This window comes from Gopherus evgoodei, chromosome 10, assembly GCF_007399415.2.
Source record: "Gopherus evgoodei ecotype Sinaloan lineage chromosome 10, rGopEvg1_v1.p, whole genome shotgun sequence".
NCBI classification, from domain to species: domain Eukaryota; kingdom Metazoa; phylum Chordata; order Testudines; family Testudinidae; genus Gopherus; species Gopherus evgoodei.
In genome coordinates this window covers 56,198,011-56,258,306 of record NC_044331.1, presented here as the reverse complement: position 1 = coordinate 56,258,306, position 60,296 = coordinate 56,198,011, and the positions used below count along the sequence as shown (strand labels likewise).

The 60,296-nt window shown below is 42.3% G+C and overlaps 2 protein-coding genes across 5 annotated transcripts; one reads left to right on the top strand and one right to left on the bottom strand.

Annotated features, from left to right (window-relative positions):
• Positions 1–1,523: 1,523 nt before the first annotated feature.
• On the bottom strand, positions 1,524–30,975 carry ALG1 (ALG1 chitobiosyldiphosphodolichol beta-mannosyltransferase). 4 transcript variants are annotated; one of them, XM_030577883.1, is made up of 13 exons: positions 30,891–30,975; positions 28,539–28,616; positions 27,850–27,953; positions 25,314–25,462; positions 23,637–23,726; positions 19,967–20,077; positions 13,329–13,450; positions 12,485–12,523; positions 8,760–8,819; positions 7,850–7,960; positions 5,939–6,053; positions 2,605–2,680; positions 1,524–2,112 (listed from the first exon to the last, which is right to left on the bottom strand). In XM_030577883.1, the coding sequence occupies exons 3-13, from the start codon at positions 27,925–27,927 to the stop codon at positions 1,981–1,983; spliced, it is 1,083 nt and encodes a 360-aa protein (XP_030433743.1). In that variant the 5' UTR covers positions 27,928–27,953; positions 28,539–28,616; positions 30,891–30,975; the 3' UTR covers positions 1,524–1,980. The 4 variants fall into 4 exon arrangements, with proteins under 4 accessions (XP_030433743.1, XP_030433740.1, XP_030433741.1 ...); XM_030577880.1 differs by lacking the exon at positions 30,891–30,975 and adding an exon at positions 30,615–30,831; XM_030577881.1 differs by lacking the exon at positions 30,891–30,975 and adding an exon at positions 30,615–30,741 and having other exon boundaries at positions 27,880–27,953.
• C10H16orf89 (chromosome 10 C16orf89 homolog) lies at positions 29,990–50,310 on the top strand. Its single transcript, XM_030577885.1, has 8 exons — positions 29,990–30,335; positions 39,097–39,246; positions 40,043–40,193; positions 40,416–40,533; positions 42,571–42,706; positions 44,519–44,623; positions 45,523–45,606; positions 48,983–50,310. The coding sequence occupies exons 1-8, from the start codon at positions 30,314–30,316 to the stop codon at positions 49,048–49,050; spliced, it is 834 nt and encodes a 277-aa protein (XP_030433745.1). The 5' UTR covers positions 29,990–30,313; the 3' UTR covers positions 49,051–50,310.
• The last annotated feature ends 9,986 nt before the right edge of the window (positions 50,311–60,296 follow it).

Here is a 60,296-nt window from a genome sequence, read left to right as displayed (position 1 = left end):
TATTATGCAAGCACAGCCAGAGCGACAGGCTTCAGTGGTTCTGCCACCATAAAGATATAAAAGGGGATACTCAACGTTTACCTGGGGAAGAACAGCCAAGAACATAAGTTATTTTAAAGTTACATTTAAAACAGAATGTTAGTATTCTTGTTCAAAATGAAGAGTCGCCTGTAATTACTCACTGCAAGCAAAGCGTTCATTCCAGTGACAGAAAATTTAACCATTATACCATATGTATGTAAAAATCCACAGGGAAGCAACCTTTGTGTTTAAAACTGAAATGGCAAAAGTCAGAAAATTCTGAGGTTAGGATTCCTAAAGCAGCCTGAATTCTTCCCCCTTGTATAACAGCAGCCGTTCTAGGTCTGACCAAAGGTCCATCTAACCCAGTATCCTGTCTTCCAGCAGTGCCCCATGCCAAGTGCCCCAAAGGGAACAAACAGAACAGAAGTCTATGAGCCCATTCCCACCTTCCGGCAAACAGAGGCTAGAGACACTATCCCGGTCCATCCCTGCTAATGGCCACTGATGGACCTGTCATCCATGAACTTATCCAGTTCTCTTTTGAACCCTTTTATAGACGTGGCCTACACAACATCCTCTGGCAAGGAGTTTATTTTATAGACCTCTATCATACCCACCCACCTCCCGTCACCTCCTTTCCAAGCTGAAAAGTTCCAGTCTTATTAATCTCTCCTCATATGACAGCTGTTCCATACCCCTAATCATTTTTGTTGCCCTTTTAAATAGTTTAACTTCCTCCTTTTTGTGTAGTTCCCCTTTCTGAAATTAAATGCTACAGTGTTTGGCCACTGTGGTGTTTTCCTCGCCACAAGGCTGTTACATTTAATTAAACCGTGGTCACTATTGCCAAGTAGTCCAGCTATATTCACCTCTTGGGCCAGATCCTGTGCTCCACTTAGGACTAAAATAAGAATTCCCTCTCCTCTTGTGGGTTCTAGGACTAGCTGCTCCAAGCAGTAATTTAAGGTGTCAAGAAACTTTCTCTCTGCATCCTGTCCTGAGGTGACACGTACCCAGTCAATTTGGGGATAGATGAAATCCACCATTATTATTATTATTATTATTATTTATTTTAATAGCTTCTCTAATCTCCCTGAGCATTTCACAGTCATTGTCACCATCCTGGTCAGGTGGTCAGTAATATATCCCTACCGCTATATCCTTATTAGAGCATGGAAATACTATCTGTAGAGATTCTATGGTTCTGTTTAGTTCACTTAGGATTTTTACTTCATTTGATTCTATGTGCTCTTTCACATATAGTGCCACTCCCCGACCAACACGACCTGTTCTGTCCTGATATATTTTGTATCATGGTATTACTGTTTCCCATTGACTAGCCTCATTCCACCAAGTTTCTGTGATGCCTATTATATCAATATCCTCATTCACCCATCTTATTATTTAGACTTTTAGCATTGGTATATAAGCACTTTAAAAACTTGTCATTTTTTAGCTGTCTGCTATTACATGATGTTATTGAATGGGACTTTTTTTTCATTTGACTGTTTCTCATCAGATTCTACCTGTATTTTATCATCTTCCATCCTCGCCTCCTTACAAGGACATAGAGAATCTGCATTAATGATCCTCCCCTAAGGGATGTCACTGTCCGAACCATTCATTCCAAATGCTAGAGGTAGATTAATGGTCCGGATAGATTGTGAAATTTAAGTTCCTTCAGGCAGGGACCATGTCCTTCCTCTATCTTTACATAATGTGAAATACAAGTTCAGCTGTAAACAAATCTCAAACCATACCGAATTATTCATCCAACTGGTTCAAATCGCAGATCAAAGTGTGTGTTGCAAAGGTTGTTTCAGGATAGAGAAATTTAAAAAACACTTGTCTAAGACCAAATATAAAGGTTTTAGTCACCATTTCCATCATGTATAACCAAACTTGGGAATGTGAAAATCATATGTGCAAATTCTTTTGTCCATTTTTTGGAAATCATTAATTGTTCCTAAACACAGGAAGCACAGTTTGTTCCCAGCTCTCATCCCATCGCAGCTGCTTGGATGCCCGAAGATTTCTTCTGAACATATCAAGTTTACTTTCACCTGTAGGAAATTCCAATAAGAGCATCTGCAAGATTAAAGAAACAACATAGAAGAAGTTAAATATCACACTTCAAGCGTCTCCTGCCCCTCCCAACTTTAATGGGCAAATTATTAATAGAGGAGCAGTAAAGTGGACTCTTCCTTCTAGACCTCTAGGTATTGCAAGATGATAAAATACCTAAAATGTGCTTTCTTGCTTTAAATTCATACACAGACGTGGCCAATAAAATCTATAACTATAGGCAGGAAAATCCTCTTACAATGCATATTTTAAAGTTAAATCCACAAAGCATAATTATTAATACTCAATATTATTCAATGTTGACTAACACTATATAAAAAGAAACAAACAAAAAGCATCACTGCCCAAAAGTAAACAATGAGAGAAGACAGAGGAAGAGAAAAAAATGACAACTAGATATATAATCTATTCATTCCAAACGTGCAAAAGCAGTACCTTTCCATTAACCATAAAGAAAAAGGAAACAAAAATGACTTGAGCCTCCAATATCTTTACCTTCAGCTGTTCTGCAAGTTCATTCGAGTCCCTAAATATCAAGCCATTTTCATCATGTTTCACAAGTTCATGTAAACTGTGAACAGAACCAGTGAAGAAAACGTGAGAACAACATAAAAGGCTTCTCCACTTAAATACTTGCGGAGATTGTTTATGTACTGTAGCTCTATCAAATACTCTAGGGACAGTCTCTCTAGAGCTCCCAGTTTTCTCCTAATTGGTCTCCCTCTATTCATATCAAATCAGCCCAGTCCATCAACTTAACCTAAAATGAGTCAATCAGCCCTTAAACTCCAGGACTTGCAGTCTTCTCTTGTTAGTTTCTTAGAGGCAGCATGGCTCGGGACTGTTACCCCTCCACTATCCCAGGCCTTTCTGCCTCCCTATCTCTCTGTTCTCCATCCATTATAGCTGGGCTTGTTTTCCTTATTGGTCCCAGCATTGGGTACATGCCTCTATGATGGTGGTTCTGGCAACTGTGCTGGGATGTGGTCAGTCTGGTTGCCTGTGAGCAGGGAAGACTATCCTCTCTCTTCTACTTATGCTCAATATGGGGTTTGTAAACTCTGTTACAAGCCCCATGTTGTTAAGATCCTGGATCTCTTATAAATTCCATTTCTTGCATTGGGATATAAGCTGCCAATGATTGAAACAGATTAGTTCTCCTTCCTAGGCATAAGTCTGTCCAGAACTGCTGCTATACAAACTGCATTCACAAACTGTACTGAATAAGTCCTACTCTTGCGAAAGAATAAAAAGGATACAGTGGTGACATGTTATTTCATCTGCCAGCACAGAATAACGTACAAGTTTGTGATCCCTGCCATTATTGTGCAGAAAGAGTGGGGTTTGTAACTGAAGCAGGAGAAGTGAGAGCAGTGCAAGGAGGAATCCAAGCAGTGCAGCCCATGTTCCATGCTACCAGCACAGCAGCCTTCCCTGCTGGCTGCAGATTGTGGAGAAGCCTGCTAGAGCTTCTCAGGGGTGCATGTTGCTAGAATCTGCCACGAGAAGTGTGAGGGCTGGTCTTCACTATGGGGAGATCGATGCTGCTGCAATCAATGCTATGGGGGTTGAGGTAGTGGGTCCAACGAAGACCCGCTAAATTGATGGCAGAGCGCTTTCTGGCCGACCCTGGTACCCCAGCTCCCCAAGAAGATTAAGGTAAATCAACAGGAGAGCATCTCCCGTTGACACAGCACAAGGAAGACACTCAGGAAATTCGACCTAAGCCATGTTGACTCCAGCTACATTATTCACATAGCTGGAGCAGCATAACTTAGATCAACTTACCCGCCATAGTGAAGACAAGTCCTGAGACAGAACTGCGAAGTGTGCAGTGGTTGAGCCTTGGAGGACAAGATTGGGATAGCAGGGGCTGGAGCATTCCCAGATGGAAGGGAAGCTGTACCAGTGGAAAGAGGAGCAAAACTGAGGGGAGATATGATTGCTCTTTCTAACTATATCAGATGGATAAATACCAGGGGAGGGAGAGGAACTATTTAAGCTCAGCACCAATGTGGACACAAGTACAAATCAATACAAACTGGCCATCAGGAAGTTTAGACTTGAAATTAGATGAACGTTTCTAACCATCAGAGGACTGAAGTTCTGAAACAACTTTCCAAGGGGAGCAGTGGGGGCAAAAGACATATCTGGTTTCAAGACTAATTTTGACAAGTTTATGGAGGGGATGGTATGATGGGATAGCCTAATTTTGGTAATTAATTTATCTTTGACTATTAGCAGTAAATATGCCCAACGGCCTATGATGGGATGGGATCTGAGTTACTACAGAGAATTCTTTCCTGGGTGTCTGGCTGATAAGTCCTGCCCACATGCTCAGGGTTTAGCTGATTGGCAGAGGCCCTGGGGGTTTACGTGGGGCACGGGTCACTTGCTGAAGGATTCTCTGCACCTTGAAGTCTTTAAACCATGATTTGAGGACTTTACAAGAGTGGTGAGTGAGATTCTGTGGCCTGCGTTGTGCAGGTCAGACTAGACCATCATAATGGTCCCTTCTGACCTTAAAGTCTATGAGTCTACGAGTCTATGCTTTGTTAGCCCATTGTAACCGAAGCCATTCATTTCCACAATGACCAGTCTGCAGTACTTTATTGTATGTAATCCTTCTGAAAGACAGGTCTTTCACAGTCATGGAGTCTAAATGAATCCAAGGGAACCTAAGACAGAATAATATATATCATCTTTCATCCCCTTCACATATAATAGGTTCAATTACACTTTCTGAGTCTCCCTTACATTGCACTGGATACACACATTTACCAACATGTAGCTTACATACTAGAGTATGATTTACAGAAAGGGTGATTTACTTTAATTTGCATCCTCCTATTTGCTGATTTACATTTTAGCATGTTCCACCCCATAGCATACAAATTACACCAATTTGGACTTCTTTAGACTCAGTAAGTCAAATTTGCAGGTGATATGTAAAATTGTGTAAAATTACACATTGTAATTTGATAGCTGCGTGAGAGTCTAAGTTATACATTACACACCAAGATGGCAGGAAAAATGGCTAAATTACAGCAGATTTGATTCTCCTCTGAATTGGCCCAGGAAGCAGGATAGATTAAATAACAGCAGTCTATAACATAGTGCAGCGATTTTCTTCAAGGATTTTTTATTTTTATTTTTTTAAAGTGGAACTTTTTAAAATTTGAAATGTGCATTTTTCACCTGAAGATACCATGATGATACTGAAAGCTAGTGTATTTTACGGGCTTATTAAACTGATCCTATTAAAAGATCACACACAAAAAGAAAAGAGTCTTCATTATATATTACAGTCATGAACAAAGCTATCACAGAGTATTCTGTGCTGCTGTCACCACCAACACTACAGCAAAGTATCTTTATGAAAGCCATACTTCTCCCAAAGGATTACAAGTATTTTATAAACTATAGACACAGTGACCACTTCATCCATCACTGAGGTTTAGACAATCCCAGAGTAGTATGAAACATCTCTTAAATAGTATATCGAAACAAATCCAGTAGTTTAGAACAGGACATGAAGAAGAGTACAATTTCCAACTGGGATTATAGGTGGTTGTTTTTAAGGCATTCTGGTTAGGACACACATAAAAAAAGGGTTAATTTTTAAAATGACCTCTAGAAGTCACAAGTTAGTTTTAATAATTTTATTTACCTTTATCAAATTAAAGCAAACATATTACTATGGCGTAACTAGGAATCAATTCAGTATCAGCAGAAATTGTTATATTGTGATTTTATAGCAAACTATATATTTGTTTTAAAATATCTATCTGATTCATTTTAAGCTATGTCAAAGTAAGCAAGCTCTTACCACTGGAAATGTACTGCACATACAGGTAAACAACAGCCAAACATATCCACCACCTTCATAGGCAGATCCAAACCACTAGATGATTTGTGGAGACAGACACCCAGATCTGCTGAGCCTACAAATGATAAAAAACAAAACTGACTTTTTCAAAACTTTATTTTGAAAGTGATTAATTCTAAAGATTATTGTCTAAACATACAATTCTGTAAACATTAACAATTTTTGATGTAACCTGATCTCTTCTTTGGTGCCATTAGAACATAACTACTTGGAACAACATTTATGTCAGAATGTCAGTAAGTAAACGCCATATATATAACTTCTTTATTTTTCAGAGTAGCTGAGATTTAGAAACATAACTAACTGATATTAAAATAAGGGGAGAAGAGAAATTAAAAAACTAACAGATATTATACACTTAATCTACCCTTATCTATTTGAAATAGTAAAGAAATAATTAAATCAATCCTGCCACAATTCAGGGGATGGGCTAAATGACCCACTAAAGGACTCTTCCAATCCAAATGCCTTTACAATACAGGAATAATTTACAGAATCCAAGTTTACAGCAATGAATATTCATTACTTACAAACCACCACAGACATACAAGCCAAATAAATTGACAGTGCCTGACCCGAGGGGCTGAAATTATGCAGAACTTGTATTTTACCAGTATTTTATCCTTACATAGCTTTTATTGAGCTTCATTTCTCTAAAATGCTACGGGAGTATGAACGTTCTATTTCCTAATCTCACCAGTTAACTTCAACAGCACAGCTAGAAACTCTTCAGTGTTATTTACTGAACAGAATTTGAGAATACACTGAACAGAGACCAACCCATTATATTTTAGCCTACCTAGAAAAACAGAAGGAAGCAAACAGAGGCTTTTTAAATAGAGAGTTATTGGCAAAACTTTAAGATGGAATTCTACACCTAATTACCAAAATAGGAGGTTAAACAGTGCAGTTTCAAAAATTAAATAATTTCTTAGGCATAACAAAAGGCACAAGCTACAGTTATATATTTTGTTCTTAACAAGCAATTTAATTTTACTGTGGTATTCATATATCTAGCATCCAAAATCAGGGCTGGCAATTTCCCAGGAAAAACTAATGTAGGCTAGGGCACCTGTAAATACCAACTTAAACCAAGTTTAAAACGGGAAACTGGGAAGAATAATTGCATCAGGGTCCAGCAAGTACAGAATGAATCCAGCAAGTACGAATACAGAATGAATCTTTGCAAACTTTGGATACATTCATTCAAAGCCGAGGAATAGGCTTGGCCTATCCACTACATCAAAGTTGATCTTCAGCTACAGGATGCTGCATGGCCAAATGGACCTGGCCCATTGGTCTGCAACTCTGAATGCTTCTGACTGCTTAATGCTTCAAGTCTACAACTCTGTACTGTTGTTTTCATATAATCAAATGTTTTCAACTTTTGTTTATGTAATATTGAAAACTGAAATGAGTCATAACATGTATAACTTCCTTGAGAAAATATCAAACCAAAATGTGGACATGCCAATGTTCAGTACTGCATTACAATTACATATATTAATATTATGCCCATTTTAGTTTTACTTTGTATTTGTACAATCCTACATTAATCTACAAATCTACTGCCCTTACATAACCACAGTTGGAATATGTAACTAAAACTAAGTTTAAAGTGGTGTCATTAACTAAACAGTTTTAAAAATAGAAAATGCCTTAGACTGGAACTAACTAGTTTTTCCCAAGGCACTAAAAACCATGATTTTACATGGTAAAAAACATCTCTGATAAATACCACGACAACCCTGCCCAAAATATCAACAGCTATCCACAGCCTTTGCTTAAGCCTCACACATTGTTCTTGAGTCTTTAAAGCTTTTTCAGCAACTGTAATAATCCATTATTTACCAAGTAGAACAGGGTAATCCTCAGCTTCTAGCCACGGTGTACAGATCTGGATGTGTTTAAAGTGCATTTTGTCTATCAGTCTGTTGTAGTGCTTTTTTAGAGGCCCTTTACCTTTTAAATGGGAAACAAACACAATATATATATATTAGTGTTTTTGCTGTGAACACCCAAAGTGGGGTTTTGTCTGCACATTAAAGTCTGGGATATAGAGCAAATTTCATTTGTCTTCCTAGATTGTAAGGTACTAGAAGAAGGGGCTGCGTCATTTATCAATGTTCACACAGGGCCTAGCATGGTGACAGTGAATCCGACTGGGTCTTCTGAGGGCAATCATGAGATATAATGCTATATCGTAGATACAATGTTACTGGATACAAATCAACTGAAAGATGGCACCCTCCAGCAGTACAGTGCCCTTTTAGCATCATGCTAAGTTATTAGTTTAGTACTAGGAGGAAAAAACACCATTTGTTGAACCATCTATATCATTTTGCAAAATCCTCAAATTCAGCGGGTAGGTCTCCTTTCCAAGTACTAGCCAAATTACTCCCTACATAGCAATAGGTCAAATACCATTTAAACCACATTTTAAGATGTTTTACCAGCATTTCTTCACTATTCAAATTCTGAAAATACATCCAAAGGAATTACAGAGTACAATAAAATGGGTAGATTCGTATGCTGGGGCATATCTTTTATTTTAAAATGCCCAGCATGCCACCATTGGTTTGCTTTTTGCTCCAACCACTGGTCTGGCAAATTAGTGCCAAACAAATATCCAATTTATTTTCTTACTTTAGAAAGATCAAAAAAAAAATCAGTGTAAGAGTCAATATAATGTGATGATTAAAATTTATCCTCTAGCATCAGCACTGAAAGGGAACAGAAAATTATCACATAAAAGTGGTACCTGTTATCACACATACTAAAGAAGGAAGCTTGATTCCATCATTGACATACTCTTCATAATCTGCAGAACAGATAAAGTTATTTTGTGTGTATCTAGCACGCATCCTAATTTAAGAATAATTCTGATGGACAAATGAGAACTCTATTTCAAGTAGTTAAAAAAACTTCAGGCAAACTAGTAAACGTGGGAAATTCACATTCGAGAACTTGATCCTAATTTGGACCTCTTGTAACAGCCATAATGCAAAGTAACAATTCTTCACAAGGACACAGGTTTCAGAGTGGTAGCCGTGTTAGTCTGTATCAGCAAAAAGAACGAGGAGTACTTGTGGCACCTTAGAGACTAACAATTTTATTTGGGCATAAGCTTTCGTGGGCTAAAACCCACTTCATTGGATGCATGCAGTGAAAAATACAGTAGGAAGATGTATATACACAGAGAATATGAAAAAATGGGTGTTGCCATACCAATTCTAACTAGACTAATCAATTAAGGTGGGCTATCTGTTTCTTCACTTCACAGGTGGGTATTGTAGTTTCAAGAAAGCTCGATAGAGATCTTATTGGTGTTTTTCTCTGTCTGACGAATTGGAGCAAACGTGGTTGTATCTTAGAGCTTGGCTGTAGACAATGGATTGTGTGATGTGGTCTGGATGAAAGCTGGAGGCATGTAGGTAAGTATAGCGGTCAGGTTCCCAGTATAGGGTGGTGTTTATGTGACCATCGCTTATTAGCACTGTAGTGTCCACGAAGTGGATCTCTTGTGTGGACTGATCCAGGCTGAGGTTTCATCCAGATCACATCACACAACCCATTGTCTACAGCCAAGCTCTAAGATACAACCGCATTTGCTCCAATCCTTCAGACAGAGACTAACACCTACAAGATCTCTATCAAGCGTTCTTAAAACTACAATATGCACCAGCTGAAGTGAAGAAACAGATTGACAGAGCCAGAAGAATACCCAGAAGTCACCTACTCCAGGACAGGCCCAACAAAGAAAGTAACATTACACCACTAGCTGTCACATTCAGCCCCCAATTAAAATCTCACCAGCGCATCATCAAGGATCTACAACCTATCCTGAAGGATGATCCCTCACTCTCACAGATCTTGGAAGACAGGCTAGTCCTCGCTTACAGACAGCCCCCAAACCTGAAGCAAAATACTCACCAGCAACCACACAACAGAAACACTAACCCAGAAACCTATCCTTTCAACAAAGCCCATTGCTAACTCTGCCCACAAGGGACACCATCATAGGACCTAATCAGATCAGCCACACCATCAGAGGCTCGTTCACCTGCACATCTACCAATGTGATATATGCCATCATGTGCCAGCAATGCCCCTCTGCCACGTACACTGGCCAAACAGGACAGTATCTACACAATAGAATAAATGGACACAAATCAGACGTCAAGAATTATAACATTCAAAAACCAGTCGGAGAACACTTCAACCTCCCGGGTCACTCAATTGCAGACCCAAAAGTTGCAGTTCTCCAACAAAAAAACTTCAAAAACAGACTCCAGTGAGAAACTGCAGAACTGGAATTATTTTGCAAACTGGACACCATTAAATTAGGCTTGAACGACGACTGGGAGTGGATGAGTTACTACACAAAGTAAAAACTATTTCCCCATGCTAATTTTCCCCCTACTATTACTCACACCCTCTTGTCAACTGTTTGAAATGGGCCATCCTGATTATCACTACAAAAATTTTTTTTCTCCTGCTGATAATAACCCACCTTAATGGATTAGTCTTGTTAGAGTTGCTATGGCAACACCCATTTTTTCATGGTGTGTGTGTGTGTGTGTGTGTGTGTGTGTGTGTGTGTGTGTGTGTGTGTGTGTGTGTGTGTGTGTGTGTGTGTGTGTGTGTGTGTGTGTGCATATCTTCAATATCTTCCTACTGTATTTTCCACTGCATGCATCCAATGAAGTGGGTTTTGGCCCACAAAAGCTTATGCCCAAATAAATTTGTCAGTCTCGACGGTGCCAAAAGTACTCCTCGTTCTTTTTGTCTTCACAAGGAATCACCTAGCCCTCTCTGAAACATGCATGATACTTAAAGGAAACAGTCTGTGAGGTGTAGTCATAGGTGTTTGCCACCCACAACACTGCTGGGCCAAATTCTGCTTTCCCCCCTCCGTACAGATAATCCCATGGATTTCAAAGGAGGAGCAAGACTTCTCTTTTTCCAAAATAAATTTAAAGCTGATTTCTTAAGAGATTTTTTAAAAATATGTATGTTGACATATTTCCTTTTTTATACTATTTAAATATACTATATGGACATTATGCTTTTAAATGTACAGTTCATAAAATCCACAGTAACTCCAAATAACTCTGTGACCACTAATAGCTGTTTCTTGTTAAGTTAAAAAACCCAGACATAGATTATCCAAATTGCTTAATGCAGGTTCCCATCTTTCTTGAAATCATTTCAATAGATATTTAAAAGTGTGTGTGTGTGTACATGTTGTGTAACAAAGTGGTTTGCCTCATTAGCTGCAGAGCTTGGATCTAAGCCAACAATGATTACAGGATGAGTCCCACCTGAGCCAAAGTTCCCCTAAATCAATGGCTTATTGGGCTGATGTGGTTAAGGTATGTCAGCTTCACAGCCAAGGGCACACAAGGGAGTGACATGGCCAGTATCATGTTCAACTGCCTTTGACAGCCCTAACCTGGTGGAACAGGTAAATATTTTACATCTGAGTGAACAGGAGATGGCCTTTCAGTGGGAGACCAAGTGCAATTTGAACCCATAACCTTCAGACCTGTAGTCAAGCACCTTAACCATTCACCCATTGAATCTTACATCAGGTAACACCCAATAAAAGGCAGTTGTGGCTGCACTAAAGGGGAGGTGCTCAGGGAAGCTCCAGCAGAGTCCTGGGATTTGGGAATGAGGGCTTGGCTACACTGGCGCTTTACAGCACTGCAACTTTCGCGCTCAGGGGTGTGAAAAAACACCCCCGAGCGCTGCAAGATACAGCGCTCTAAAGCCTCAGTGTAATCAGTGCCACAGCACTGGGAGCGCGGTTTCCAGCGCTGCAAGCTGCACCCGTAAGGGATGTGGTTTACGTGCAGCACTGGAAGAGCTCTCTCCCTGCGCTGGCTCGCCAACCACACTCACACTTCAATTTCAAGTGTAGCCATACCCTAAGACTCCAGCCAGGAAGGGTTAGGAATAGCCTGCTAAGACAGGAGAGACTCTGGGCAAGCTAGGGAAAGTGCACAAAAGCTCTCCCAGCAAGGAGGCCTGGGAGTGGAAAGGAAACGTTTATTTAGGGGACTTCAGTTTGGGGCTCTGAATGATTTTCTGTGACTAAACCTAGGCCAGTCTATGTAAGGAATATTTGAGGGAGAAATTATTCAAAAGGCACTGCAAAGGCACCCCTGGCCACAAGAAGGAGCTCAGTAAGCGGCCACGCCACTACATGATGTGTACAAAGTAAAGCTGTAGCCCACTTTATCAAGTGGTTAGAAATATACCTCCTAACGACAAAGGTTTTAATTGTATCCTGCATATCACTATGATCTTAAGCTTTTTTTTTTTTTCTCCCACACTGAGAGACTACTCTGGTTCTTAAATGTATTTGAATTTTCATTTGCACATGAAGGCACTGTTCTTTGAAGAAGCTCTTAGTAATTGTTAAGAACACATCCATAATAAGACTCTTTAAATAGCCAAAGGAAACTCCTTGATACTTACCTTCTAAAGCTTTTAAAAGGATAGAAAAATCTTCATCCTCTGAAAAAGAAAGGTTTGTTAGTGACACTCATAGCATTTTTAGCTGTAATGCCTTATTCTCTTGAAGACAGCAATCGTGACTTTCCTCATCTTCACTGAAGTGACTAAATATACAATGTGCATTTACTATGATAGGTTCTATAAATGTAAGAAACAAACGCCTATAACTCTCATAGTGTTCCTACTTGCTCCATTTAATGGAAACTTTTCCAACACTTACACAAATACTAAACCCAATCAGCATCTCAGGAGCATGACATTTCACTGTCAATTTTATTAGACATTATTCCCAATTAATTCTAATTCAAGAAGATGCACACTTCCATTCTCAACTGCAGTACAGCAGATTTCATTCCAGCTTTAGACCTTTTCATAAACAAAATAATTATCTTAGCGCATAAATATGTAATAAATGTACCAGGAAATGAAAGACAAAACATTTGAACTTATTAGAGCCATTCTAGAGCACCATGCATGCATATTTAATGTACTTCTAATGTTAGATGATGGTAGGACTTGTTTCTCTAATTATTTATGGAGCTCAACATTTACCTTAAAACTCCATAATTAAACTAAACATTTCAACGGATTATGGTCCTCATATGTAGACACTGAGATATCCATACAGCTGAGCTGCAAATTCTTCCTGTTAATCAAAGAAATGTATACAACTTTGTTTTTGCTGCTTGTAATGTCCTATATCAGAGCAAAGCTTATGAATGGGGGAGGGAAGTACAGCTCTAATTTTTATCAACTTTTTAATGTAAAGGTATTATAAAGGAATATTAACAATTTGATTCAAGACCTGTCCAACTGGTGCTGCTGATTAGAAGAGCTGGTCTTTCTTTGATTTGTGTTACATTTCCATTTCTGATGTCTAGTTCTGTAAATGCAGACTTCTCAACATCTGGATGTATGGAGTCTGTTCTGTGTAAACAGGATTTAAAGAGTACAATTATTAATTCCAAAATAGACTATGTAAGGATGTGCACGGATATAATCAAATACTTTACCAAACGGTATGAATTTCACAACATTCTGGTTCCAAATTTGTCATTCAACACCTCTGGGGCTCATTCATTTTGCTAGTGAGCATCTGGGTGTCATGATCATGTGACTCAGATGAGTCTTTTCCTAGCTATCACAGATATCCCAGCTATACTACTTCCGAGAGTGTTCCCTTGGCAATTTGTGAAGAGTGTTTAGCATGCCTTCTAATTCTCCACTATGTACTTGATTTACCTTGAAGATGATGGTCTATAGTGCATTCATTCAAACATACATGGAGTCAATTCATTCTGCACTAAGGATTTTAACAAAGAAGCTGGACTGACTGTCCTGAGGATTTTTTAAGCCATTTCTCATGGTATAGTTGTTGTCTGCCATGATATTTATTACGTGCAGTGTAGCTGCAGCCATGTCAGTCTCTGGATATTGCAGAGACAAGGTGGGTGAGGTAATACCTTTTATTGGATCAACTTCTGTAGGTGAGAGAGAAACTTTCGAGCCAAACAAAGTTCTTCTTCAGGAATATCTTTATGGATGAAAAGCTTCCCTCTCTCAGCTACATAAGAATGGCCATACTGGGTCAGACCAAAGGTCCATCTAGCCGAGCATCCCGTCTTCCAATAGTGGCGAATGCCAGGTGCCCCAGAGGGAACAAACAGAACACATAATCATCAAGTGATCTGTCACCCATTCCCATCTCCTGACAAACAGAGATTAGGGACACCATCCCTGTCCATGAACTTATCTAGTTCTTTTTTGAACCCTGTGATAATCTTGGCCCTCACAACATCCTCTAGCATGGAGTTCCACAGGTTGACTGTGTGTTGTGTGAAAAAATACTTCCTTTTGTTTTTTTAAACCTGCTGCCTATTAATTTCATTTGGTGACCCCTAGTTTGTGTGTTATGAGGAGTAAATAACACTTCCTTATTTACTTTCTCTACACCAGTCATAATTTTATGACTATTGTATCCGTTCATACCATTTGGTACTATTTTATGACTATCATATCCCCCTCTTGTCTCTTTTCCAAGCTGAAAAGTCCCGATTTTATTAATCTCGCCTCATATGGTAGCCGTTCCATCTCCTAATATTTTGTTGTCCTTTTCTGAACCTTTTCTAGTTCCAATATATCTTTTTGGAGATGGGGCGATCACATCTGCACACAGTATTCAAGATGTGGGCATACCATGGATTTATATAGAGGCAATATGATATTTTCTGCCTTATTATCTATCCCTTTCTTAATGGTTCCCAACATTTTATTTGCTTTTTTGACTGCCACTGTACATTGAGTGGATGTTTTCAGAGAACGATCCATAATGACTCCAAGATCTCTTTCCTGAGTGGTAACAGCGAATTTAGACCCCATCATTTTGTATGCATAGCTGAGATTATGTTTTCCAATATGAATTACTTTGCATTTATCAACATTGAATTTCATCTGCCATTTTGTTGCCCATTTACCCAGGTTTGAGAGATCCTTTTGTAGCTCTTTGCAGTCTGCCTGGGATTTAACTATCTTGAGCAATTTTGTATCATCTGCAAATTTTGCCACCTCACTGTTTAACCCTTTTTCCACATCATTTATGATACATTGAAAAGGACTGGGCACCCTTGGGGGACACCACTATTTACCTTTCTCCATTCTGAAAACTGATCATTTAATTCCTACCCTTTGGTTTTTGTTTTTTTTTATCTTTTAACCAGTTACAGAAGTCGGTCCAATAAAAGATAATACCTTACTCACCTTGTCTCTATGATATTTACTATGGCAGACATCCCACTAACTGATGGAGAAGAAACTTTTTTAATGTTAGTTCATGATTTTGAAAAATCTGAGATTTATATGAATGAGGTCCCTCTTTATGAGGTACCCAGTACATGATATTTAGCTCACTGGGAATTTGGCAATTTCCAAATTTCTTCCTTTTGATTTTCTAGCAAGGTACGCTTCAGTAGCTTTGTCTGTGAGCTTTTTACACCAGGACTCGCATCAACCTCAGTCTAGCTTCCCTATATCTATTTAGGGGCCTTATATCAAAGTCCATACTTCAAACCAACGAGGCTCATGTGTATTCACCAGATGAGTGAAACCTACGTGAACAGATCTCTCACTGAAAGTATCTATGAAACAGAAGAGCCATTTTTGCCCAGAGATAGAGGAATACAGGTCAGGAATCCCTGAATCTTCATACCATCTCCAAGAAAGACGGTATTGCTACAAGGATTAGTATAGCATGAGAGGGATTAAACTCCAAATTGATACAAAATCGTTTTATTATAATAACTTAACATTAAATAAACCTGTAACTCATTATAAACCTGCCTTTGCTGAATTTGGGGAGATATTTCCAATTATCTTTGTACACCTGGTGCTTGGAGAATAGCTCATGTTTATGGTTTTGGTTGCATATTTTAGTAAGTTAAATATTCAGGCTAATTAAAGAAATGCCTGGGAAATCCTTGCTTTCTTACAATAATGGACAGGTACAAAAAAGCTTCACGCAAGAATACTGCTTCCTTGTCCATAAATCTGTGCTTATCACCTGCAGGTGCACTTTCAGATGCTGGAACAGCATGACGATTTTCATTTTGCTTGAGTACTTACTCTATATAATTTTTTGTGTGTGTGATGCTAGAAAGATCTGAATATTTGTTGTTGTTTTGTCTTGCATAGTGTGTTTGGTAGGAATTTTCGATTGCAAATTATGGGTGAATCTACTGTAGACTGCAATCTTGGGAACCACTTGGTTAAAAAGACAAACTTCCAAAAGGAGTGTCTTCTCAAAGAGCAGAACACCCACCCTCTCCTCTCACCTCTTATGAAGCTATTCTTTGTCTAGGATAGGGGTGTCTGTGGCTCCAGAGCCACATGCGGCTCTTTAGAAGTTAACATGTGGCTCCTTGTATAGGCACCGATTCCGGGGCTGGAGCTACAGGTGCCAACTTTGTAATGTGCCAGGGGGTGCTCACTGCTCAACCTGACTCTGCCACAATCCCTTCCCCCACTCCACCCCTTCCTGTGCCCTCCCCTGAGCCTCTCACTTCTCCCCCTTGCTCTCTCACACACACACACCCCGTGGCCTCCTGCAAGCCATGAAATAGCTGATCAGGAGGTCTGGGAAGGGAGGAAGAGGTGCTGATCGGCAGGGTTGCCAGTGGGTGGGAGGCACTGGGAGTGGGGGGAGCTGATGGGGGGCTGTTTGTAGAACTGATAAATGAAATTGTTTTTAATTGTTCATTTTATTACTGTAACTTCTGTTCACCATTCACTATACTTGCCTACACTGTAACTTCTGTTCCATATTGTAATTCAAACCCCATTTTAAAACACTCACTCCATTTTGTAAAAGCTTCCTCCAACCTTCATTTTTGCAAACCCTACTGTAATCTTATTAGTTTAGTTTAGATGTGTGAATGAGGTATGTATGAATGATGGAATCAACCTCCAGCCCTAGCCTGTCCTGATGAAATAAAGTTCAAATACCAACGTCTGAAGACCTAGACAACAGCCCTAAACAAAGTAAGAAGCATCCACCCTAAAAAGAAAAGGACAACAGAACAACAGAAGGAAGATCAAAGCCAGGTTCAAGGCTGAAAGTCACGCCTGCAATTAATGGGTGATCAATCTAAACCCAGAGGCAGCGTGACACAGCAAGACCTATAGACTTTGAATCCAAACTAAAAGCCTATAAAAAAGAAGGGTGAGATGAGAAACTCTGGGTAACATTCTGTTGCCAACATGGAAGAACATCGGTGCCTGCCCAACAGAGATCCAGCTCAGCCTTGTGCCCAGCTTTCCTGGCCAGTTAGCTGCCACAAGCTACGAACCCAATCTGCAAAATCAAGCCATGAATTTAAGCTATCTTCAGGACTGGTAACTGCAGCAGCTGCAGAACACCTGATGAATGTGGGTGTGTGTGTGAATGTGTGTGTGTGTATAGGTATTAGGTATAATGTGAATGTGTGTGTGTGTATATAGGTAATAGGTATAATGTGTGTGTATAAGAATTAAGATATTAGTTATTAGTCATAAATTGTTATAATAATAAATGTGGCATCTTTGCCTTGTCCCCTTTAATAAGATCCTGCTGATTTTTATTGGTCTAATATAATTGGTACAACATGTTGAAGTATTACTGTAGCTCTTTGGTAATGTACATTGGTAAATTCTGGCTCCTTCTCAGGCCACCCCGGTCTAGGATTTCAAGAAGACATGTAGCATCTGCTTTATCCAGGCCACAAAAGCTAAGCCAAGAGCCTCTCTAACTCCCACTTCTCTCTTTTCCTTCTGAGGAAAAACCTCAGTTTTAAACCCACAGCAAGAATTCTAGAAATATTCTTACTGAAAATTATTTCTTTTACAGGCACTCTAGGGTCTTCATTCATTTTACTAAGGAAAATATGTACAGTTAGGAAATGTTTTAGTTACTTCTAACCCTGTGTTTACACTAAAGGTGAAGACCTTTGTTCCTTGGAGGCTAAAGATAGCATAAGCTCCTTTTGCTGTGTTTCTTCACTAATATTTTGTATCCAGTTGCAAGCATCTAATGTACTAGCTTTCTGATGCCACTGTTACGTGAATAGTGATATGTTTTATGTATCAACATGAAATCAAATGACATTGTTCTAACTGGTTACTAATGTAACATGCCTTATATTCCAGTGGCTTCTTGTATCTATACTAATTGGGAAATGAGTTAACTTCCTTGACAAATCAAAGACAAGAAACACATCTCCAAGGATTGTTAAGAAGAAACAATGCTTTGAGAGCTATGCGAGTCTAAATACTCTAAAAATCACTTATGTTTAAAAAGACTTTTAAATGTAAAAGGCTTATGTAGAAAGGAGGAATGTTTGGACTCATCTGAAACAGAAATTCATCTCTTAGTAAACCCTGATAGAATTAGAGAGATCTCAGAAGATGAACTAAAAAAGAAAGAATTAAGACCCCACCTTTAGAGAGACACTGAAAATCTCCCACACGAACGCAAAATAATAGGACAATGAAGTTGAAGATTTACAATGCTGTTGCATATGTATTAGCAGACTGCATATTCAGAAGCTGAAGATTTTACCAATGTCATCCCATGAAGGTGCTGAGCCAATGAAAGTGTGCTAACAGCTAATATTTGGATCCTGCCACTCCCCTGAAAGAGGTGCATCTTCTACCTTCAGTGGGACTATGGAAGGACAAGAGTATACATCTTTCTGAACTGAGATACCAATTTGGCACATTCATCTCAGTCTGTTCATCTCAGCTCTTGCAAGCAAGCAAATAGCAGCAATAAGGCAAAGAAGCCATAATGCAACATCAAGAAGTAACCTTCCAGTCTAGTATTGTTTCTGCAACATGATGACATCACAAAGACTTCAGCATCACTGGTGAGATAATGTTTGCAAAAGCACTGCCAAAGGATTAGATTTAAATTTTTCTTATATTATTTCAATGTACTATTTAAAGGCTATTATAGCTTAAGGTATTAACACTAGATTGTTCAGACTGTATACACCTAGGGAGGAGAAAACAGATAACCATGACAAACAGAGAGAAATAGTGGGATTTATTTTTACATTCAGATTGCTACTATTCATTAGTTTGCCTATCTCAAGACCAGTCCTTGCAGTGAGTTGATGGATTTATACAAAACACTGCCTTCTTATTTGAGAAACTGTTGAATAGCTTCTTTTAAGTAAATGAGTTAATATTTTCTCTCTTTTCATAGGACTCAGTTAAGATAATTTACTTCTGCCCATTTATAAATTGTTTAGGTTATCCATAATAAACCAAACAGGATTCATCAACCCTTAAATGAAATTTCCTTGCCCATCTATAAATTGTTTTTGTTACTAATGTACACTAAGACAGGACTCACTACTGATTTTGGAAAATAATACACTTCAGTCTCAAATTATGTAGAGAAGAGTGCCCCCAAGAGGGAGGGCCGACCCTACAGAGTAAATCTCTGACGAAAGATCTCCACAGAGAGATGTACAGACTGACTGACTTGTGTTTTGTTTTTGTTTTTTTTTAATATTCACAACTAAATTGTGGGTATCTTGCTTGTTTTTAATTGTGGTGTCTCATAGACATGCTAAGAATCTCATGTGACTAAAATAGTGGGAGGGGGTCACGTCTCTGGATCTGCATTAAGAAAAACAATTATTTAGATTTGGCCTATCAGTTTTTGTTTCTCTGGACTATAAAGGTGTAGTAACTTTTGGATATAATGATTTGGTATTTGACACCCTAAGAACACCCCATTCCCACTCCACATGCACGTGGAATCATATCAACAAGATGAGTTGCAGTCAGTTAACGGGGAAGAAGCATCACAAGCAATAAGCATATACTCAGTTTCTAAAATAAGTGTGCTGGCCTATCTTAGTTCAGTTAATAAAGACTGTCACTGCATCTGTTACTTATACATACCCTCTTTTAAATGGAGCATAGTCTTTGGCAAGTTTCATGTACAATTTATGCTGGATTTCTAATGGTGTTTCCTTAAAAAAAGAAGCTGGCTTGTCATAGAGGGTTATTGCTCTGCGGTGAAACAAATTCATTAATCAAATAAAAATATATATATAAGGCAATTAAAAGCATCAATAAAACAAAACAATTAATGATCTGATTCTGAAAACTCTTTATATTTTAAAAGCTTTTTGGAACAGAATAGCTATAATGATGGACACTTCTGCCACCCTAAGGATGTACAAAAGAGCACAACAGTGCCTCAAAGCTGTAAACAGTTAAGCAGCTGCATAATCTTTATGTCAATATGACTATGCATAAAGTTAAACACATGCCTGTATCTGCAGGACTGGGGTCTTGCTCTATCAAGAAGGAAAAAGATCTATTTAATTTTTTAATGCTTTTCAAGGTGAACTTTTTAAAAAGTCCCATGTTACTCCTGGGGGGATTCTGTGCCAAAAAATTCAAAATTCTGCATATTTTATTTGTCAAAATAATGCAATATAATCATATCAGTTTCAATTGTTTTGGTAATTTATTTAAACTACAATACAGAAAAAAAGTCACAATAACTATTCAGCATTTCCTAAACATATGAAATTTAAGTTACAAACACTTGGTAACTAATACCCTGCATTCCAGTTATAATCCTGGATTTTCATTTAAATTACATTACAGAACACCAAACATCAAAAAAGTAGAATGCCATTTTAAATTGCTCAGACTTCCACGCATGGAAGTCATACTGTATTGCTAATCATTGTCCTATACCTGGCTGGGTACCTTGGCAAGTGCTTAGTTCTGATTCTACTGACATTTTATTGACCACTTGGTAAATGTTTTATTTGCCTTCAAAGGCTTTTTTTTTTTTAAAAAATGGGTAAGTAAAATAAATCATGAGCTGTAATAACCCCATTGTGCCACTTTGGCACAGGAAAAAAGTGAGAAAGCACATAGACGTTCCTAGCTGAGGACGCCCTTACTGTCATTTGTAAAATGACTCCTTTCACATCAGTTTGGCAATGTAGGGGCCTTAAAACTTTCACAGGTTTTAAAGCTCCTGGGAGAATTGACTGAGAATGGGAACAGTTAACTAACAATAGGAACAATAGGCATTATACTACAGTTCTGCCTTAGAGAATGTGATAAAGTTGCTGTTGATGATTAATTGAACAACTTTTCTACACAGTCAGGATACTACATTTGTGCCTCAGTGAATGAGATAAATTAACTCAGACAGGCTGCTTTATTTGTGCCTCTAGCCCAGGGCTTTTCTCAACCAACTCTTGCTGGTGGCTGCTCTGAGAATTTTTCCTAAAATACTTAATTAACTTTAGCAAAAACAAATAAATATGCACATATATACGTGTCCATATCATTGTAATTTCCTTATGTAGGGGTTTATTGCAGCCTCAACAACAATAATGTAAACTTGTCTCTATTCTTTGTTGGACCTAAACAGAATAGAAACAAAAATAAAATATTTTGCATGTTCTGATTTGTTTTGAGATTGCCAGTTAGTACATCTGCTATGTGAAAAGTGATATTTGTATGTTTGTTTAATATCACTTTTCACCGCAGAGTTACTCACCCCTGGCATGCTCGGGGACAAATTAAGCCCTGGATGAGGAGGTGAATAAGGAGGCAGGTGGGCCAGAGGCAGCAGGGATCGAGGTGATGGCATGGGGGTGAATCCAAGGATGGCACCCAAAACCCTGTGGTTGGGGGACAGAGCCCACCACCGCATGGCCAGAGCCTGGAGCCCACCACCCCAGGGCAGAAGCCTGAAGACCAAACCACAGCACCCCTGGGTTGCCTGCTCCTACAGTTTGTGGCTTCAGAAAGGAGTAGGGACCAGCCCCTGCAGGCAGCCCCAGGAGAGGAGCCACTGCTTTGCTAACAGCTCCTCCCCCCACCCAATCACAACCCAGGAGGCTGTGACTGCAACAAGACCATGGTGGTGGCATTTGAAAAACGCTGCTCTAGCCTGCCTCATGCATAATAAAAAGCCCAACCCTTACATGCCAGGGAGCAGCAGTCACAAAGAGGGACAGAGTCTCTCTCTCACTGGCACACTCGTACGCCCGCCCCTCGCCCCCATAATGATCACACAGACAGGCAGGCACGCCTAGCCCCCGTCCCAGTCTCTGAGGCTGAACAGACGTGCTGCCTGGGCTGCTGGGAAAGAGGCACGTGTCCCCCGGCAGATTTTGTGTGTGTGTTTTTCTCTGCTTGGGGAGCACAGAAAAATGCGGGCCATATGAATTCTGCCCCCGGCACAGAATCCCCCCAGGAGTACCATGTGCTTATCTAGGGAGCTCTCACACATGCTGTAGCAGAGACAAACTCTAGCTTCTTCATCATACAAAAATTATTTCTAAGCAGGAGGTACAATATATAATTTAAGAAATCTCAAGGAGTGTCACATTCCGAAAGTATTTACAGTAGGAGGATGTTCTGTATTTTGTGACATCATGGGCTGCCCTGGCAAGTGACCGGGAGATGGAAAGTCAATCCTAGTTTGCACAGGACAGATTTTAGCCTCTCTCATTTTGGGCAGGGTGTGACCATCATGAGGCCTCAGCAAGCCAACTTTGCTCTTGATTCAGATGCAAAGGCGCTCCTCGGGACAGAACGTCCAAGTGCTGAAACCTCCCCAGGCTACCCTCCTCTGCATTAAAAATAAGAGTTGCTTTCGTACGAAGCCATACGATCTAGAAGACTAAACTACACCAATTAAAAATATTACAGATTTGGCAAGACTACTGCTTATTCACATGGCATAAGGCAGAACTAGGCTTGGCATAGTGGAGCAAATCCTACAAATAGGGACTCATCCATAATGCATACATGACACACATAATATAGCCTTATAAACTGCAATATAATTGTCTTTTTAACTAGCCTTATAACTGTGACCAAGAATCTAAGCTTTAATTTTGTAAAATTCCTCAGCCCTTATGATCACAAAAGAAAAACTTTCAAAATGTAAAATAATGCTAAATTGATGCAGTAATATCTCCCTGAGCCTGCATCTAAAACAATGACTCCACAATGTACTGATATTAAGGCTTGCTGAAGGGATGGGAATTCCAATTTCCTCCAATGCTCAAATTTCAATACAAGATTCATCCTTTACTACCACCACTACCAAAAAACTCAATCACCTCATGCTTGCTTCTGTGCCTATGTAGCTGGGGCCAAAGCCCCAGCTACCACCCCACCCCATCTCAAGCTGTCACTAACATTTAATTCAAATGGCCTCTCAGACTTACTTTGAGAGGCAATTATAGGGGAGGGATAAATATTCACTTTTATTTAAGTTTTGTGGAAATACTGGGAGGTTTTACAAAGTAAACAACAAAAGGGTAAGAAAAGTTTGGTGACACGTACATCCACCAACCCTATATTTCTTGGTAGCCTGGTACCAGAAGCACTGGGATGGACAAATAATATTTTCATGATGAATATGCTTTTCCAAGTATTAGTTCTGAGTCAGAAAGAAGCTTCTTGGATCCCTGATCATACAGTAAGACTTCTATGAATCCAGAATCATTAGGACTAGCTAGCTATATATCCTCACCTAAGTGAAAATCTGTATACAATCATTTGTGTAAGGCCTTTGACTCACTTGATGTTACAATTCATTTGTAGATCTTCTTTCATTGCATTAGTCACACAAAAGTTGTAGTCAGATAGCCGTCCAAAAAGCTTTTCATACCTGACAGAAATTAAACTTCAGTTATAAACCAAATATCATTCCTAACTAATATAAGATTGTGACACTGAATACCAGCTTCTCACCAATACCTAATCTTTGGAATGAACACTAATAATAATTAAACAATTTTGCCTAAAATTATCAGGAGCTGTATCTCGCAATATTCATTTCTCACTTGCCTCCTAACAGATAAATTATGTCTATGTTGATATTGCTCCCTTAAAGAGCCTTGTATATAGAGCCAACATTCAAGATACATTAGAGTACATGCTACCCACTTGGAGGCTCAGAGAAACCAAAGGCCTGAACTAAATTCAACAAAAGAGACCTACTATCATAACCTTAGAGATGGGTTACTGGGCAAATCAGCAATACAGAACCAACAAGCAAATCAGAAAGCAACTATAATATAAAGTGTTTAGCATAACCTAGTCATAACAAACAAGGCAAGACACAGAATATATTTACATTTGAGATATGGAACTTATAAGGAATTAATACAGCCACATACACCATCATGGTATGACTCCAACCCATCTAAAGAGATCCAGATTACTACTATGTATGTTCAGCTCATGCACCTCAGAAGCATGGTTGCAGCTCATTAAGTCCAATGGATGACACTCAAGTTCAGAAATAATTAGGCCTCTTAAGGTCTGTCTACACTTAAAATATTACAGCAGCGCAGCACACTGAAGTAGTGTTTCAGTGTAGATCATGGTTTCTCAAACAGGGGTCGCCGCTTGTGTAGGGAAAGTCCCAGGCGGGCCAGGCCGGTGTGTTTACCTGCCCTGTCTGCAGGTCCAGACTATTGTGGCTCCCACTGGCCGTGGATCGCTGCTCTGGGCCAATGGGAGCAGGGCAGGGCAGGTGGGCAGGGCAGGTTTGAGAAACCCTGGTGTAGACACTATCTATGCTGATGGAAAGGATTCACTTCCAGGAGAGGTGATAGCTAGGAATTCTTCCATCAGCCTAGTGCTGTCTACACAGGCACCTAGGTCAGCTTATCTACATCAGCCAGGGGCATAGATTTTTCACACCCGAGACTGACTGTTAAATCAACCTAATTTTCTGGTACAGACCAGGCCTAAGTCACCAGGTTTTTTACAACTCTGCATGTACACTTCACATACGAACACTGGTATATATGTACAAACACACAGGCACACCCACAAAATTTAGCTGTTTCTGAAGGACATTCCTCAAAAAGATATAACCATTTTAACTCTTTGTGAAAAGTCCTATAGAATACAAAAGAAATAACAGGAATAGGAATTGCTCTAAAATTTAACAGAGAACAATATCATTTTCTATAGCTTTCTGGAACCATTTTACCGAATGGTATAACAAGGGCAGAATTTTCTATTAAGTTCTGTAGCAAGGTCCAAAAAACCCATAGAAAAGGCATTTCCTATTTAATTCTATAGGACACCTCCAAAAGGAAAGTACGTCAATTTTGAACCTAAAAATCAAGTGCCTCTTTAAGGAAACATCTGTCAATGGGCTCCTAATGACTACCTTCTACCTTTTTGTATGCAGTAAACACTATTCAATTTGTAAGAGAAAAATAAAGACTTCTATACAAACCACTCTGCAATTTGTACTATAGGGTGATTTTTTCCATGGATCAGACTCATTATAGTATAACCATAGTTGTGCCAATCAATGATCAGTTTGCTTCTTCGTACAAGGCAAACCATCCAGGTAACAGCTATACTAGGCAGGCCTGGAGGATTCTGTTTAATAAATAAAACAAAAAAACAGCAGCTAATTATGACAAAACGACAAACCGCTTATTAGCTGACAGAAAAGAAAAGGATTGGACTGACACTGCTTTTAACAATCTCTAGGGTATGGCTACATTTGGAATTTCAAAGCGCTGCCGCAGCAGCACTTTGAAGTGTGAGTGTAGTCAGAGCGGCAGCGCTGGGAGAGAGCTCTCCCAGCGCTGCATGTAAACCACATCCCTTACGGGTGTAGCGTGCAGTACTGGGAGCCGCGCTCCCAGCACTGCTGCCCTGATTACACTGACGCTTTACAGGGCTGTATCTTGCAGCGCTCAGGGGGTGTTTTTTCACACCCCAGTTGCAGCACTGTAAAGTGTGAGTGTAGCCAAGGCCTCAGTCTCTAGTGGTCATACATCTAATCCTAACAACTACCATCAAAACTAGCTCTAAATAGCAGCAGAGACACCCAGAATCATTGCTATGGAAACAGAGCTACTTTCTCACTCTTAGAGATGGTACCTCCAAGTGAAGTTCAAGGCACATTGTTGGGGGAAGAGGAGCACTGTGAAGTTCATACTGCTGTTCACTCATGTTGTATTTGTTCTGTAGATAAAAGCTTTCACCCCTCCATGCTCTCAATTTGGCATCTGCAGCCAACAGTAATTCCACTTAGGCCATGTCTACATCTAAAATTTTGCAGCGCTGGTTGTTACAGCTGTATTAGTACAGCTGTATAGGGCCAGCGCTGCAGAGTGGCCACACTTACAGCAACCAGCGCTGCAAGTGGTGTTAGATGTGGCCATACTGCAGCGCTGTTGGGCGGCTTCAAGGGGGGTTCCGGGACGAGAGAGCAAACCGGGAAAGGAAACCAGCTTCGCCGCGGTTTGCTCTCTCGGTCCCGGAGCCACCCAGCAAACCGCAGGGAAGGAGACCTGCTTGCTCGGGGTTCCGGGACCGAGAGAGCAAACCGGGAACGCCGCGGTTTGCTCTCTCGGTCCCGGAGCCACCCAGCAAACCGCAGGGAAGGAGACCTGCTTGCTCGGGGTTCCGGGACCGAGAGAGCAAACCGGGAACGCCGCGGTTTGCTCTCTCGGTCCCGGAGCCACCCAGCAAACCGCAGGGAAGGAGACCTGCTTGCTCGGGGTTCCGGGACCGAGAGAGCAAACCGGGAAAGGAAACCAGCTTCGCCGCGGTTTGCTCTCTCGGTCCCGGAACCCCGAGCAAGCAGGTCTCCTTCCCTGCGGTTTGCTGGGTGGCTCCGGGACCGAGAGAGCAAACCGCGGCGTTCCCGGTTTGCTCTCTCGGTCCCGGAACCCCGAGCAAGCAGGTCTCCTTCCCTGCGGTTTGCTGGGTGGCTCCGGGAATGCGAGAGCAAACCGCGGCGAAGCTGGTCTCCTTTCCCGGTTTGCTCTCTCGGTCCCGGAACCCCGAGCAAGCAGGTCTCCTTCCCTGCGGTTTGCTGGGTGGCTCCGGGACCGAGAGAGCAAACCGGGAAAGGAAACCAGCTTGATTACCAGAGGCTTCCTCCTTCCACGGAGGTCAAGAAAAGCGCTGGTAACTGTCTACATTGGATTACCAGCGCTGGATCACCAGCGCTGGATCCTCTACACCCGAGACAAAACGGGAGTACGGCCAGCGCTGCAAACAGGGAGTTGCAGCGCTGGTGGTGCCCTGCAGATGTGTACACCTTCAAAGTTGCAGCGCTGTAACTCCCTCACCAGCGCTGCAACTTTCTGATGTAGACAAGCCCTCAGAAAACTGATTTCAACAGGACTATTCACATGAGTAAAGTTAAGTATTTATCTAAATGTTTGCTGGACTGAGGCCTTAACAATATAATGAGGGTTAAAAATTCATTTACTTTAAATGTGTGTAAGTAAATATTTGACTGGAATAACTCTACATTTCTATTAATCAACGTGGTATGAATTGTGATTTTTACAAGAAAACACAGAATTTGCAATTTACACTGGGAGACAAATTGTGGTATTGTTCTGTTCTCATTAGATTATTTAACACAGATAATTTTGATTCTATATTTGACTGCTTAAGTCACAATTGTGCTGAGTGCATTAGAATGGATTTCAAATTCTACCTTCATATATGCAATTGAAAATTGCTTTTTGTAAAGACTCAAGCATCTGTGCTAAATTCAGTTCGCTAGTGTTTGTACCAATAAAGTCTGAATGCTCAAAAATTAACGAAAAAAGTGAACACAAAGGTTGCAAATATATGAATCAAAATTCACATTTGCACAAATTTGTTTCCACTATTCATTCTGCACTCACTAGCAGTTTTATCACCAAAATGAACAGTCACTATGTTTTTTGATGTTGCTGGAAAAATGTACTGCAGTGTGATACAATAAACACATAACTACATATCTACATATATACCTGAAGAAGAATATAAGATGGACGATCTACCTTCAGCATTGTATAGAACAGTTGTATTGCCTGTGCAATAACTTTCATAATATACTGGAAAATCTTAGGACCAACTGTAAAATGACAGAATTCTTTGTCAAAATTTCACACAGCACACCCTAAATATGAAATTCATTTAGAAACAATATATAGAAGGAACTTTTTTTTTGTAAGTGATGGCATCCTTTAAAAATTAACACATTACTTCATGGCTTTTGTTTTAGAAAAAAGAGAAATTCATAGTGCATATAAGTAGATACACACAGCATAAACATGTAATTCCAACCACTTGCTCAGAAGTAGACCAATTTACTTTAAAGGCATTGTCCAAGTTTTCATGTGAGTGCTCAGATTGTTAAACATAATAATGTCTGTAGCTTCCATGTAAGATAAACTAATATGCTAATTTTGAGCCAGATTCAAATCTCTGGTACAAAGAATGCCAACACATTTAAAAAAAAAATTCTTGTATGAAATGCAAATTTTCCCTCCCTCTTTAAAAGAAGCAATGATACCCACTGTACTCTGGAAGTTAAACTCAGACCCTAAGAATTTGTTCTCCAACTGAACAATAATGATAAGTACCTTCAGAACAGAAACAGAATATGAAATATTGATACATGTGTACAACTAAAAATCACCTAACTCACTGAACTTACCTTGCAATACTTTAAGCTCCGAAATAGATACAATGTGTATCTTTTCATTGCACAAAATGTCACTATGCGGCTTTGTGCCTGGAAGAAAAAGAAACTGTTCTACAGCCAGATGTTTATTGAACACACATACAAGACTGTTACCATAACTGGACATATTAAACTTGTAAAGTAAAGGTGAATTTAGGAAAAAAACCACCATTTTAATATGAAACATTCCTAAAGTTATTGATTCAGTTCTAAGTGGAGAACATCTAGAATACTAAGGCCATGGCTACACTGGCACTTTACAGCTCTGCAACTTTCACGCTCAGGGGTGTGAAAAAACACCCCCCGAGCGCTGCAAGGCCTCAGTGTAATTAGCGCTGCAAGCTACACCCGTGAGGGAAATGGTTTACGTGCAGCACTGAGAGCTCTCTCTCCCAGCGCTGGCGCTCCGAATACACTCACTTCAAAGCGCTGCCACGGCAGTGCTTTGAAATTTCAAGTGTAGCCATACCCTAAGGGTATGTCTACATCTACAATTTTGCAGCGCTGGTTGTTACAGCTGTATTAGTACAGCTGTATAGGGCCAGCGCTGCAGAGTGGCCACACTTACAGCAACCAGCGCTGCAAGTGGTGTTAGATGTGGCCACACTGCAGCGCTGTTGGGCGGCTTCAAGGGGGGTTCGGAGAACGCGAGAGCAAACCGGGGAAGGAGACCTGCTTCCCCGTGGTTTGCTCTCGCGTTCCCTGAACCCCCGAGCAAGCAGGTCTCCTTCCCCGCGGTTTGCTCTCACGTTCCCCGAACCCCCCTGCAAAGGACGCGAGAGCAAACCGGGGAAGGAGACCTGCTTCCCCGTGGTTTGCTCTCGCGTTCCCCGAACCCCCCTGCAAACCGCGGGGAAGGAGACCCGCTTGATTACCAGAGAGGCTTCCTCAGGTATGCTGGGATACCTGCTTATTCCACGGAGGTCAAGAAAAGCGCTGGTAAGTGTCTACACTTGATTACCAGCGCTGGATCCTCTACACCCGAGACAAAACGGGAGTACGGCCAGCGCTGCAAACGGAGTTGCAACGCTGGTGATGCCCTGCAGATGTGTACACCTCCTAAGTTGCAGCGCTGTAACCCCCTCACCAGCGCTGCAACTTTGTGATGTAGACAAGCCCTAAGATGAGCATATATAGCTGGTGGCACTTTGGTCTGAGTGAAGGAAGCTGCAATCAGCACTCATGCTGGGACCAATAATCACCCCACCCGAGGAACACCTGGATGCTTGGGTCACACAGCTGCAACTGGGGTGTGAAAAAACACCCCCCTGAGCGCTGCAAGATACAGCACTGTAAAGCGTCAGTGTAATCAGGGCAGCAGCGCGGCTCCCAGCACTGCACGCTACACCCGTAAGGGATGTGGTTTACATGCAGCGCTGGGAGACCTCTCTCCCAGCGCTGCCGCTCTGACTACACTCACACTTCGGCAGCGCTTTGAAATTCCAAATGTAGCCATACCCTCATCCCTGTGAGCATCTAAAAAGTGCTTAGGTTTGGAATATAAGGCTGGCAACTGCCACCCTGGTAGGCTGCCCCCAGGTTAGGGCAAGGGCATGAATCTTAGTATGGAGCAAGGCTAATTGCAGACAGGTGGCTGCTGTTAGGTGGCTTGATATTAAATATGCAGCCATCTACGCTGGCCCCCACTGAACCCAGCTTGGAGGTGGGCTCCAAACCCCGGGCTCGGTTCAGTATGGCTCCTGGGACTGAAGGTGTCCCTGGGTGTTTCACTGAGGAAACCCAGAAGAATGACACCACAGCCATGCCTGGGTGAGTGGCAGGGCCAGGAGAGGTGTGTGCGCGCGCGGAGTGGATCGGGTCTCACGGCTGCCTGGAGTAGTGGGGACAAGTTGGGGCGGGGGGGGGGGTGGACCACCGAGGAAGCCCAGAAGGGTGACGCCGTGCCCGGGCGTAGGACAAGACCTGGTCCAAAGGGGGCGGGGAGGCAGGCCCAGACCGGTACAGGAAGCCCGGCAAGATGACTCCGGGGCAGGGCCAGGGCCCAATCCCCACAGGGAGAGGGAGCTGGACCGGGCCGCTCTCACTCACTGAGGAAGCCCAGCAGGGTGACGCCGTGTCCGTGCTGGGCCAGAGCCAGCGCGTGGTACTGCATGCGGGGGCTGCGGCCCAGGTCCCCCAGCACCACCACGCACACCCGCCCTCGAACCAGCTCGGACCCGGCCGGCCGCCCGCGCAACCACAGAAGCGCCGCGCACAGCGCCAGCCCCGCCGCCACCAGCGGCAGCAGCATCGCGGGGGCCGCCATGTTGTGACGCTGACGTGTGGGGAGGGGGGAGGCGCGCAGGGTACTTAGAGCCTACTCACAACGGCCGCCATCTTGGCATCAGAGCGAGGCTGCCTGCTCGGAGCCGGCCCGGAGCCCGAGCCCAAGGGGGCGGAGACGCCAGGGGGAGGTGGAGCCGCCTGTAGCGCCCGTGGCGGGGCACGCAGGGGGAGGGGGAGGAGCTAGTTGTAAGCGGGATGCAGGCAGCCTGGAGCAGCGCCGGGCTCGGATTGTGAGGAGCCCCTTGGGGCGGGACTTGGGTTTCCCCGCCCCGGGACTGCGTGATAATCGGCATAACAGTAACGATGTAACAAAGCTGTTCCCTTGTCTGCTTTCCTCAGTGTCATGTACACGTAGCCAGAACCAGCGGAGCTCATTGTAATTGGAGCATGGGGGGGGGTTGATTTGCTTCATTAAAATAGCCCCTTTTCTCCTTAAAATTAAGCAAAATATATAAAACCAGGAGATAGTTCTGAAAATTGATGTAAAGACTAGATATTTCCTTGGAGTGTCTTTTGGTGTAAATACAATACAGACAGCAAGAATTTTATTAAAGAAAGGCCTTTTCATTACATGAATGTCAATATATTTAAAACTCTCAAGGAGCAGTAATAGGCTAAAAATATCCAGTCCTTTTCGGAGCATTAATTTAAGTTATTTCAGATTTCAAAAGATGTGAGACACTGAAAAATGAAATGGCAAAAGTATATAATGTGCAAGTTTAAAATGATGAGAGTGCCCTGTGAACTGATGGACCAGGCCAAGAACAAAAAAGTCTTTCCCAAGTGTGATTTTAATCAAGAGTTATTGTCAACAGTTTACAGGGTTGCACAAATTCTGGAGAAGGTCAATAGTGGAGCTAATAAACAGATCAGAGGTCTGAAAGTTCTTCAGGTAGGGTGAAGCACTCAGATGTATACAGTTTAGAGATACGGCTACAGGGGGATCATCTTTAATATGGATCTATTTCAGCTAAGCAGGTGGAGAAACATTCATAGCAATTGATACAAACAGGATGAAAAATAATGTTGAGTGTCTGTAGGGTGTTCTATCCTTTTGGGTAACCCAGTATTTGTTCTAAGAGACTGGCTGGTTCCGTATCTCTAGAATTCAAGGAGAAAATTGGACATGTAGTTGGACATCAGTCGGTAAGTGTGATTAGAAGCGCAAACAGGAAGAGTCCCACATGCACAGGGCTGAAACTAACCACCCTATCTGGAGCTCGATTCTGCAAAGTGCCAAGTACTGTACCATTAGCTCCAATTGATGCCTTGTTTGGAAAACTAAGAGTCTGTAGTACCAAAACTTGAAAATATATGAATTAACCTAAGTTAAACTTCAGATTCGTTAATACTATCTTATGTATGCAGCATGTACACATTTTAATATTTGCAGGGTTAAGTTTACAGAGTGAGTACCTGAGCAGAAAAAGATCTGTTGTGTGCAGGAAAGTGAGCTTTCATATTTAATTTCACCTGCATCAAAATATGTGTACAACACTATGTCCTAATGGCAAGAATCACTGCTTCTAGGAATAGGATGTTCTCTCTTAAATTATAGTTTAAGCTAATGTATTTAGGAACCATGCCAGAGGAGTGGAACTACCAGTTTTGCAGAAGTCTTCTCCAAGCAAACTAGCAAAGCAGAAATGTCGTTCCCTGTGTTTTTGCTGCTGATCTTTCTCTTTAAGTCTGATGTGTCAAAAAGTGAGGCTGATATGAGGAGCATTATCATTTCTGCTCTAGAGAAAGCAACTTTCTTCCTGGCAAATAAATACAGGGACATCAATCTAGATGCAGTGTTTGGATTTCATGTTTTGCAAGGTACTGTAATTCAATTGCCTTTATAAATCTCATACTACACTGATATGAAACGCTCTCCTTTAAAATTACTGTTTTTATTAACAAGCCTTGGTTCCTGATAACACAGTTAAAGGGCTCTCAAATTTATACATTTACACTCATTTCAATTATTTTGGAATGATTAATTTCTCATATTAAAGAAAGCAGCAGTGCTCCAGCTGCCCTTTGTATTGAGCAGATATCCTTATGGAATCACAGATTATCATTTTTAAAAGGTGTCACAGGTTGTTTTTGTCATGTTTGGGGGAAAATAGGGTAGAATGTGCAGAAGAGAGAATATTTCATCCACTTGATAATATTGGATATTATACTTCTCTGGCAGGACCCATAGGGATGAGGCAAAGGTAGATGACCATAACCTGCATGCTTTCTAGATTCTAGGGCTAGGGCAAGTTGAAGCAGCCATTATTACTGCTCTATATTGTACCCAACTGCAATGCCTCCCCACGACCATGCTGGTGGTTGGGAATCAGAGCACAGCAGTGTTCTGGCCATGATCTATTCCCCAAATACCTGCTTGCCCAGGGGTTAGGGAGGACAGAGGCTAGGAGAAGAAGTTGTAGAGCTATCTATGCTGATTTTATGCCATACCCCAGGCTGTAAGTATGTTGGATGGATTTTCAGATAGTTGGCTAATCTGGTTGACTAATCTGACTATGTGTTCACTGTATGCCTGTGGATGTGTGCCAACTGTCTTCTGCAGGGGGCTAGGATCTTATGTTTAATGGCAGAACCACTGGTTGATCACATTAGTGGAAGATTACTATGGTGTCTCATTAGTAGTCCATAAGGTGTCCCAAACTGTAAAACTACCCCAGCTAGAAGTCTACAGAGGGAATCTAATGAAAATTAGAGATGATTCCAAACCAAAACAGGAGCTAAACAAAACAAAACAAACTTTGGGAAACTTTGCAAAAGGATCCCAAATCCAGAGCCATCTCTCAAATGGGTCATACTAAAATCCCAGGTCCAGACAAACCTGAATTATGGAGAAATTCAGAACCAGATTCACACCTTGCAACTCAGGTTCAATACCTTTCTGCTAGTTTAATTCACACAACTCTTTTTTGTTGTTGTTGTTGGCTCTGATGAGGAGACCACATTTCTGAGACTTTATTCTGCTGCAGAAGATTCCACCTGTTTGATCTCACAAGAGCTAAGCAGCTGCAGAGGGCAGTAAGCTTTGCTGTGAAACCCGCATAACAGTGGGGGGAGAGACAGGTGAGAACAGAGGGGAGTGGGAAAGTAAAAGGGGAAGGAAAGACAAGAAAAAGAGATCAGTGGAGAAACAAAGAGAGAAAGGAAGCCAAATGGAGAGAGGGAAGAATCTAGGGGAAGCAGATGCAAAGAAGAGGGGAAAGGTGGGACCACAAGACCCAGGAGAGGGATGCAGAGTAGGTGGGGTAAACAAAGTGAGAAGAGTGTGCAGGAAAAGAAGACACAACAGACAGGGAGGGAGGTTCTGTTCCAACTGTCATCAGGGAGGATCATAGAGGTGTGGAGAGGTGGGGGGCTTAAGGAGAAAAGCAAGTCACAAAGAATCATTGAAACAGTGAATAAAGAAAAACAGAAAGGTGATTTTATGTTTGTTTTTTGTAGGGATTGCAGTCAAACCCTAATTAAAAATGCATTTTGCCATCGTCACAGGTTAAGTTTGACCCTGCTGGGTTATTTATATATGGATAGATGGGCTAACAGAATGAGAGTGTGTATTGGTAATAGACAGTTGGTAATGGCCCAGAGGGTTTGAAATGTTGGCAGCACACCTTCATTCTGTTAGCTTATATATGTGTATTTAAGCTGATGTTTACCGTTTTTCAGCTGTTTGTATATGCATCAGTGGCATGGGAGAGCCCTTGAGCAAAGCAGAGATTTTTTTTTGACAACTAACAAACCTTCCTTTTTTTCCATGTGTAGTTTGTCTGGCTAATCCAGCCTCACTGGTCAAGAAGCAGCCATTAACATATCTTTTACCTGCACAACTGTTTCCATATTATAAATAGACCTGAAACCAGATTGGTAAGGATCTGACTGGAAGAATCCAGATCTGCCCAAGCACAGCCTGGATAGCCTTCCTCCAAAAGGAAAGCCTTGAGATGGTGCAGTAATTGGTGAGGACATTAATGTCAAGTGATGGCTTCTTGAACAAATGCCTAGCCATCTCTTGTTTAAGGCTGGTTGGCATTATTATTATTTTTTATATTATTTGTATTATCGTGGCACCAAGAGCCCTAGTCATAAGAACATAAGAGTGGCCATACTGGGTCAGACCAAAGGTCCATCTAGCCCAGTATCCTGTCTACCAACAGTAGCCAATGCCAGGTGCCCCAGAGAAATTAACAAAACACATAATTATCTGGTGATCTATCCCCTGTCACCCATTCCCAGCTTCTGGCAAACCATCCCTGCCTATCCTGGCTAATAGCCATTGATGGACCTATCCTCCATGAACTTATCTAGTTCTTTTTTTACCCTGTTATAGTCTTGGCCCTCACAACATCCTCTGGCAAGAAGTTCCACAGGTTGACTGTGCATTGTCACATTGTATTGAAAAAAATACTTCCTTTTGTTTGTTTTAAACCTGCTTCCTATTAATTTCATTTGGTGACTCCTAGTTCTTGTATCACGAGAAGGGGTAAATAACACTTCCTTATTTACTTTCTTCATACCAATCATAATTTTATAGACCTCTTATCAAATCCCCTCTTAGTCATCTCTTTTCCAAGCTGAAAAGTCACAGTCTAATTAATCACTCCTCATACAGAAGCTGTTCCATACCCCTAATCATTTTTGTTGCCATTTTCTGAACTTTTTCCAATTCCAATATATCTTTTTTAAGATGGGGTGACCACATCTGCACATAGATTTATATAGAGGCAATATGATATTTTCTGTCTTATTATCTATCCCTTTCTTAATAATTCCCAACATTCTATTAGCTTTTTTGACTGTCGCTGCACATTGAGTGGATGTTTTCAGAGAACTATCCACAATGATTCCAAGGTCCCTTTCTTGAGTGGTAACAGCTAATTTAGACCCCATAATTTTATATGTATAGTTGGGATTATGTTTTCCAATGTGCATTACTTTGCATTTATCAACATTGAATTTCATCTGCCATTTTGTTACCCCGTCACTCAAGTTTGTAGCTCTTCACAGTCTGCCTGGGACTGACCTATCTTGAGTAGTTTTGTATCATCTGCAAATGTTGCCACCTCACTGTTTACCCCTTTTTCTACATCATTTATGAACATATTGAATAGGACTGAGCCCAGTACAGTCCCCTGGGGGACACCACTATTTACCCCTATCCATTCTGAAAATGACCATTTATTTCTACTCTTTGTTTCTTATCTTTTAACTAGTTACCAGTCCATGAGAGGACCTTCCCTCTTATCCCATGGCACTTTGCTTAAAAGCCTTTGGTGACAATGGTAAGGGACCTTGTTAAAGGCTTTCTGAAAATCTAAGTACACTACTGTAACCACTGGATCCCTCTTGTCCACATGCTTGTTGACCCCCTCAAAGAATTCTAGTAGATTGGTGAGGCTTGATTTCCCTTTACAAAAACCATGTTGACTCTTCCCCAACAAATTATGTTAATCTATGTGTCTGACCATTTTGTTCTTTACTATAGTTTCAACCAGTTTGCCCAGTACTGAAGTCAGGCTTACCAGCCTGTAATTGCCAGGATCGCCTTTGTAGCCCTTCTTAAAAATTGGCAACTGTCATAACATTTTCCCCAGATCTGGACCTTAGCGTCCAAAATATGGGTGTTAGCATGAAAACCTCCAAGCTTAGTTACCAGCTTGGACCTGGTAAAGCTGCCACCAGCCAGGGATCTATACAGTGCCTGGCGCACTGTGGTCTCCCTGAAACCTTCCCTGGGGGACCCCCAGACTCAGATTCCTTGAGTCTCACAACAAAGGGGAATAAACCATTTCCCTTCCTCCCCTCCAGCTGTTCCCTCCCTGGGTTCCTGGAGAGATATACAGAAGCAAGCTCCGTGAATCTAAACAGAGGGACTCCACCCTCCCTGTTTCCAGTCCTGGAAAACACAAGTACTTCCCCCCCTCACCCAGAGGGTATGGAAAGTCAGGTTAGTAAATCTAACACAAAGAGATTTTTTCCCTGACTTCTTCCTCCCACCAATTCCCTGGTGAGCTGCAGACTCAATTCCCTGGAGTCCCCACTAAAGAAAAATTCCAACAGGTCTTAAAAAGAAAGCTTTATAAAAGAAAGAAAAATACATAAAAATGGTCTCTCTGTATTAAGGTGACAAATACAGGGTCATTTGCTTAAAAGAAAAAAAATGAATAAACAGCCTTATCCAAAAAAGAATACAATTTAAACATTCCAGCAACTACACACATGTAAATACAAAAGAAAACAATATAAACCTATGGTCTTCCTATCTTTGTACTTACAACATGGAAACAGAAGATTAGAAAGCTGGAGATAGAAAAATCACTCTCACAGCCGAGAGGGTCAGACACAAGACAAAGAACAAGGAACTCACACCCAAAACTTCCCTCCACCCAGATTTGAAAAAGTCTTGTTTCCTGATTGGTCCTCTGGTCAGGTGTTTCAGGTTACTGGTGTTACCCCTTTACAGGTAAAAGAACATTAACCCTTAGCTATCTGTTTATAACAGCAACATGAACCATAATCCTGTTGTGCTAGGTGCGGTACAAACACAGAACCAAAAAGATGGGCTGTGCCCCAAAAGGGGCTTACAATCCAAGTATAAAACAAAAGACAACGGATACAGTCAGACAAGGGAGTACAAGTGAATTATGAGACAAAATGGATCAGCATGATAGGCAGTGGGCTGTGCACACCAGAAGCCTAACCCTTGTCAAGGCTTTTGTAGGTAGCACATAAAATGAGAGTTTGAAGGCATCTTATTTTCCCAGCAGTGCTAACCCCAATTGTTCAAAAAATGTCAATCAAATCCTTTAAAAAAATCACAAGATTTGGCTTTAAAATCATGATTTTATGTGATCTATATTATTTTCTTTTTTCCCTGCCTTCTGCTCTGTGGGCCTCATGTAATATCATGACTCCAGGAGACAGGGCTTTAAAAATAAAAAACCCAAGAGCTGGCAACACTGCCTTCCCCATATGAGACATTAATTTTTCCTGTCAGTCATGGACCTAAAACCTTTCTGGTGGCTGTCACTGGGTCTGGGAAGTCCAGATTCTTCTCACAGGCTATCACTCATCCAGAAGCTGTGCACAGGACATTCTGCCCAGGAAGATGATATTGCACTGGGCTACCCTTCTGCTATTAATTGGCTTGCAGGTGGGTGTGGATTGAGACACACAGGGAGACTGGGACTGAAACCAATTGTTCTTTTGGCAGATGGCACTGCCTGTCACCAACTCCTGGGGAATTAGCTGCTGTGTTATGAGGGCGCCCTTAAAGTTGCATTTAGACAATGGGGCCTTAACGCAATTCCTTCAGATACTCCCAATGTTACCATGTCTTTTCTGGCCCTTGACACTGCTCCAACCAAAGGAACAAGTGTGCGTCTAGGCTGCCCTATCTATGAATCCTTGAATGTGTTAGAGTATTAACAGGTTGTCTTTCTCTTTCTGTCTAAGCATTTAGAGTGTTGCCTCTACTTTCAAACACCCAGTGTCCTGTTTTGACGTTAGTAGCATCCCTCCTCTGTATGGTAATGGATGTTTGGGGCTTTTCAGATCAGCTTCCCAGTGGAGTAGAAACCAGTGATATGGACTCTCAATATATTCTAAGTGTAACTTGTTTTATTTACCCATCTATAGCAGTCCTGGAACAGAGGTGGTCAAACATCACGCAGGGTAATCCCTCCTTCCAGGAATCTAAACCCAACCCCAATGCTTGGTCCCCAAGGAGCAACAGTTGACTCTAAATAGAGCCCAACTTGGAAAGCAAATTCTCCCACAACTCCTTCTCCAAGGACAACTGCCTCTGCACAGAATCATGCATTATCAAAAATGAACACAGCTTGTCCTCCCAGGACTGAACATTTGCTAGCACACACGGACACAAAAACCCACTTGCAAGACTATGTATAACAGTGACACCTGCTGAGACCTGCCAAATACTATCATGCTTTTCACTGCAGAATCTAAATGCCCTGAAGAGATCATCACAATCATTTTATATGGCTTTAGTTTTCTCCCTTCTCCTCCTAAGGTAGCAGGAATAGGTTTGTGAATCCAACTGACTATTCACCTGAGGGGAACAGTATAGTTACAGTGTGATAATACTCTATGGTGAAGAACCCACTAACCAAGTGGAGACATTGTCAAAAGTTCAATCAGGTTATTGTCGTACATACAAAAGCACTTGAAGGCTATGATCATACACAAAACCTCATTGTCTTTCTTTCTGCAGCTCATTTGAAAGGAGCCCTGGAGAACTGGGCCTCAGAACATGAATTACTATCTCAGCAGGCCCGAGTTGAAAGGCTGGTGAAGAAGTTGTCTTTTCTGATTGAAAAAGCAACTCATTCTCTTGGGCAGAGTGACCCAGAGTATTTCAAAGGTAAAAGTAAGTGGTACCAATTCCAGTGAGGTGGTGCAAAAGGGCATTTATTATTTAGGCTGAAGGTGTTTATACTGAAATGTTTTCCTCGTCTGTTTTGCCTTATGAAGCAGGTGCTATCGCTTCTGAATAGGAACAAATAATAATCAGAGACAGAGGCATCTGCTGTGCATCATATTCCTGTAGACACTTAGGAAAGGAGGGTGTTTAGTGGTTAAAAAGGAACTGAGCCTGAACTTGCGGGTGCTGTTCCTCGCTCCACTAATGGTTTACTTTATGGCCTTGGGAAATTCACTAAGGTTCTGATACAGCTTTCTTTGAAGTTGCTTATACTAAAACCACTGCTTTTATCATGTCTTCCCTAGCTATGTCATCTCTGAGCTGTCAGGTGCATGGCCTTTTAACTATTGTTAAAAACCAAAAGTGATGTTTCTCTGCAATTGATTTATTGCATCCCCAGATATAATGGTTCTAACACCTTCCAAATAGATTCCTATCATTGTATATGGCCATCACTGGCTTTAAGGACTAACCTTGATCCCATTGCTTTGGACATAAAGAGAATGCATGATTCTGTGGTATAGTATATCACAGTAACTGGCTCATCAGAAGCACAAATCTTTAAATGGAGGCATATGGGATGTATCTGAGTGCCAGTGCAATAGGGAGAACCCTCCACAATATGTTCTACCATTGCTAATACAAGGCAGAAGGCAGTAAGGTTGAATAACGAGGAACGTGTCACCCTTGCTACCACTTCATTATTTATGGGTTTCTTTCTTTGATTTGCTTTCAGAATTTGAGCCAGTTTTAGGACCAAATTTTTGGATGCTTCCTCATTCGTGGAACCAAACAGACTCCTCACTTGCCTACTCCGTGTTTGACAGCAGCAGTTGTTTTACAGAGGAAATGAGTGATAAATGCTTTACATATTTGCTAGGAACTTGGTAGGTTTTATTCCTCATCAAGAGGTATTCTTTGACCACGTCTGTTCTCTGGAGCACTTCTTCCCTCCTCTTTAACCTGTATTTGCATTCATAAAATGATGAACAGGAGTTCCATTCTTCTGCACATGCATTAAGAGGACAGTACTCCTTTACATTTAGTTACTGGAGTCTTGTCTTCAGACACTTGAGCTATTCATTACCATTCTCTTGCTTGTTCAACAGGAAAGATAATGGCAAGCCCTGTGTTGTCACCAAGGCCTGTAGGAACATCATGACAAAGTTCGGATGCTCAGGTTACCCCCTATCACATCAGCTTTTCTACTTCATGTTTGCAGCTATGGTAAGTGCCAAGTTTTGTTACCTGAGGATTAGCAGCTATCACAGGAAAAATATACATGATACAACATGGGGATGTGGCTGGGTGGACTTTCTGAGTGTTTGTTGATTGCAGTTCTAACAGAGCTGGAAAGGGGAAGTTAGAAGGCTAACCTGGATATGCAGGAGGGCGGGGAAGGTTGGGAGCAATGACTCCAGAGAGAAATATGGAAAGAGTGAAGGAAGGAAATTGACATACAAAATATAGTTATGTGGGACAAACTAGATGTGTGGAGGCAACAGGACAAACTTGTTCAGGAGACACCATCGTATTCTAAATTGGCCACTTAAATTGGTACTTTGGATTTCAGCTGCAGACAGAGAATTAAACATCTCTTTCTTTAGGAAAGAAGCTATGAAGGACTTTAGAAACAGCTAAGAGGAAAAGGAGGAAGATCCAGTAGGGAAAGACTATAGGGTAGTACATTTGTTGAGTTCTGGGGTGAATACAGCCATTATTATTTTCATTTCAATGTAAGTGAAGCGGGAGTATCTGGATGTAGGCAAGAGAGGTGAGGACCTTGAGTGGGACTTGTCTGGCAGAGGACAGATGTGTGGCGGGGGAGGTGACAGACTCATAGCAGAGTTAGACCTGGATGATGAGGGAAACCTGGTTCAGTTACTCATTTGTGTATGTCTGGAGACAAACAGGAACCACACGTTACCTAGTTCAGCCACTGCTGTGTTTTGTCTGTGAGGCAGCTGATCATTTTAGAGGATTATGTACAGCAAGAAGATGCTTAAAATGTGGCAGAGAGGGATGGGATTCCACCAAATGTGTAGAGGATTTTGTTTGTAACCTAGGCACAGAAATTGGCCATAGTGCCTAGTTAAGAATACCAGATGACCACAGTCCAAGCAGATGGTTCCCTGCTAAATGGGACTGTCAGACTAAATTATCTCAATTTTAAAATCCAAAACCAGCCCTAAAGCATGGCTCACTGGATTTGAGGGGGAAAGGCAATGGGGTTAGTGATAAAAATATAATGAGAGAGAGAGAGAGAGAGAGAGAGAGAGAGAGATGAGCAGCGGGAAAAATTAGAAGGAAGAGAGGTGGGAACAAACTTAATTCCCAGCAGCAAGAATGAAGAGGCCTTTTCTCCAGTGAAGTAAATCTATTCTCCCTGCATACTGCACCACAGGGTGGATCTTAAGGAAATAGAAGTTTAAGTTAACTAACCAATCAAGAGATGGTCAAATTACTTGGTTTGAGCATTGCAGGGAAAGGAGTGAAGTTGGGGTGGGTCTAGAGTTACAAATAAACCAGACCACAGTGAGGGGGCTCTCCCTTCACACACAGTTGCCCTGAATTCTGGAGGTCTGCATAAGACACCAAGGAAAGCACCTGTATGTTTTAATCAGATTTTTCCCCACTAACCTCACAGCTCAGCCTTCCACCTACGTTATTAGGCAATTTCGCTCCCTAGTGTCTACCTCAAGAATCTTGGCTCAGTGCTAGGGAGCTCCATGGTGGGAATCTTTTTCTCAGGCTTGGCAGAGCAGCCATCGTGATGGTCGGGGCAGCCCCCACTGCCATTACTACCATCATTTATTCAACATTTCAGTTTTCAAGACTTCATTGTTTGGTATTTTTACCTATACAGTATTTAAACAACTGTAATTAGGCACTGGGCAACCATTGTGAGTAATAGCCAGGAGAACAAGCTGGTATCATCTCACCTGTCAGTATTATGTGCCAATGGATTGATGCTCACTCTGTGCTTCCAATGGCTATACCATTTCAGGTTACAGAAAAGTGTGCCCCCACTGTCCCCTTTGGATTAGTAAAGATGCCCAGATTAAATAAATTGAGAGACCACAGTCCAAGCAGATGACTCCCTGATGAATGGGATGCTCAGATTAGCTTATCTCATAGTGTTTAAGTCCAAAATCATATCTGCAGCTGCCAATCACAACTATTAGATTTCACCATCCCTACTCCACTGTGAAAGTTTAAAAAATATATATGCAATATGATACCCTGGTTTTCTTCTATATCTAGAAAGGCTGTTCAGATCATCTGTTCCTGAGGACCCAATATTACAAGAATATTTTCTGTGCTAGCATGATGAAAATAAATCTGGTGATCGAAAGCATTGGGTTCACGTTTTCCTCTCGAGACCTCTTCATGGAAAATAGTATGTAACCTATTCCCAATGAAGCAATAGCAGAGCATATTGTGACTTGTGATAATAAAATCAAGCTATTTATCCAAGCAGTGATGAAACATTAACCTAAGGGTACAGAAAATATTAGTTATGCTAAAGAAGTTAACCATACTGCATGTAAAGCTTCATTAAGGGTTATTTAACTAGTATCCTACATTCTGCATCTCTTCACTAACTGCAGCTGGATGACATGTACACTAGAATAAGCTCATGTTCTTCTGTTGTATACAGTGACTATAAATGGAAGGCCAATATTTTCAACTCTGGGATTTATGCATCCAAAGCTATAGTATTAAATAAATTGTCAGATGGAAGCCAGTTGGTTCTGTTGTCTGACAATGAATCTAATGAGACAAGGTGGGTGAGGTAATATCTTTTATTGGACCAACATCTGTTAATGAAAGAGACAAGCTCTCTTCTTCAGCTCTTTGTAAGCTGGAATGCTGGTCTCTCTCACCAACAGAAATTGGTCCAGTAAAAGATATTACCTCAGCCACTTTGCCTCTCTAATATCCTGGGACCTGACACAGCTACAGCAACGTTGCATACAATGACTGTAGTGTGCATTTTGCACATCTACAAATTAGACCACTTGCTGAGATGCCTCTCCATGGTTTTACAAGCCTGTCTTTAGACATCTGTAGCAGGGCCTCCTTCGCTTCTGCCTCTGCTAAATCCACAAAATCACTCTGAGATTAGTATCCACTGGTGCAGTTTATTCACAGGCTTGTTCCCATCACTGTTTCACCATTTACAGTTGGCCCTTCATCATCTGCAAGCAGGAGGAAGAGGGAAAACTACTTCCACTCTCTGCATTTTCCCTTTCTTTCCTGTTCCCCTTGGCTGCCTCCCCTGAGGCTTCTACATAGCCCCAGGCTAATTAGGCAGCATCTGTCTCTGCTTCCCCAATAAGGGCCAAGTTATCCCTAGCCAGCTCTAATTTATTCTCCTAACTGGGAGCTGGTGTGACAGACAGGGCCGGCTCTAGGCACCAGCCAACCAGGCACATGCTTGAGGCGGCACCTTGTAAGGGACGGCCAATCTTGGGGTGATGGGGCGGCGTTGTGGGGTTTGTTTGTTTTTGTTTTGGCAGGGCGGCGCTCAGGGTTTTTTTTGTTTGTTTCAGCGGGGCGGCGCTCAGGGGGGTTGTTTCAGCGGGGCGGCGCTCGGGGGGGTTGTTTTTTTTGGTTTGGCAGGGCGGAGCAGTGCTCAGGGTTTTTTTTGTTTTGGCAGGGTGGTGCTGGGGGATTGTTTTTGTTTTGGTGAGGCAGCGCTTGGAGGGGTTGTTACAGCGGGGTGGCGCCTTTTTTTTTTTTTTTTGCTTGGGGCAGCAAAAAAGTTAGAGCCAGCCCTGGAGACAAAGGGCTGAATCAGCAACGCTATGCCCAGTATCCTGTCACAACATCCAACTTTAAAAGTTTGGGGCACAGGTTTTTGGTTGTAATGGTAGGAGACATACTGCTTGGGACTTTTAAAACTAAAGTGTAAAAGACAGTAGAAAACACGCTGTCAGGAACAATTTTGCATTAGGCAGGAGTTGAACTATTTAATCTAATAGTTTACACAATCCCTCTCCTGCCCCAATCTCTTATTTGTATAGGTTGCCTCCTGGAGGAAGAGGAACTTACAAGTTGTCAGACTGCCACCTTTCTAATAGGACTGGCTGGCAGAATTACGGATCATATTAGCCAAGGATTTTTGAGTGTCTTTCCTTCTGGAGGCTGAGCTTGTAAAGATGCTGTAGTGTTCAATTGCTGAATTGTGGGTTTATGTCCCCCTCAGTTATGTTATGTGGTATGTCTGGATTCTCTGACTTCTACAAACCCAGCTGGCTGGAGAACATTCTCACATGGCAGAAGCCCGAGGAGGGATGCTTTGGGAAGCCCAGTGAGTGAATCTCTTGACTTAGTCCATTGAAATCAGAAGTTGCAGTGGTCTTGATCCAAGAGTGTGAGGCATGCAGTGCAAATCAAAGTGCTGCTTCATAGCATTGCTCTCTGCCCCCAAACTTTTTTTATGTCTGAAATGTGTTCTATAGTTCTCCAGTGGAATAAGAACAATCTTTATCCCTGTCCATGTTCAAAGCCTCTTACAAACACTGAGCCATATTCAGCTCAAGAACTTTGTTGGATCGTATAGGTTCTTTTGACATTAACATGTTCCCGATGCATATTCCTCACCTGACATCACATTCCTCTGTGACATTATAATCATCTGCTTAGCAACCAATTGTGATGTCACCAACAAGAGAGTGATGACTTCAGAAGGGGAGTAAACAGCAGGGGCCTCACCTAAAACTAATGGAAGGACTTCCATTGCCTCTATTGAACTTTGGATCAGATCACAGAATCAGGTGAAGGCATGGGAAATTAAGCTCTTTTTACTCATTCTAATGCCTAGAATAAATAAATCTTTTTTTAATGTGAAACATAAATACAGGAAATATAGGGCATTTCAGCAAGATAATCTCTCAACACCTTTAACTTGGACTTGTATTTGTATGTAAAGCACCATTACACGCTCGAGGCCAATGCAAATAAATTTTACATTCAGCACAAGGCCTCAGCAGGTCTTTAAAAGGTATCCTTTTAAATGGACTCTTCTGCATTTGTTCCCCAGGACTTGTGTTCTCAAGACACCTCAAGAGGGGAAGGTGGGAAAAAGTGGCTTAAAAGCCATGTCAGAGAATACATAATTCAAGGAGAATGTATGTGTTTGATGCTAGAGAAGAACAATCTTGCTGTGTCCCTAGATCTTACATGCAAAGGAATCTTTCTGTTTCTCAGGTGAGAATTCTGAACACCCTTCCAGGGTGAAAGACCAAGAGCAACTACTGAGAAGAGTTAAAAGAAGAGAGAAGGTTTTTGCAGGTAAAGCTAGCGAAAACGTTCAGGTGTTGGGCTCCCTATAAGCGTCATTGTGATTGGAGCTGGACGTGTGCTGCAAGAACTGTTCACAGACACCATTGCTGCAATTGCTTCTATGATATTTGCAGCCACCTTTGTTTGTTTCCCCCATGGGCATAAGCAACTTTATTTCTCTCCCACAAGAATGTTCACAAAAAGAGGAAGTGTCACAAGTAGTCATGTGAATAAGATATTCACTCCTGTGAATAAGATACGCTGGGACATCTTGTAAACTCTTTATTGGACTGGGAGTCCTTTAAATTGCAGCAAGGGAGGTTTAGGTTGGACAGTAGGAAAAACTTTCTGTCAGAGTGGTTAAGCGCTGAAATAAATTGCCTAGGGAGGTTGTGGAATCTCCATCATTGGAGATTTTTAAGAGCAGTTTAGACAAACACCTGTCAGGGATGGTCTAGATAATACTTAGTCCTGCCATGAGTGCAGGGGACTGGACTAGATGACCTCTTGAGGTCCCTTCCAGTCCTATGAGTCAAATGCCTGGTCTACACTACTGAGTTTATTTCGAATTTAGCAGCATTAAACCAAATTAACCCTGCACCCATCCACACAACAAAGCCCTTTATTTTGATATAAAGGGCTCATAATATCGATATCTGTACTCCTCCCCGACGAGAGAATAGCGCTGAAATCGGTATTGTCATTTTGAATTAGGGTTAGTGTGGCCGCAATTTGATGGTATTGGCCTCCAGGACCTATCCCATAGTGCACCATTGTGACCACTCTCGACAGCAATCTGAACTCGGATGCACTGGCCAGGTAGACAGGAAAAGCCCCGCGAACTTTTGAATTTCATTTCCTGTTTGCCCAGCATGGAGGGCTGATCAGCACAGGTGACCATGCAGTCCCAGAATCAAAAAAGAGCTCCAGCATGGACTGTACGGGAGATACTGAATCTGATCTCTGTATGGGGAGATGAATCTGTTCTATCAGAACTCTGTTCCAATAGATGAAATGCCAAAGCATTTGAAAAAAATCTCCAAGGCTATGATGGACAGAGGCCACGACAGGGACTCAACAGAGTGCTGAAACTTAAGAAGCTGAGACAAGCGTACTAGAAAGCCAAAGAATGAAATGGACGCTCACGGAGAGAGGGGCGACTGACGACTGTAGCTATCCCACAGTTCCCGCACTCTCCAAAAACCATTTGAATTCTTGGCTGAGCTCCCAAAGCCTGAAGGGTCAAAAACATTGTCGCGGGTGGTTCAGGGTATATGTTGTCGCCACCCCACCCCCGTGAAAGCAAAGGGAAAAAAATCCTCTCACCTTTTTTCAATGTCACCATATGTCTACTGGATGCTGCTGGCAGATGTGGTGCTGCAGCGCTACACAGCAGCATTCCCTTCCCTTCCCTTGCCGATGGTACAGTATGACTGATATCCGTCATCATTGTCCCATGAGTGCTCCTGTCTGGCCTCGGTGAGGTGAGCTGGGGGCGCCTGGGCAAAAATGGGAATGACGCCCAGTCATTCTCTTCTTTGAGCTTTGTCTAATGGAGATTCAGTCCTGCCTGGAATATCATAGCAACTGGAGGCTGCCCTTCCCTCTTGCCTTTGATCTATGCTTGCAGAGGCAATGAAGTCAGTGTTTCTTATTCCTGCATTCTTTATTACTTCATCACACAAATGGGGGATAACTGCCACAGTAGCCCAGGAGGGGTGGGGGAGGAGGGAAGCAACAGGTGGCGTTGTTGCAGGGGCACTCCCTAGAATGACATGCAGCTCATCATTTCTGCGGGATGTCTGGGGCTCTGACCTGGAGCAGCCGTTTGCCCCTCTGGTTCTTTAGTAGGCTTGCCTGATAGTCTAGGCAGGACTCACTCTCCCTTTAGACAAAACTTAAAGAAGAGAATGACCTGGGGAGTCATTCCCATTTTTGTCCATGCACCCCTAGCCGACCTCACCGAGGCCGGCCAGGAGCACCCATGACAGCAGCAGACGGTACAGTATGACTGGTAACCGTCATTGTCAACTTGCAAAGCAACAGATGGTACAGTATGGCTGGTAACCGTCTTTGCTAATTTGCAAAAGGCAAGGGGATGCTGCTGTGTAGCGCTGCAGTACCGTGTCTGTTAGCAACATCAAGTAGACATATAGTGAGAGTGAAAAAAGGCTGAACGGGCTCCATGGTTGCCGTGCTATGGCATCTGCCCAGGCAATCCAGGGAAAAGGGTGCAAAATGATTGCCTGACGTTGCTTTCACGGAGGGAGGACTGACTGATGACATTTACCCAGAATCACCCCCGACACCATTTTTGCCGCATCCTGCATTGGGATCTCAACCCAGAATTCGAATGAGCGGGGGAGACTGTGAGAACTATGGGATAGCTACCCACAGTGCAACACTCTGGAAAGCGATGCTAGCCTCAGTACGTGGACGCACACTGCCGAATTAATATGCTTAGTGTGGCCGCATGCACTTGACTTTATACAATCTGTTTCCAAAAACCAGTTTCTTAAAATTGCAATAATCCCGTAGTGCAGACATACCCTATGACAATTAGGGAGCAGAAGTAGGTGAGTTAGGTGACAATCCCCACAGCATGAGTTGTAAGTGACAAATAACTAGTACTCACAGTGATATTCTATATCACCTCACTACACAAGTGTCAAGAAAAGTGTATTTGAAAGGCTTGATGAATATAACATCTGTAGATAAAAATATAGGAGGTAATGGAGTAAACACCATCTATTGTGTCTAAGTCAGCATTTTTAAGACAGCGAGAAGGCTGGTGAGAAGGATATTCAATGGCACTCAAACTGAACAATTTTTTAATTCTATGGGTAGGGTATCTAACACCTGAGGACACCAGAAATGATGCCTTTTATTTTCCTCATCTAGAAACTTCAATATTAATCCTCTTGGTTGCTAGCTTTTCCTGTAACTGATCATATCCTATTCAGAAATCCTGTCCATTTATCAAATGCACGTAGGCACGTTGACTAAAGCCCTTCACACTGAAATGCAGAGGATTTCACATTTTTAATAATACTTTGCAATTTTATAAGGATTTCCCTCTGTGGATCTCAAAGCACTTTACACACATGAGTTTAGCCTCACAATATTCCTGTGAGGTAGGAATGTAGCACTGTCCCCCTCTTACAGTTATGCACAATAGACCATAGAGAGTCCCATGGACTTGCCCAAGGTCAAACACTAAGCCAGTGGCTGAGCTGGGAAAAGAATAGAGGAGTCCTGACTCCTAGTCCTGTTATTTTACCAGTAGGCCTCTTAGGTCTTTCAAATGCATAAGGAATGAAGAAGGGGAATACAAGTCATCCTGTATAGGCACCATGTAAGCCATGTTCAACATCTTTCTCCACAGATGGATGTTCTTCTCATAACACAGCCGTGGCAGTCGGAGTACTGGGGGGATTCCTCTACTACTACTGAAAATGCCAATATGTTACAGATGATCAACTTGGAATTTCCCATACACAAAGTTATGATTGGTTAGTCCTGAAGCAATACCTGCTCCAGTTTTAGCATGCAATAGGGGTAGTCTTTTCAATCAAAATTTCCACTTGCAACACAGAGCGAACCCACTCTGGTAGCCAAGTTGTAATCACGCTGACACTGACTAATGCTATTTTGGCAGCACAATGGAGATTTTATTAGCAGGTTTTCAAAACTGTAATGTGCCAGTGGTTATTACAGTGACAAGAGTTCCTAATGTACTCTTCTTCCTAAGCTACCATTACAACTGAACACACATGGCACAATTCTTCTCATAACTCTGCTGACTTTGAATGCATCATCTTCAACATCAGTGGAGTTTGATGAATTTGTTTATCCTAGGTAGCTCTCACCTTATTATCTAAGGGCCCCAATCCTGCACCCATAAAATTATGATGATGTTGGAATATCTTCATTCAGACCTATTTTGCAGACTGGTTTGACATGCTGCCTATGCTCTGAATAAGATATGCCACACAATGCACAGAACAGATCATGTTTCTTAGAGAAGAACGTGGGTGAAGAAAACCACTGTGCAGACCCCAGTGCTGCACAATCTATAAGTTACTATTCTGTTACCCAATGGCCAAATCTTAAGATTCTTTTCATTGCTATTTTACTATCATTGTAACTAAAGATGTTCGATATTGTGCTACGCTTGGAAGTAATTCATGTATTGTCTGCCACTGCGTATATGGTAACAATGAAATTTCTGTTACCTTGACCAGCAGCTCACAAGTAACTATAGGTGTGGGCAACCTGGCTAAATGAGATAATAAAGTCCTGAATGTTTGCTCAAAACCGTTACCCAAATGGAACCTTATTGACTTTTTTCAGTTAGGGAAAAGTCAGATAAAGAAACAAATTTATTCAGGGCAATGCCCTGTTTCCCTCCCCAAGCACTTGCACACACAGGACCATGGTGAGGCCTCTTCGTTTGCAATCTGCTTTCATTCTCGCTCATAATATCCTACAGTTACTTTCTTATGTTATTTACACTGCTTAACAATAAGGTAAATTGCTTCTTGCATTTGTTTCCTTGTCTGGATTATAACTGTGTTGTGTCATGTGGCTGATTAAATGAGCGATTGGCTCCTCTGAGCTACCAGACAGCATTTAGCACCCTAGTTCTATACAACTGTACCTTCAGCAGTCTGTTAAATTACTAACATTTTACTGTACTTGCTTTGTGGAAGTAGCATTCTAGGTTAATAAACATAGATTTGATTTGCAGTGGCTGTGTTTGTTGGTTCTTTTTGCTTAGCACTTATATAGCACTGTACATTTCACATTCTCTGCCCTTCAGGAGAGATGTAAATAGGCTGTGGCCTTCAATTATAGTTGAAGGTCTGGTAGTACTGATGAAAGGATGGGAAATGCACGGTGTGAGCGAATCAATTTTTATGTTCAGTGTTTCTTTGTCAGATAACTACCTGGATTTCCAGCAGGGTTTTCCAAAAGTAGCTGTTCCACGTCCATACATGACACCTCACCTTTTCTTCTGCCCTACTCCAGCATATTTGGAATGTGAGCAACGGGGGCACCAGGAAATGGTCCTTTGGACCTACTCTGGCAAGCATCTGCCCTGACTCAGTGAATTCCACCATTACCAACACGCTCTTAGTTCCATAGGCCTTTTTGATCTACTTACTTGACTGGCCTGGGTATGCCACCTGCTTTCTGAGGCAGTGCTATGAGGCAGATTTCTATCTGAAGTCAGTGGGAAGTAAATGCTCTTTCAGCTCCACTTCTAGAACAAACGCTTTTCTTTAATAGCTCCATGCTGGAGATTAATCTTGGTTCTTCTATTAATGCCCCACGGTGTTTGACAAATAAAGTTGATACAGTGGCCAAAGTTACTCAGAAGCTTCTTTCATTTATGATCATCCAGGAGCGCAAAACTTAGTCTCAGTGAACCTCACAATGTTCAGACTGGAGTATCATCCAAAAGTTCTGGTGTTTCTCTGAACCCATCTAAATCTCTTTGGCCTGGAAGTCTGACTAGAACAGGGAGAACAGGTCTGCCAAGGAGAGAAGGATGTGTGATTTCCCATCTGGTCTGCCATTGAGATCAGTGTGTCAGAGTAGCATCTGACTGCCCAAGATTCTCAGTGTGACCCAAAGCAGGGCTTTTGTTAGCATCTCGAGCAAGGAGCCACAGTTCTAAAATTGGTTTTGTGCTGAATCTTACACAGTCATACACAAGCTACAATCATGAGCCATCATAAGCTAATTTCCTGCATATCTCAAACCTCAGAAGTTCAGTGGTTGCTGGGCATGATACACTACTAATAAAACCAGTTTTATGCTACTGAGCCTCATGTCAGGTTCCATTTTGACTCATGACTTAGACTGACAGTGCATCATTGTCCTTTGAGTATGGAAGAGCATAATAGTTTGCTTTCTCCTCTTATTTTGACATTAACCGTGGCACTGGCAGAGAGAATACTGGGTTTAAGGAAGAAGTGGAACTGCTTTAGGAGAGGAACATCTTTACTAGCAGTAGGGTGATGTAGATGTGTCAACAAAACCCACAGATGTGATTCAGGCTGAACAGCCTGTTCCTTCTGCTACCCTGGTGTGTGGTCAGACACTAAATGGGGATAGGGCAAAAAGGTGATTCCACAAAAAGCTGGTCATGAGGTTTCATGTGTTTCAAGGCTAATTACAGCCTTCTGCTCAGTGCATACAGCTTGCATGACACTGGTTGTACTACCTAAGCACAAAATGCTGGTTCTCAGCCCACAGCCATTTGCTGACAGAGTACAAAGATAAGGTGACTACAGCTGTTGTGTAGTCATGACTCTGGGAGCTAGGACTCTGAGAAGAAAGAAGAACCAGGATGTGAGAGAGGCCCAGGAACAGCCGTATGCAGACCCAGCAAGATGAACTTGGTGTTTTCCTCTAACTCAACCAAGTCTGCTCTTCTCCCAGCCTACGAACAGCTAGAAGTTTATGCTCATTTCTTCTGGAAGCAGACCATCCAGCTGTCATCAATGCCTTTGTCACCTGGTGATTAGATACTGAAATATGCTATTCAAAATATCTATTCGAAAACTGCACCTGGTGCAGAATTTCTCAGCTCACTTGGCAGGCAGTGCCTTGTTTTACGAGCATATTAAACCCATGCACTGTGACAGACACTGCCTGCTTATTGGTTTCCAGATTGACTTAAAGATGTTTGTTTTGGCCTATAAAGGCAGGTCCCAGGGCACTCAGTGCCTAAGAGGCTGTCTCTCGCCCCAGAACATATGCCACATTTGAAGTCAGCAGAGGCGCTTGACCTGAAGCCTCTTTGATATGAGAGAAGGAGCAGCTAGTAGGGCATCTTCTTAGTGCCCTGGACTTTTGAAACTCATTTCCTCCCCAAGTCTGTAACAGCCTGAGTTTGTTAGCCTGCAGGGTGTGCGTCAGGGGGTTCCTTGCCTGGGGCAGGCCTGGGTAGTGGTGGGATGAAAGACCAGGGCTGATTCTAGGGCTGGGGGAACAGGGTGCCTAAAATAAAGGGTGCCTTGGGTGGCAAAACAGCTAGGGCCGCTCCTGTGCGGGATTCCAGTGGAGACAGGTTAGTTCTTGTTGCTGGGTTGATTTGATTTCATTGGGGTAAGTGATGGGTCGGTTGGTCTGTCTGTCTGCTTATTAGTGGCTCTATTTTCAGGTTTGTCAAGGGACCCCAGAGCATTGGATGGGCGACTGAGATGTTTCCAAACTACAATGGACAAAGCACAGCGTGCAAGTAACAGAGATACTTTGAAATAAAGTGAGTCATTCTTTTCCTGAATTGAGAAGAATATAGGGCAAGTTTTGCTTGCGGTTGCTGTCTCTGCCTTGAGGCCCTGTACAAGCAGAAGCTGCTATTTCTGATGGTGGTGGTTTGTCCTTCCAGATTCTGTTCTTGTCCATGTAGAAGGAGAAAGAAAATGCAGCATAGATTGCTGTGCTTTGCTCTTGCATGGAAATAACGATTTCCTCTTGTGCCTTCTTTGGAGGCACAGTCTTCTCAGTCCAAGTTTCCCTCATTAGCTCTTTCTCAACACAGGGCTTTCTCTGTTGGAGTTCTTTGGATACTAGCTCTCTCAGGGAAGAGCTTTCCCTATAGGAGTTCGGCAGCTTCCATGATATATGGTCATACTCACACCATCTCAGGGGAAGACCTCAGTCTCATAGGTGCATCCCAGAAGACAGCCAGTAGACAACCTCCCCATCCCTAAAGATATCACCCCCAATCAGACAGGGTCAATCCATCATAGCATTAGATTTTTAGGAAGCCTCACACATCTTTCCCTCCCCTTCCTCCATATCCTTCTCTGAAACATCCAAAGTAGAGCAACAGGCACAGCCATGCTTGAGCCAGTGTTCACTATGGCCTTGAATATTACAGCTTCCAGGGGAGAAGGGATAGCAAGTCTGAGATTTGCACTTCTTCCTTATGGGACACAATCAATAATAACTACCAATGCAAGCTGCAGTGGAAACAATGGGGCCATTGCTGGAGGTGGTACAACCAGCAGGCAAAGGAGTGACAGCTGCAGCTCTTAATCAGAGGCAAAGAATGCCATGCAATGCCATAGCTGATTTGTTTGATTCTGGATATATAATGGTGAAATTCGGCATTTCCTAAGAATACTTGTCACTGCCTCTCAACTGGCATGGCATTGAAGGGAGGCAGTAATGGACCAAGATCTGTTTGCTGGGATGCGGTCTCACTCTGGCCTGAAACACAATTAGACGCCCCTGAGACAGCTTTCTAGGTAGCTAAAGCAAAACCTAACAGTGCTGAATATCTTCAGGGTGTTGCTCACTGTGATGAACATGAATAGGCTATAGTGTAACCCAAGCTAGGACTCTGTAGCTCTAAATCTACTAGCTCCTCTCAGCGCTCACATCACACCCCCTTCTAACACCAGCCTCTCTACCTAAAGATATTGAGGTTGGGGGAATTTTAAAAGTGCCCCTTACTTCTACTTCTACTAATCAAATCCCTCTGCTCCTATACCTCTCTTCCAGATTATTTTCTTTTCACCTGGGGAAGCTGAGCCCCTCCTCAGGTGCCTTCCATTAGCATCACTCATCTTCTCCTTGACCCATAGAGAAACTCCCCATGCAAATATGAAAGGGACTACAAAGCAATGTCCTCATCCGGGTTGCCTTGACAGCCTGGGGATAACCTGCCTGTACTCATCCCAGTTGATCAACATGTATTCAGACTTGTAATCAGTTGGTTTACCCAATCAGGTATATCTTATAAAGGGAAACCCTGACTTCCCTGAAGTTTTACACTCTGCCTGACAGTGGGTGTAGGAGGAAGATGGGGAATAATTCATCAGTTTGATTCCAGGACAGCACTAAACCGCATATTAAGGGAACAATTTTTTCCCCTGTAGTAATATTCTAAAATGATATGTAAGCAGAGTCTGAATGAGCTCTCCCCTGACATCTAGTGGTGAGCTGTGGAAAAAGACTACAGGAATTGATCTCATTTGCATGGACACACCCACCCTGCCTAGGTGCTCAGCATGATGGGATTACTTGTCCAAATGATCACTTGTGGGGGGGTTAGTTAAACAGAAGTTAAAAGGTACAGTGACTAAAGTGAAATCCCTGCAAGCTGCATGGGCGCTTTTTAAAGACACCATAATAGAGGCCCAACTTCAATGTATTCCCCAAATTAAGAAACACAGTAAAAGAACTAAAAAAGAGCCACTGTGGCTTAACAACCATGTAAAACAAGCAGTGAGAGATAAAAAGACTTCCTTTAAAAAGTGGAAGTCAAATCCTAGTGAGGCAAATAGAAAGGAGCATAAACACTGCCAACTTAAGTGCAAGAGTGTAATAAGAAAAGCCAAAGAGGAGTTTGAAAAATGGCTAGCCAAAAACTCCAAAGGTAATAACAAAATGTTTTTTAAGTACATCAGAAGCAGGAAGCCTGCTAAACAACCAGTGGGGCCCCTTGATGATCAAAATACAAAAGGAGCGCTTAAAGACGATAAAGTCATTGCGGAGAAACTAAATGGATTCTTTGCTTCAGTCTTCACGGCTGAGGATGTTAGGGAGATTCCCAAACCTGAGCTGGCTTTTGTAGGTGACAAATCTGAGGAACTGTCACAGATTGAAGTGTCACTAGAGGAGGTTTTGGAATTAATTGATAAACTCAACATTAACAAGTCACCGGGACAAGATGGTATTCACCCAAGAGTTCTGAAAGAACTCAAATGTGAAGTTGCGGAACTATTAACTAAGGTTTGTAACTTGTCCTTTAAATCGGCTTCAGTACCCAATGACTGGAAGTTAGCTAATGTAACGCCAATATTTAAAAAGGGCTCTAGAGGTGATCCCTGCAATTACAGACCGGTAAGTCTAATGTCAGTACCAGGCAAATTAGTCGAAACAATAGTTAAGAATAAAATTGTCAGACACATAGAAAAACATAAACTGTTGAGCAATAGTCAACATGGTTTTTGTAAAGGGAAATCGTGTCTTACTAATCTATTACAGTTCTTTGAAGGGGTCAACAAACATGTGGACAAGGGGGATCCCGTGGACATAGTGTACTTAGATTTCCAGAAAGCCTTTGACAAGGTCCCTCACCAAAGGCTCTTACGTAAATTAAGCTGTCATGGGATAAAAGGGAAGGTCCTTTCATGGATTGAGAACTGATTAAAAGACAGGGAACAAAGGGTAGGAATTAATGGTAAATTCTCAGAATGGAGAGAGGTAACTAGTGGTGTTCCCCAAGGGTCAGTCCTAGGACCAGTCCTATTCAATTTATTCATAAATGATCTGGAGAAAGGAGTAAACAGTGAGGTGGCAAAGTTTGCAGATGATACTAAACTACTCAAGATAGTTAAGACCAAAGAAAACTGTGAAGAACTTCAAAAAGAACTCACAAAACTAAGTGATTGGGCAACAAAATGGCAAATGAAATGTAATGTGAATAAATGTAAAGTAATGCAAATTGGAAAAAATAATCCCAACTATACATACAATATGATGGGGGCTAATTTAGCTACAACGAATCAGGAAAAAGATCTTGGAGTCATTGTGGATAATTCTCTGAAGATGTCCACGCAGTGTGCAGAGGCAGACAAAAAAGCAAACAGGATGTTAGGAATCATTAAAAAGGGGATAGAGAGTAAGACTGAGAATATATTATTGCCCTTATATAAATCCATGGTACACCCACATCTTGAATACTGTGTACAGATGTGGTCTCTTCACCTCAAAAAAGATATTCTAGCACTAGGAAAGGTTCAGAAAAGGACAACTAAAATGATTAGGGGTTTGGAGAGGATCTCATATGAGGAAAGATTAAATAGGCTAGGACTCTTCAGCTTGGAAAAGAGGAGATTAAGGGGGATATGATAGAGGTATATAAAATCATGAGTGATGTTGAGAAAGTGGATAAGGAAAAGTTCTTTATTTATTCCCATAATACAAGAACTAGGGATCACCGAATGAAATTAATAGGCAGCAGGTTTAAAACAAATAAAAGGAAGTTCTTCTTCACGCAGCACACAGTCAACTTGTGGAACTCCTTACCTGAGGAGGTTGTGAAGGCTAGGACTATAACAGTGTTTAAAAGAGAACTGGATAAATTCATGGTGGTGAAGTCCATAAATGCCTATTAGCCAGGATGGGTAAAGAATGGAGTCCCTAGCCTCTGTTCATCAAAGGATGGAGATAGATGGCAGGAAAGAGATCACTTGATCATTGCCTGTTAGGTTCACTCCCTCTGGGGCACCTGGCATTGGCCACTGTAGTTAGATGGACCTTTGGTCTGACCTGGTACGGTCATTCTTATGTTCATATGTTCTTATGTTGTTTCTGGTGTTGGATCCCCAGTTTCCTTGTTATTGGGGCAGGAGTAGTAAAGGGTTGTTATCCTTGTTGTGTGAACCAAGGGCAGCAGAACTGTATCTGGCATATCCCAGTGGAGGGAGTCACCCTCAACTGAATAGCATTCGCTAGGCAGGGGATATGGGTTCCAAGCGCAATGAGTTGAGGGAGGGTGGGGATGAGTGCTTATACCTGGTGGCATGGGTCCTGTTAAAGCAAGCAAAAAAATGTGGGAAAATGTTCTGGCTTGAGGGCCACATTGGGGTATGGCAATTGTATGGTGGGCCATGAATGCTCATGAAATTGGGGGCAGGGATGCAGGGGGTGAGGGCTCTGTGGTGGGGCCAGAAATGAGGAGCTCAGAGTGTGGGAGGGGGAGGGCTCTGGGGTGGGGCTGAGGATGTGAGGTTTGGGGTAGAAGAGGGGGCTCTGGGCTGGGATTGAGGGGTTTGGAGGACAGGAGGGGGATCAGGGCTGTGGCAGGGGATTAGGGTGGGGGGGGCTCAGGGGTGCTGGCTCTGGGTGGTGCTTACTGCAAGCAGCTCCCAGAAGCATGTCCCCTCTGCAGCTCCCATTGGCCAGGAACTGCAGCCAGAGGGAGCTGTGGGAGTGGCACTTGCAGACAGGCAGCGTGCAGAACCACCTGGCCATGCCTCCATGTTCTATATAGGAGGCAGGTCATGCCGGCTGCTTCCTGGGAGCCACATGGAGCGGGGCAAGCCCCCAACCCTGCTCCCTGGCTAGAACACTGGACTGGGGCAAACTCCTGACCCTGCTCCCCAGTGGGAGCTGAAGGCTGGTTTAAATGGTCTGATGGGCTGGATGTGGCCTGCAGGCCGTAGTTTTCCCACCCCTGTGTTAAAGGGTCTGAGACACCATTTGACCCTTGCTCTCTCCATGGTATAATAAAAGACTCAATTTAGAGTCTTGTTACATGCTGCAGAGCTGAAATCACTGATACCTAGGTCTAAGTATTAGACTTACTTTGGGGCAGTGTCTCTATTGCAAGAGGCTGCCCCGTGTGCTCCCCCACTAACAGCCGAAATCACAGAGAGCCTGTTAAGTGGGGGGCCCTGAAGACATCTTGGCAAGTGGCGAGCAGGGCGGCTGGCAGAGCGGTGTGGCATACAGCCAGCAGGGTGGCTGGCAGAGAGGCGCGGCAAGCAGTCAGCATGGTGGCTGGCAGAGAGGGCCAAAGCAGAGCCCTGCAGAGGCTTGGCAATCAGCCATTTGGCAAGTACCCACGCAGCGCAGTGTGTACGGTGCCTCCTTACCCACCCCACTTCCACACAGGGTGGGAGGTGAACTCTGTGGATGAATCTCTGGACTCTGGGGCTGCACTGGCCAAGGATAGCAACTGTGAGTGGAGTGCAGAGAAGGGATGGGCACATTCAAAGGACTTTTGGGTTGCTGGACTTAAGAACCTGAGGGGAAAAGGACACTGCCCAACTTACTTGGGGGTGAGTCTTTTGATCATGGTTTATGTTTATGAATTTGGGTGTTTTCCCAAATTAGTGCTGAGTTACTTCCCTCCTTTTAATAAAAGTTTTTGCTACACTCAGACTCTGTGTTTGCAAGCGGGGAAGTATTGCCTCTTTGAGGTGCCCAGGGGGTGGTGTGTAATTGTCCCATGTCACTGGGTGGGGGCTCGAGCTGGCTTTGTGTTGTATTGTTGAAAAGGAACCCTTAGATACTGAACCTGGCCCTTGTTGCTGCTGGCTCCACCTGGCAGAAGGGTTACAGATATAAAAAGGAACAGGTGTTCGGTTTAAACTAGTTTATACCATTATTATGGGCTGAGACAGGACTAGGGGTTGGAGCTGGATTCCAGTATGCAACTTTTTCATAACATGGACACACCAATCACAGACTTTTGGCAACATGGGCTGCTCTTGCTAGATTGAGGCTGAACTGGAAAATAGATGCTTTCCAGTTTGGGATCTGACCTGGAACTAAAGCCAGGGATTAGGTTTGGGGCTGTGGATTCACATCTTACCTCTCCAAACCCTGAATTGTAGAGAGGCTTGGAGATTTGACCTCTCTCTAATATGAACAATGCTTAGCCCATTCATCATACCTCCAATACATGCCATTACACTACTCCTATACCTTCATGCAATGCCCCAAAGTGGGCACTCAGGGGTTTCTGACCCTGACCCCAAACTGGCCCAGGAAACATACAGCCCTAAATCTATTATTCCTAAACTAATCTAGGTGTTTGCTTACTTTAGACCTTGGGCAGAGCTTAGTTCAGACATTCATTGAAGTGGTAAAGTGGCCCACCAACTTTTTAAAGGGAAATAGCTCTCCATATCCTGTTTTATTGACTGCTGGAAAGTGATTCTGCCTCCTCCCTCATCCTACCTGCTTATCTTGTCATACTGCTGTGAGTCAGGCTATGAGGAGAGGCGCTGTTTTTTGCAGGTCACATTTCATCTCGCTCTGGATTCTGCATCTCCTGGTTCCTGTATTCCCTGCTATGCGTTTGTTCATCTTTCTCTCCTATCTCATTCTCTTCTCCTTGTTCTCCCCCTTTGCCAGGCTCCTGTTAGCCCTGTCCCTCACATGTTACTGGGCAGTGCTATGAAGTTAATAGCTTCCTAGTGTCCAACTCCAGCAGAACAACTAGCTTTGTATACTGATGCTAGCATTAGGGAGCAGATGTTGGAAGATGTACTAGGGTCTGAAGCCAACATCTAGCATTAGACACTAGCAGAAGTTAGACAAATGCTACCACAATTGGATGTGCCATGATAGCAGCACCTAAGATTACTTCCTGGGTGAAATTCTGGCCCCATTGATGTCAAAGGAAGTTTGATCATTGATGACACTGGGGCCAGGATTTCACCATTTGTGATCAATCTCAGTAGTACTACTTGTGATCCTCCACTGGGCCTAGGGATAAAAGCCACCTGACACTGCATAAATGCTATAGTGAATCCCATGTCTTGAAATCAACCTTGGTGAGGCTCTGGCTTAGAGGTCAGGAAGGAACAGATAGCTGGATAAGTATTCCTCTGTCAGCCAGATTCTCAGCTGCTCAGCCTATGATCATCTGCCCCTTAAGTGATAAATAGCTTTCAGAGTAATTATTGTACAAAGTTCACATTGCAACATAAAGAGGGTCAGAGTGGGATAAGTTGGCTTGACTCAGCTTTCATTTACCTGCACATGAATACAATTATTTTAGTACTTAGCTAATCATGACTTGTGGGGGAAGGTTATGTTGGAGATGCACTTAGACTGAGTCACTAGAGAACTCTTGTAATGGGCAGTCTTCTATTATTTGTCTGCTGTTAAAACTGCAGTTTGTTCACAATACCCACTGCACCATATTTCAAAGTTAT

Bases quoted from the DNA above. Each gene is read 5' to 3' on its own strand.
- ALG1 (XM_030577880.1), bottom strand. From the start codon at position 30,831: ATGGCGGCCCCCGCGATGCTGCTGCCGCTGGTGGCGGCGGGGCTGGCG. The intron at 23,727-25,313 runs GTTTGTATAGAA...AATTTCTGTCAG, and splicing joins ATAGTACAAATTGCAGAGTG to GTATGAAAAGCTTTTTGGAC. The intron at 2,681-5,938 runs GTAAGAGCTTGC...TTCTGTTCACAG, and splicing joins TGTGCAGTACATTTCCAGTG to TTTACATGAACTTGTGAAAC.
- C10H16orf89 (XM_030577885.1), top strand. From the start codon at position 30,314: ATGACACCACAGCCATGCCTGG. The intron at 40,194-40,415 runs GTAGGTTTTATT...CTTGTTCAACAG, and splicing joins ACATATTTGCTAGGAACTTG to GAAAGATAATGGCAAGCCCT. The intron at 45,607-48,982 runs GTAAAGCTAGCG...CTTTCTCCACAG, and splicing joins AAGAGAGAAGGTTTTTGCAG to ATGGATGTTCTTCTCATAAC.